The following is a 72,089-nucleotide window of genomic DNA, read 5'->3' as shown; positions in this document are numbered from 1 at the left end:
CCGGTCTATGCATCTAAGGTTAATCTTTTATTGATCAGTATAAAAAGTGTTCTATTACATAAAGTTCAAGTTTATTTTTTTTAGTTTAAGTATATTCAAAGATTATTGCTTGTCTTCATTGAACTGTCTTGTGCACTAATTAAATAATATTGTCACGGTTGGTGACCAAAAGAAAACAGGAAATAAACAGGGAGAAATAAACGTTTAATGTGGCGAACTTGTGCCGAAAAATAAAAGGGTACGAAGATAATAACAGAGCGTCGCGGGCGTCGAAGTCGGCGTAGCAGCACAGTCGAACGCTGGGGCGAAAACTGACTGTGGCTCGCCACGCGGAGCCCCTTATGTACATGAGTGGTCTTCTGGAATAATCGGCGTAGAAACTTCGATGCGTAGAACATTCGGGCCTGGAACAAGCAACATGATTCTCGAATTCTACAGAACACTGAATTGCAGGAATAAACAAAAGACACGTCGCTCCCAGGATTCGAACCCTAGCTTTTCGCGTGGGAGGCAGGCGCGATAACCATTAGGCCACGCGCGCGCTGCCTACTTGGCTAGCGCGCGCGGCATTACCCCCCCTTTAAAAAGTGCATCGCCCCGATGCAGCACAAAACAAAACAAAGCAAACAAAAAGAACGGTAAACTAAAGAGTCATTTGGAATACGTAAGGTCCACTGTCCTATCGAGCGTAGCACGGCTTCATGCGCACGACGTGGACGACTTCTGGTCGTGGAGGGCGGCGTGATGAAGTCCGTGTTCCATCGGGCATCACCTCGTAGCTCAGATCACCGAGTCGACGAAGCGCTTTGTAGGGTCCAAAGTAGCGCTTCAGGAGTTTTTCGCTGAGACCACGGTGGCGGATCGGTGTCCACACCCACACCCTGTCTCCGGGCTGGAAGTAGACGTCCCGGCGACGAAGGTTGTAGCGGCCAGCGTCGACGCGTTGCTGGTCTTGAATCATGAGTCGGGCGAGCTGGCGGACTTCTTCGGCGCGTTGAGCAACCGCCTGGGCGTCGTCGCTCTCATTGTCAGATGGCTCATGGGGCAGCATTGCGTCCAGCATGGTCGTTGCCTTCCGACCATGTACCAGCTGGAAAGGGGTGAATCCAGTGGTCTCCTGAACCGCCGTATTGTAGGCAAACGTGACGTAGGGCAACACCTCGTCCCACGTCTTGTGCTCTACGTCGACGTACATAGAGATCATATCGGCGATTGTCTTGTTGAGTCGCTCGGTCAGCCCGTTGGTCTGCGGGTGGTATGCAGTGGTTCGACGATGGCCGGTGCCACTGAGACGAAGAATCTCTTGCGTTAGCTGGGCCATGAACGAAGATCCGCGATCTGTAATCAGAACTTCGGGAGCGCCGTGCCGGAGGACGATGGACTCGATGAAAAACTTGGCGACTTCCACAGCAGTCCCTGAAGGAAAAGCTTTTGTTTCGGCGTACCGCGTGAGATAATCTGTGGCGACGATGATCCAGCGGTTCCCCGACGTCGAAGGCGGAAAAGGACCAAGTAGATCCATTCCGATCTGCTGGAAGGGTGTAGTTGGAGGAGAAATGGGCTGCAGAAGTCCGGCCGGCCTCGTCGGCGGTTTCTTGCGTCGCGGGCACTCGTGGCATGATCGTGTGTATAGGTGGACGGTCTTGGGGAGCTTCGGCCAGTAATACTTTTCACGAATACGGGCCAGTGTCCGGCTGTAACCAAGGTGTCCGGATGTCGGGTCGTCGTGGCAGGCTTGGAAGATCTCTTCTCGAAGGTCACTAGAGATTACCAGCAACCACGGTGTGTTGTTGTCGCCGAAGTTCTCTTTGTAGAGTACACCTTGTCGGACGGCGAAGGTCGGCAGTACTCGTGAGAAGACACGTGGCACGGTACTCCTGCCCCCTTCCAGGTGCTCGATTAATGCGCGCAGCTCAGGATCGTCCCGTTGACGTCGTGCCATATCGTCGGTGTTCACTGCTCCTAGGAAGCACTCGTCGTCATTGTCGTCGCTGCAGCCGGAAGGGGTTTCGACGGGGGCTCTGCACAGGCAGTCGGCGTCGCTGTGCTTGCGGCCTGACTTATAGACCACTGTCATGTTGAACTCTTGTAGTCCAAGACTCCATCGAGCGAGGCGTCCTGACGGGTCCTTCAGGTTCGCAAGCCAGCAGAGCGAGTGGTGGTCCGTGACTACACGGAACGGGCTCCCGTACAAGTACGGACGAAACTTCGTTATTGCCCAGACGACCGCAAGGCATTCTTTCTCAGTCGTGGAGTAATTTTTCTCCGCCTTGGACAATGTCCGACTTGCGTAGGCGATGACTCGCTCGATGCCTTCTTGCACTTGGACTAGTACTGCGCCCAGTCCCGCGTTACTTGCGTCCGTGTGAATTTCTGTTTCCGCATCCTGGTCGAAATGTCCAAGTACAGGAGGAGTCTGGAGTCGTTGTTTCAGTTCGTGGAATGCCTGCTGTTGCTCCTCGGCCCATTCGAACTTCTCGGCGTCCTTCGTGAGATTCGTAAGTGGTGCGGAAATCCTTGCGAAATCCCGAACGAAGCGTCGATAATAGGCACCAAGTCCAAGGAATCTTCGGACGGCCTTCTTATCTGTCGGCGCTGGAAATGCCGCGACGGCGCGTGTATTCTCGGGGTCTGGGCGGACGCCTTCGTTACTAACCACGTGGCCAAGGAACTTCAGTTCGTCATAGGCGAACCGGCACTTTGACGGCTTGAGTGTGAGTCCGGCGGTCTGAATGGCTTGAAGAACAGCTCGGAGTCGTCTCAAGTGCACGTCGAAGTCAGCTGAAAATACTACGACGTCGTCAAGGTAGACGAGACAACTCTGCCACTTCAGCCCTGCCAGTACGGTGTCCATGACACGCTGGAAAGTTGCTGGCGCCGTGCATAGTCCGAAGGGCATCACCTTGAACTCGTACAGTCCATCCGGCATGACGAAGGCTGTCTTCTCTCGGTCCCGTTCGTCGACCTCGATTTGCCAGTAGCCGCTCTTCAGATCCATCGATGAAAAGTATCGAGAGTGGCGCAGCCGGTCTAGAGTGTCGTCGATGCGGGGGAGTGGGTAGACGTCTTTCTTCGTAACCGTGTTGAGCTGCCGGTAGTCCACGCAGAACCGAAGAGTTCCGTCCTTCTTCTTAACCAGCACGACTGGAGAGGCCCATGGACTGCTTGAAAATTGGATTATGTCGTCATTCAGCATCTCTTGAACTTCCTAATGGATCACCTCCCTTTCCCTAGCGGAGACTCTGTACGGCGATCGATGCAGAGGGCGCGCGTCGTCCTCGGTAACGATGCGGTGCTTGGCAACCGCGGTCTGGCGCATCTTCGACGACGTCGCAAAGCAGTCGCGGTATTCGGCGAGGAGGTTAGCCAGCTGACGCCGTTTAGGGTCCGGAAGCTTAGGGTCAATGTCGAGCTGCGCTGGCGACGTACTGTCTTGCTGGGGCGGCGAGGATTCGTCAGTAATCGCGGTGATTTCGGCGGAGTTTCGGAGTTTCTCGACGTGGCCCACGGCTGCACCTTTCGTGAGGTGTTGCGTTTCGTTTCGGAAATTCGTCACGAGGGCCACAGTCCGCCCGTCCTGAAGTTCAGCTACTCCCCTTGCGACGCCTATGCCTCTTCCCAGGAGCAATTGGAGGCTTCCCTCGAGAAGAACTTCGCCACAGGAAGCTTCATCGATCCCGACAAGTACGAAAACACTCGACCGCGGTGGTAGGTTTACGTGGTTTGCGAGGACTCGGACCGTGGGTGACGTCGCTTGGGGTTCCTCCGCTGGTGGACCAGGTTTTGGTAGCGTCAGCCGGTTTGTTGCGAGGTCGATGACGGCGCCATGCTCGCAGAGAAAGTCCATTCCGAGGATAACGTCCCTCGAACAGTCTTGCAGAACGACGAACTTGACAGGGCACGTTTCACCGTGGATCTCGACGCGAGCAGTGCATCTCCCGACTGGTGTGATGAGATGTCCTCCGGCGGTTCGTATTTGGGGTCCTTCCCACGGCGTCATGACTTTTCGAAGGCGGCGGGAGAGCCTCCCACTCAAGACTGAGTAGTCTGCTCCGGTGTCCGCGAGTGCCGATGCGTCGAGGCCGTCGATCACAACGTTCAGGTTGTTGGACACCGATCCAGGAGCGTCGTTGTGATGCCTGGGGTCGGGAGAGTGGGAGCGCTCCGTCGCTCTTAGAGGCTCTTTACGTCGGTTGTCTTCGGCAACTCCACCTCCAGGGGTTGCCGCGCCTAGTTTCCCCGGTGAGGAGCGAGGGGTGACAGGCTTTCACGTCGGGGTCGGTGCATCGGCGAAGCTGGACGTCGGGGCGATGGCGACCGGAACTCTCGGCGGGACGCAGGCTCGGGGGACTGGGGTCGTCGCAGGTACTCGTCGATCTCCCGAGGGCGTTCACCATACCGGGGGCGCGGGTCGTTTGGGTGGAATCCGCGCAGCCCGAGTCGTCGGTATGGGCATCGGCGGTACACATGGTCGGCTTCCCCGCAGTGGTAGCAGAGCGGACGTCGGTCGGCCGTTCGCCACACATCGGTCTTCCGGGGTACACGGGGCTCCTGGCTGGCGTATTGGGGCTGGTCGTCGCGGCGTCGGTCGTGCTGCGGCGCAGGAGACTGGCGTCGGGGCGGCGCGACATAGGCGCGAGGAGGAGGCGGTGGCCGTCGGGCCACTGCTGCGTAGGTCACGGTGGGCTCCTCGGGTGCAGCTACGTTGGCAGGAGCCTCCAGTTAAATTGCCCGCTGAACCTCGTCGCGGACAACTTCGGCTATTGACACCGAAGCCTGCTGGTGGGTAGCAGGCAGGAGCTTCTTAATTTCCTCCCGGACGACGTCCCGGATGATCTCGCGAATGCTGGAGATGCTGGAGCCAAGGTCGCAAGCGGACGGTGGAACCGCGCTGACGCCGGGTAGCCTCTGGTAGTGGCTGGCTCGGGCTTGCAGTGCACGCTCAATGTTCGTCGCCTCGGTTACAAATTCTTGAATCGTCGTCGGTGGGTTGCGTACGAGGCCACCGAAAATGTCGTCCTTCACGCCGCGCATCAGGATACGCAGCTTCTTTTCCTCGGTGGACTGAGGGTCGGCGCGGCTGCTCAGGCGGAGGACGTCTTCAACGAAGCTGGTTACCGTTTCGTTGGGCCCTTGAGTTCGTACTGGAAGGAGGTCTTCCGCTCGCTGTCGTCGTGTCTGGTTCGTGAATGTCTCCTTCAGGCCAGCGATACAGGTGTCCCACGACGTAAGCGACGCCTCGTGGTTCTCGAACCACTGCCTCGCGGTACCCTCCAAGGAGAAGTAGAGGTTTTGGAGGCGCTGCTCAGTGGTCCATCCATTATGGCGTGCTACACGTTCGTAGTGCAGGAGCCAGTCCTGTACGTCTTCGTGGGTCTCGCCATGGAAGGTCGTCGGGGTTCGCTGGGCAACAGGCAGGTAGACGACGGCGGCGGCGGTCGGGGACTGCGATTGCTGGTCGTCCATCGTCGGCCTCGTAGGCTGCCTGGTCCTGGGTGGCAGAAGTCCGTATTCCGGGTGTAGACCTTGGGTTCGGCGACTGGTCCGAGTTTCAGGTTCCGTGTTGAGTGGTCTTGTCACAGGGCTTGGAATCGGGCTTGCACTGCGGGCCCTGGGAGGGGAACGCTGTACGGGCATGCGGTACCCCGCACCTCCACCAAAATGTCACGGTTGGTGACCAAAAGAAAACAGGAAATAAACAGGGAGAAATAAACGTTTAATGTGGCGAACTTGTGCCGAAAAATAAAAGGGTACAAAGATAATAACAGAGCGTCGCGGGCGTCGAAGTCGGCGTAGCAGCACACTCGAACGCTGGGGCGAAAACTGACTGTGGCTCGCCACGCGGAGCCCCTTATGTACATGAGTGGTCTTCTGGAATAATCGGCGTAGAAACTTCGATGCGTAGAACATTCGGGCCTGGAACAAGCAACATGATTCTCGAATTCTCCAGAACACTGAATTGCAGGAATAAACAAAAGACACGTCGCTCCCAGGATTCGAACCCTAGCTTTTCGCGTGGGAGGCAGGCGCGATAACCATTAGGCCACGCGCGCGCTGCCTACTTGGCTAGCGCGCGCGGCAATATTTTCTAGACGAGATTTTTTTGTATACCATTTCCACGTTCGTTTCTAGTATTGTGCAACACGATAAGAGGTTCCAAACTAAAATTCACCATTGTGAACTGCAAAATATGTTGGAGGTTCTTCACAGACACTGTAGCGTAATTCTTAGATATCATTAACAACGATAATGCAATTGCTCTTACTCCATCGCTCATAATTAGGGAATTGTTGTAAAAGGTTGAGGTTTGAAAGCACAAAATATCTCGAGTGAAATCCAGCCTTTGATGTATTTTCTAGAAGCATAATCTAAACTGGAAACCGCCGTTGTATTATCTATAATGGTACAGACGAAAGACGCGGCGCAAAAAATAATCATGGAAACCGTGGACTACTTTAATATATTTACGATTTACTGAAGGTTAAACCGCACTAATTAATGAAAGTGAAGTTATAACAAGCAACGACTGACTTATAAGGGAATATTTATTGTAAAGCATTCTCAGGCAATATGCCTGATAATTCTTTAAGCATTCTCAGGCTTAAACGTTTAGGCATAAGGAGTAAACGTTCCCCGACAAGCAGTGCTGCTTGTCTGGTGACGCTGGGTACATGTTCAATCAGGAACCCGTGAAAACTGCCATGCATAAAACATCCTAAATTGCCGAGATTATTGAAGACTTTTTAATTGTTGTTATAACTCCTTAACACCTGATAGCAAGTAAACTATTTTATTTGAGTATTGCTTTAAACGGTGCTCTTTTGTTTTCTCCACCTTTTCTCCGTCTTATTAATTTGCAACTGGGCAGAGCGCACAAACAAAGAAAACGACGAAGGAGTAAACGTGACAAACGCTGGAATTCAACTGAATATTTAATAAAAGTAAAAAAAATAGAACTAACAGTCAATATTACTATTGCGTCGGCAAGTGCTTAAACATGGCAAGATATTTATGGCAGGCGCGACTAATTCACTTACCTTGCCGCACTTTGGGTATTCACCTTGAACTTTTATGCCGTGCTCAAACTTTCGCAAAAGCGTGATGTGTTCCGAGGAAATAAACACCCGAAAATCCCAGTAACTTTAAAAATAAAAAAAAAAGGATAAGATAATGAGTTTCGGGCGAATGCAACATACTGATAACTATTTTCGCTCTCCCTTGCCATCTAACGGCGACACTGCGATCAAAGGAAGAGCGTTGGAACTTCTAAACACACGGACTTCTGTTGTATATTAGTTAACTTGGAGTGAGATATAGTTAGGTATCTTCAGGTGTAAATGTTTTATCTGTGAGCATACGCATAGGACGTCCTAGTTGGTTGATTCGTACAAGACATACATAAGGATGGATTATCGCCTTATGTATACCAAGCACATTTTTAAGCTTTGATTTACATTCACATTTCGCCCTTTGCAGTGTTGTCACCAACAAAAAGAAGAAAAAAAAGCTCCGTTTATAACGAAAAGAAATTTAATGAGGTGAACCGGCACCTAAAAACTTAGAGAGTAAGATGCCACGCGTCGTGTCGGTGATGGGAGGTAAATGGTCTGAGGCAGCGCGTTACCGCTACTCTCATGCAGGCTGCACATTCAGAGATCTTTTGAAAAAGAACGCACGACGAGAGCCGTGAATGGGCAAGCATTTTTTTTTATTTGATAAAAAAAATATCCGACAAAAAAAAAACGAGGGCGGGGACAGGAACCGAACACAGAAACAGACAAGTGCCATTTTCATCATGTTCGATTTCTACCAACTCCCTTAGCTTATCACCTTACGATATATTATTTTTAGAACAGTGCATAATTAATAAAATAGGGATCATGGTTGAGCGGGATTCGAATTTCATTCCTCTGCGTGACAGACGGATACGTCGCCAACTCCGTCACACACACACGGTTTGTTTTTCCGATTTGGACGATGACGCGAAGCAGTGACATGCAATCGCGATGAAACACTAAACGACACCAGCCATATTGACTAATGTCGAACATGCTACGACTCTTTGAGGGTAGACAACACGACAACAAATCGGCAGCCACTAGGGGTTATTTCAGTGGTCCTTAGAGAATTTCTTGGAAAAGCGCATGTGCTCAACAAAATGCTTATGCAAGGGGCTAACATCGATATCCGCGTGGCGCACAGCCATGCGACACGCCACAACCTGTGCAGACGTAGAGGTGGAATAATGTTGTATGGAACGTCATTTTTACCTTCTACCGCTCAAAAATGTAAGCCATGGGGCGTTAATGAGAAGATTTTCTGAGGGTACCTTGCAGTACGTCCCAAAAGAGCACCGCGCCTCAACCGTCTGGGAAAGCCTGTTAAGCCGTTTCCTCCTTTCTGTACATTATGCAGTTGTCTGACCAAGCTACTGGACTACCTTTTCAACTAACCAGGCTTTGACTGGAAGAGCTGTACTATGCAACTTAAAAAAAAAAAAAAAAAAGTATTCGCGTTAGGGGGGGGGGTGCACCAATCGCATGACTCGCTTCAAGTTATCCTGCTTTTCGACAGCATTGTACAATAAATAATACTGAGGAACTCAAAAAGCTATTAAAATAAATCATTCATAAGTCGCCTGCTCTACACACAGGACAAGTATTTGAGTAAGAAACCGCTGGATAAAAAGCGTTAAGCACGAACATTTTTTATTTGCTCTCGTGCACAGGCACCTACGTCCTTGCTTGACGAAACAATAATCCCAGGAAGCGCACCACATAATGTCACATGAATAAGGATTTTCAAAAATGGTTTTCTCTTGTCTCTAAGAAAATAAATAGATTTGCGTGTTTCATCAAGTTCTTATCTACAGCGGGAATATAAGTTGTAGCGCACGCAAACCCATTCATTTACAAGGGCAAAAGCTGAAAAACGAATACTTTTTGGAAAAACCGGGCTCAAATTAGAGATGCTTCGGCTGTCTGAATGAGGAAACGACTCAACACTCACTCGTTTATATTTTGAAATTTGGACACCCACGCCCCATCCAGGAACTTTTTGAGATCAGCCTAATTCTTGACTTCTGACTAAATTCAAACTTTAAAGACGCCGAATGCTAGCCTCTGCTACTGCGAAAAATTGGGCTTCAGCCCTCTTTAAAGAATGTTATATTAAGTCATATATTTCAGTGCGCTCTTTTTCCGATTTTTGTTTTTTCTATTTGCGTGCAGCGCTATTAGGGCCTGTCTAGTAGCATTCGTTTATATTTTGGAATGTGTACACCCGCGCCCCATCCAGGAACTTTTTGAGATCAGCCGAATTCTTGACTTCTGACTAAATGCAAACATTAAAGACGCCGAATGCTAGCGTCTACTACTCCAAAATATTGGGCTTTAGCCCTCTTTAAAGAATGTTATATTGAGTCATATATTTCAATGCGCTCTTTTTTCCGATTTGTGTTTTTCTATTTGCGTGCAGCGCTATTAGGGTAACTAACTTAATTTAAGTATTTAGTTCGCTCCTTAATATTTCTTTTGACATGTTGGTATTGGGCTAAGTTGAAAGGAATTAGCAGCCTCTCATAAATTGTTTATTCACTCCAGTGCTTCCCTTAATAGCATAAAAAAGGGCACTGTCATAAGCACATAACAATCATCATGAGTGCAAATATTTTGAAAAAAAATACTTATAATTTTATAGTATCGTAATACACACGGTTTTTATTGCTGCTTAGCTTATTCATGTGAGCAGCTGAATGCTGGAAATGAGTGTAAACGTCTAAACAAGAAGGAATCCGCCTTCTTTGGCAAATTTTCCTCAGGAAACCACGAAAAGTATTTTGAGAAAAAAACAAAATGTGCCCAGTACATTATCGTTTCTTGTGGTTTACTGTAGTTGAATGCAAATCTTGTATATTTTTATTCTTAAATTGTGCTCTTTTGAACTTTGTTCCGTCTCAAATGTTGATGTGAGCTGCCTCCGAAATATATATTTCTACAGATGTAATACACACCTTAGACAAGGGAAATATTGATGTTATTTTGGGGAAATTATTCTAATTAAATTTATACAATCATAACAACTTTTGATACTGAAGTATAAACTGAACGTTTTGATTTACTTAGATACTCTTCGTCGTGGCAATTCATTAGGAAGTTTATTCGACTGAAGAAACTGCAGTTTACACGTGATCATCTTCAACTTTTGCCCCAAAAATAGCGTCATATTGTAGAATACAGTCGTAGCATGTCAAATTGTTCAAAGCGTAACGATTCAGCGTTGTGGCAATATTTGTATACAAATCGCACGGTCTTCTATGGGAGCGATGAAAGAACGCGCCAAGAGATGGCGCGAGCATGCGATGGCACACATCTCTTTTGATGGAACGCCAGCTTATTTTCATGTAAACAAACCTAGGTTTGCCAGACGCAGGTCGGCCTTCTTTTTCCATCTCTTGACATTGGCGTGATTGCTTATAAGCTCTAGAAAATGAATATTATAAAACAATACACGATGTTTATCACTATCTAAGTTACATACATTTATTTGTAAGTACATTTAAACTTTTACGCGAAAGGAGTATGCCATCTTACGTCATACAAATGAAAGGTATTCGCGTTTCCTCTACTTAACAATTCGTCGTGACACATTTTACCTTAATATCCTCAACATTTTCCAAGATATACGATCAGAGCCCCAAGTAAACGTGTTTTTTTTTTAAAGAATTGTATGTATACTACTACCCCACATCCCTAAACGAAGGGGCAAATTTTTTGTTTTATCGACCATGCTTCTTTCGGTCGAAAGGAGTACCTCGCTGTACAACACTAGGTCATTGGCCTTTTCTGGGAACACTTCGGTGGTTGGGCAAAACGGAAGCTTACGCCGCATTAGGTGTGCCTTCACTGCATCACCGAGCAGCGTCAGCGCCGTCGGCAATGGAGCCGTGGAGCCCATTCTCCAGGGGACGAGCTGAAAGCTTTCTTCTGTTTCCACCGAGACCGATTGCAATCAATCAAAGGAGCCCTCGCAGTCGGAGGGAAGGCGCCCGACTCAGAAGTGGGGCGGGCGGGCATCCACGCGCGAGGAAATGAGGTGGCAGCCCCTTGCTGTGCAGGAATCGGTCGAGCTGAGCGTTTATCATGATGAAACAATCACGTCTTGGTTATCTTGTATTTTACTGAGCAGATAATAACTTTGTCATAGGACGCGCGGAATAAGGGAACTTGATATTCTCAGGGGAAGGGTTTGAGTAATGGCATTTTCCCAATTCAGTGCAGGAAATCCTACGAGAACAAAAATGAAGGTTTATTAATTATGGAAGCAAAAAAACATTGCTCGTTAGGTAGACATCTTTTGCTTTTATGATGAAGTATATACACTATTAACAGCACGCTTATAATATTATAAACTATTTATGCATTACAAACCGGTTTACTTTTTATTGTATTAGGGCTGAGATAAATTAAGGTTTCACAATCAGGTACGTTAAATACAGTAAACAGTAAAATTATCGAGGTGTAGATGTGGTGCTCTTTACACATATTTACTGGAGACTGAACGCAATGGTAACTGAGTAAATATAAAATTGAAGATCGAAGAAAATTCGGTTAAAGTATTAGTCTAATAATATTTATATTGAAAGGGTGTTTGTATGAACTAATGAAAGCCAGGCTTCGAGAACTCGCGCTCAAAGCAATTTTTAGCTTCGAATTTGGAAAAAAAAAATAGCGCCAAGATAAAAGTAGCGAATGTGAGCAGACGAATTCCGTTTGAGCAGTGAGCACTCCACTAATGAACCTCCGAACTCCAGCTTTGTGCGGAACTTCTATTTGCCCAATGCCTTGCCCTTTCTTCAAACGTTTTCAGGGATTAATTGACCACCCGAGAAGAAAAGTAAAATAGGGTGAGCAATAGAGGCCAATCTGCATTGGGCTTGATTGTGGGTGTGCAAAAGTCCTTGCTAAAAGCAAGAACTAGTACTTTATACTCGGGATTCAGGTTCACTGTAGCGCAAACATTAATAAAAGTGTGCTCAAAGCAGAAGAACACGTATATTTTGATGCTCCACTCGCCCAATCGTGAAAGGGAATAAACTCCCTAAGAAAGATTAAATGTGGAGTTTAAAAACTATTTGAACGTGATTATTTTAACTTCAATAAATAAACCGAGCATCACTGAATGTTCCGTTTACGGTCGAAAGTATCGTTAGCCACAAAGACAAAACGGGCAAAGCGACAGAACCTAAATTTATCATTTTCGTATGTTAAAACCATAAATCAGACATTTCTAATGATACCATTGTGGCCAGCGCACCCGCCGGAGAACCACATGCAGATATATAGCGAATGCTATTGTAAATGGGATAACTATCTAATTTAAACATTACGGGAATATAATAATAAAATTACTACTACTGATAATAATAGTAATAACATTATTAATAATAGTAATAATAACATTAATAATATTTATATAAATAAAAAAACACTACTTCATTGAAAACGTTTAAAAGCCGAAAAATGTTTTACGGATCCTCGAAGCCTTTTATGGATTGTAGGACTTAGATCCCGCAATTATATTAAATAAGCACAATATGACTGCAGAAAGTGATGGCACTGCCTATCCGCAGTGAGTTAAAAAATGAAGAAACCGCACAAAATACCTAAGTTACAGAAAAGAAGTGCGCGAACCCCACAGAAAAACAAGTAAACAAAAGCTATTATCAAAACAGAGAACGTAAAAATAAAACTACGAAGTTACAAACACAGTGCAATTGTCAAGTTGGATTGCGAAGGTAAGAGCTCGCATGTTTTGCCGACAGAAAGTACTAGTAGGCATAACACAACGTAGCATTGCAGAAACATTGCTATAACCACTGTAACCATGACTGACGTTAGATACAAAAATATATACCGAACAGACTTTCATACCAGGAGTATTTCGGAAATAATTTATAAAGCAAATAGATTTAGCGCCACATTCGCAAGCTTTTGTTCAGCTGTCGTCTAGAGTTCAGCCCCAGAAAATACTCGGGTAGTCTATTAAAGCTGTAAGGAACATAGAAGGACCGCATTCTCTTTCCATATTGGCGTACACAGAAGTCGCTTAAAAACGCTCACCATTTCTTAGTGAGTTCTGAACAATGCGATCAGTTTTAAAAGGGCTAACCCAATAGCGTATCGTTATAAAATATATTTAAAAAGAGCTCGGCAAACGCGGGAGATCTAACCACTTGGATAAATTCGTGTTTGGTGCATCCTTGGTATGGTACGCAACTCCTCGTAAAATTCCTTTTAGAATATTGCCAATCTTAGTTGTCAAGATTTGCGAACAATTAACACGTACAGTGATTAAATAATGCAGTACATCATGTGCCAAAGCATTGGCTATTACTCTTTAGAATGAAATATGCAGAACCGTTTGCGTGGAATACAAAAGGCAGGAAACACTACGCACTTTCTTAGGAATGTTCATAACATGAATACACCAAGATCAATCACATCAAAAAGAATAGCTAAGTATTTGAATGCATTAATACACTCAACGGATGTCCAACAGCAATGAACACAACTCAACGAATTAAGCAAACATTGAATGTCGAGGCATTTATGTCTCAAAGCGCTACTTAATCATACAAGCGCTGTTTTCTTTGTATTTAATTTGATGTTAAGTGAGAACTTAACATCAAAGTGAAAACATCCGCATATGTATTAAATTCCTTGGAGGTTTTAGAGTACATTAGAGTACAAACAAAACAATCTGGCTGCGATTCAAGTATAGAACTGGAAAAACACCTACATGTTTGATTTCGGCTTACGTATAAATATTGGCAGATATTCCTTCCATTGGCACGTTGTATGGAGCAAACATTTCTGTATTTATTATTTATGTCGTCCACAAAATCTTTAAACATTAAATATTTTGTTTTTTAGACTCATTTAGTCGCTTGATTTCATTTAGTTTTAAAATTTTTTTACACGCAAATGCAAAATGGCCGTCACTTTTTCAGTTAAAACTACCGAGTCACTTCAGATAACATACGATAAAGAAGAGTGGCAGTGACCCCTGTGCGTCTTGGACGAAAGGCCAACTCGAGGTCTCAGCATAACTTGTCAATGATACGACTGATTAATGGAAACACACTTGCAGCATACAACCGCTTCCAATCATTCATCAGAATTCACACTTTCGGAGTTATATACTTTTCACGAGCAATCCACGGTTATATATATATATATATATATATATATATATATATATATATATATATATTATTTTTATAATTACTCGTGTCGTTCTTGTTAATTACGGGAATTCTGCATCTTCAAACAAGAATGCGGCGGAAAGGGAGGCTACTCTGCCATACCTGTACACCTTCCAGTCGGAAGTGCCATCTGGTGTTATAATGGATCGCTGCGGCAGCATTTCCCCTTTGACTTTCAATATTCCTTCTCTCCATCCTTCAAGTCCTCCTCCTCCTCTGCATCTCCTCCTTCCTGTCCACTCTGCATTCCGGAAACCGAGCTCGAACACGTTATGCAGGACTTACAAGATTGAACCCTCCTTCGACCCGCCTTCTTTAGCTAACTCATTAGCAGTTTCTAAGAATTTATCATTAATTAAATGATTCCAAACTAAGCTTTCTCGTTAGGCCCCGATTCTTTAAATCGAGATGATTTAAGCAGGGAGGAAATGCACGCATAGACCGGCTGTATGGCGGGGCGCGGAGCGAAGTTGAGGGACGGTCGTGGTAATTTGCTAACGGTCAGAGAGGGCAGCCGCTGTGGCGATAATGGGACGTTGCGGTTTCAGCAACTAATACCCAAGAAATTTCAGTCTGAACTCGTTCAAATGTGAGTCTGTTCCGTATCGTAAAAACGCGAATGAGGATGGAATACCTTCAAAGTTTGTGGTTGCGGAAAATCGCGAATTTGTTGTTACCAATAAAATAATAACTCTAAAACTATGGTACCTTAACCCTTTGTTGATTGATTGGTCAAAATAGGCTCTGTTTTTATACACAGCCTACCGTATAAACTGTAATATAGATCGACCCCCCAAGTTTACAAGTAGAAACATATTTTACTGTTTCGTTCATATGTGTGGAAAGCGTCACTCTTTATTTTCACGTGATAAAAGTTCAAGAAAATTCATTCTTGCGCATTCACTGAACGTTGGGAAGTCGTAAATGGCTGTGATTAACCGCCCGTCTGCAGCAATGTTTATTTAGTGGGTAATTAGGCTGTGAGAGAATATGAGATATGCAGGGAAGATAAAAGAGTAAAGGTGTCAGTAAAAGTAGGCGCATCGGGAGACAGAAATTAGGTTTGAATGAAAGGTCTCTTTGTCAGAGTACCGCATATTCCGCGGTATAGTTTGCAGCCATTGCATAGTTCGCTGGGTAAATGTTCGGTTCAAAAAACAAATATTTAGACAGTCCTCAGCAAGTGCTTATCCGTACCTAAAAATTCACAACAGCAGAGATTAAGAAGAAACGACGTTTACAATTCTCTGAAATACCGAATTAGGGCGTAGCTCTTAAGGAGGAGATTCCCCATCCGTTCCTTCCCTTACTCCTCCCCTCCTCCTATCCTGCTCTTTTCCTATTTAACTGTAAATACAGCGGAAGAAATTATGTTACCCCTAAACTTAGCGGGGGAAGTTTTCCGCTAAATTGAGCGTTGATATTTTCCACTAAACTTAGCAGGGAGTTATTTCTGCCAAATATAGCGCGGACGTTTTTCCGCTAGACTTAGTGGAAATTTTCCCCCTAAATTAGCAGGGAATTATTCCGCTAAATTTCGCCTGGAATTGTTTCCGCTAAATTTAATGGTGGAATTTTTCCGCTAAATTTAAACGCCGTTTGACGTCACGAGGGTGACTTCGCACGTGACACCATCCTTGTGACGTCGCACGTGACGTGACGTGTGACGTCATCATGGGAAACGTCCTATAATGTAGCCCGCGGTTACACCGATGGCGACGGCGACGCCGACGCCGTCCAAGCCGGAAACGTGCGCCTAAGAGCTGCGCTCTCAAACAAAATATTAATTCCGTAAGCGTGACGTCCCTGCTCCAGCCAAACCGTTGCAAAGGGCATTACTAAGGGCGATAGCATTGCTTTAAATTCCGCTCCCACGGAACACTCCCTGAAAAATTGTACGTGGGATTTAAACGTCTAGAAATATATATACGAAGAGTGGATCTCACACTTACCGCGAGCGATTTTGGCAAGAATCAGTTGGTCCTTAAATATTTGCGACGGGGACTTCCGGCCCTCGAGACGTCTCTAGATGCCTGCTGCAGACGACGAACGCATGCAGAATGACAGATATAGGTTGTCTGCAACATATCCAAATAATAATATGAATTTGATTGTGTACTCACTGGGAACATGACAGGTATACTAAAACTAATCGAGTTTACAAAATCGACGTGTTTTTCTGCGCGATACAGACACCGTCTGATGAAAATCATCAGACGTGTTGAGATTGTCTTGTATGAGATAGGCGTACTGGACCGGCGAGATAAGCATCTGTTTAATAATGATACGAAGAATCATGCTCTCTTTTTTTAGTTTGAAGATTGACGTGCATCGAAATGAAGAGGCACTTTACTGTAAGATAAATCGGTGTTCTAGGAGCTACCAAAGAAAAAGTAACTAGATACGTTGCTGCATACTTGAACATAAAACGAAGGCGTTACCACCTTACGTTGCACGATAATAAAGGAGTGCGCATTACCGTTACCGTATATAATAAAAGGTTACACATGTTACTTCTGCGTTACTTTTTAATTATGAATTAGCATGTTTTACTGTTTTGACGTTACAGGTATGCAAGGGCCATATTTCGCGAAACAATGTTTGTGGAGAAACTGAACATAATGACTTTAAATTATTTTACAGTTTCACCTAAATACTCACAAGAAACAACGCAAAGCAAAAAGCAAAACTCAAGGACTACCTGATTTGGCGCATAAAACACGAAAAGAATCGAAGTTCACTTTGTTTGAAGTTTTGGGAACAAAAAGGGAACGAGTAACTTAAATCCCTTACCCGTTACTCAAAATAAGTAACGTAAGCACGTTACCCGTTACTGTAATGAAAATGTAGTGACTCCCCCCCCCCCCCCCCCCATTACAAGTTACCGAAAAAAACGGAACCTGTTACCTGTAAGGTGGTTACTTGTAGCGCGTTACCGCCAACACGGAAGGTGATAGATTAAATAACCGAAATTTCGTCTCCTGGCTTGTGATACGAGAGCGTGTTTCGTACCTGCTTGTAACTTATTATATTTCTTATAATACGTTATCCTAACATATTTCGGACGTCAATTTTTGACAGGTTGCTGTGTACTTCAATTTTTGTCAGCACACTAGTGCCACTTGAACCTCCAGCGTACATTACAGTAACTCCATGGTTAGAACACCAGACAAATTTACATGTTACATATATATTTTGATCGCACAAATGCGTTCTGAACCAACCGATTCTTGTGCCGTCCTATGTACTTGTGCCGGCACTTTGACGTTAATCCATATACTCCACTTCGTCGTCGAAACTTCTCAGCATTGCGTTATGACATTCTTTTTAAAACATTTTGTTTCAGTATAAATATTAATAATAATAATAATACTTTATTTTCCAGTGCCCAGAATCAATGTAGCGATCTACTGCGTGGTGCTCAAACATGGCTGAAGTACTATACATATGTATAAGACAAAAAATACCAATCAAAAAAGAATTGACAACGAACACATGCGAAAAACAAGGACTACGCCTTACTTGTCCTGGTTTAAGGCAAAGGCCAAGTAATTGCTTAATGCAGTAATTAGGAATTTGTGTTATTGCTGCATACAATTCTGATCGGCAATAGAAATATCAAAGTTATCCTGGTGAGCATTACTGAAATCGGTTTCAATCCTCAAAAGAGGTGGCACAGATGATGTACAGGAGGGGGGAAAGTTGATTTGTTTGTCTTGATTCCGGGTGTAACATGGAAGTCGATAGACTGCAATAATTCCTCCGACTTTAACTCACCGCGAAAAACTTTGTGTAAAAATGTGAAATCTCGGTACAGTTTTCTCACAATCAGTTTATGCAAAAAATAGCCTGTGAAGCAACAATTCGTATTGGCAGAAACACCCTCTTCCTATATATCTATCATAAACAATTGTAATCATTCGCTTCTCTACATTTTCGTTCGTGATAGCTTGCGAAATATTGATATATTGTTGTCTCTCTGGCAGACGCTCGCGCGCAAGCTCGCATACTTTCAATGTTGACCAATGCTGCGCATAAACCCTCTTTTCTTCAAAAATCCACAGAAAGCTGTCCTTAGGACGCCAGAATAGAAGTTTCGGGGATGTTTACCAACGTAACGCCATGCAGTCGCCTGATCTATCAGAAGGAATCACTGGACCCACGAAGCAATCATTTCATCAACCATCAAAGAAACGTTATTCTAACACTTTAACAAGGGCCTTTTAAGCGATTGAAAATACATTCATGATTCGAAATTAAAGAGGCACAATGCTTCCAAAAAGATTTATTTTATTTATCAAACGAATTGTGACGTAGCGTCAATCTCACTTGTCTTTGTGAAAAGAAACGACCTTAGCAACGGCTTGTTTGCAGCACAGCGCCATGTTGGGAAGTCATCACTTCCTGAGTCAAATACACCATTAAAGGGATACTGAAGCAAAACTTGAAATACACCTATTATGGTCAGAAATAGGTTTAATATGATCAATGATATCCGTAAATCATAAACGCGCGATTTTATTTTGAACGGATGGCTATATTTTTCACCCTGAGGCGTCCGATTGGGCGCGCGCTCAAAAATTAGCCATCGGAGAGCGCGATGCGTCTTGGGATATTGGGCGCATACGTGACGTCACTTGTGCCAGACGGGAAAGGCTACGGCGTGGATGTTGTGGTTACGAGCGTTGCCACTTGGTGGCGTGTCGACGATTTATGACCTGTGACAACGTGACCGTTTGAGATGTGCAAGGGCTGCACGCACACTGCACCACGGCAAGTCGGCAACCACGGCACCACCGACAAAACCAGCTCTGAGGCCGGATTCTCAAAGCTAACTTCCGACGAAAAAAGTGCGTACGACAAATTTGAGAAAAAAATCCGTATTCTCGAAACGAAATTGTCGAAACTTTTGCGCAGGTTACGACAGAACCCTACGATAGCTCCGAAGCTGTCTTACGCACTTTTTACGATCAAATCAACATGGCCTACAGCGTCGCTCAGTTACTTGGTAGCGCCGACCAACGGACATTTATTTTTCTACGTGCTCTTCTCGCGCGTCCCGACTTGAACCAGCAAGAAAAAAGGAAGGAGTACTTGAAACAGACCACGACGATCAAGAACGCAGGATCCACAAACACCCTAAAACAGGTACAACGCCCACGATTCCACCGTCCATGCGAACTCGGCAGAATATAGTAAGCCTAGCAGCAACACCGACTCGGCGCCCCGTTGCTCCGGCGGTCCTTGGCCAAGACCGTCTGCCCACGAGCGGCTGGCCTGCTGAATGTAATATGCCCGCGTGACCCTTGTGGACTCTTCCCGGATGAATAGTTTGATCCGTGAACTAGATTTCAGAGGTCAGTCTTTTCCCCTTGTCATCTCGATCTCCTTGTTTTCCGAGACAGAGGTGACGAACGCTGTCGTCGAAAAGGGACCCTCATTGATTCTATCTCCTTGTTATGTGTGATATAGAGCTCAAATAAACGCCATACGGATTATCTTCGCAACACGGTATGTACACTTTGTTATTAGTATGCCATTTTTATTCTGACACGACGCTACGTCACTGCCTAGCTATAGCAGTTCATGGGAGCTACGCGATGTCGGTCCAACCTTTCTTTGACGGGTGTCACGTCAGTATCGAGTTTCCATTGTAAAAGATCGATCCAGAAGCGCTTACCGAAAAGCGGTTTAACAGAGCGAATCCAGCACTTCGATCAAGCGCGCGCGTCCGCTCCGAGTGTGAACAGGTATTTGCGTGGCTCTTGCTGACACTCTCGTAGTTCAAACGTATCTTTTTTAACGTCGGCTCGCAGCTCGCGACTCGCAGCAACTAATACCGGCCGTGCCAGAAGCATGCTGGCGTAATGTCGTGCAAAGAGCCGCAATGAGAACGAGCTCACTGTGGCCAACTACGCTTTGGCTTTCTCCGCCAAGGCTTTGCAAACGCGTTCAGGCCTAAACTAATAGTGCCGGCAAGCCGTATTTCCGCAGAACGGCGCTGCTCCTGTGCCACAGGTGATGTCACGAGAACTTTCCCACCATCCACCAGATGTGAATTTGAAATCGTTTAATTAGGCTTAAAATTAGTTCGCCTGCGTTTTACAGCGCGATACTGATATTTCTGAGGTGGTGCCTGTCCCTAGCCCATATTTAAGCAGAAAGATCGGCGCTAAAATTTCGTTTTCGTACCCCTTGAAGTCTTATATTCTAAAACAATAATTGTTAAAATGCTACATCCGCAACTTATCATCATAATGAATGATCGTTCACAAAGTTGTATAGCCGCACATGTGGATAGTCCGCGCAGCATAACTGTTCAACGTTTAGGCATATCGTAGAGTCCGAGGACTTTAGTATGTAAGATATGTCTCTTCCCTCGGAGTGCCGTTCTATTTCTCATTGGAAGCCCAAGCTCGTCTCTTAGAGTGAATTATTTGTTTCTATATTTTTTTCATATTTTACGCGAATATAAATATGAATAGAAATGTCACGTTCAGCGTGTTACAACGTGGAATTACTAGGCGGAGCACCATTCCCACGAAGAACACGAAAACACCGATATAGATGTTAGGAAGTCGAACCCTGAGTCGTGATGGGCTGCCCCATTGAGAGGTGATGCGGCATGTCGTAAAGAAATAGCCTGACACACGTGGGGAGATAGATTGAAAAATGCCGATGTTATTATCTAGTGTTTTTTGTATTATTAAAATAATCAAATCCAGTCTAGATAGGGTCTAAAGTACAAAATGTGAAATCATAAGACATCGAGCAAACGTTCTGCGTTTGGGTCGCTCCCCTACTTCACCAGATGGCATTTTCAGCTTCCTGTCAAGCGAATAGTCACACGCCGCTATAGTTGTATACAGTGTATAGATTGCAGAGTTCCGAACTGCCCGATCACAGTCACGCGGTTTTTGTGACGCATTTGCAATATAATCTGCAAGTGAGTTACGAACGCGGTGACCATGTGCAAGAGTCTCCGCTTCTTCATCCGCTTTCATCCTCGCCACGCACCGGCGAAACGCAAGCGCACTTGTGTCTAGTCTGCGCAACGGGCATCGGCCATAAAGTTGGAAATTATCTTCATGGTTGACGTTGCTCCCTCCTTTAAATCTAGGCTCTCTAAGCTTTTATAATGCAGGCTGCGCTCTTTTGCGGCTGTTTACCCCCCTCCCCCCTTCCCCCCCCCTCTTAGCCTCCCCCCCCTCCCCCTTCTTATAGTACATAAAGGAGAATAAATGGTCCTAGCTCTCGTGCAACGAAGACCGTCGCGGGACGCCGCACTACTGCGAGAAGTGCGGTGGCGCCGCCTGGGTTGTTGCAGGACACCAATTAGAGTTACACGGTCGTTTGCGTCAATTTCTATCGATGAATTTTACAACGATGCGTTTCTTTCTTCTTTTTTTCTTTTTTGGAGGAAATTAGATACAGATCATTGAATATAAATATTTGCATTCAATTTAATTGTATATAAATAATTCGAGTGGAACTCGGAAGGACGTACTTTCTGTTTTTGTTAATGCTTTTCGTAAATACGTTCCTGAAGAGTTAAAGCATGAATCGATTGTACGATTTAGCTCACTTATTTTCTTTTTATCGGTCTACAGATTGCGAATTTGTATGAATGTGTGTACGTGTATATATATTTTTTTTCTGCTGCTGTTAGAGGGGGGGGGGGGGGGGGGGGGCAAGGGCTCCTCAAGCAACACTGAGTTCCTTTTCTCTCTGCCTCCCCTCTCCAAAACGGAGATAAAGAAAGACTTTTTACTTTTCACTTTGACTTGACTTGGATTTACACTTTATAAGCTCACCTGCACCAGTGTAACTAACTTTGGACTTAAATTTAATATAGATACCTGCAAACGTTGAATATTTTTTTTACAATGGGCGTTGGAATTCAGCTCACCCAACAAGTTTAAGTTTTTTTTTTTTTCAGTTCAGTACTGCAAGATGTAAATGCAGTTATACTGTGCTCACTCCATATCCTAAAACGAGAAAGCATTGCCCATGTCTTATTTTGCATTTCAATTCTCTCTTCTTGTTTAGAGAGAATTGAATACGTCTAAATGACTGTAGTGCAATGAAAAATCGAGGTTTATTCTTTTCTCTTTAAAAGACAGAAAGGTAATATGAATTTAATGGTAAGAAACATAGTGTGACAAGAGGGAATACACCTCACAATGGTAGGTATCGCTTTTTGAATTGACTAAAACATGACAGCACAGATTCCGGCGAATTACAAGAAAAACCAACAAACACAGGTAATCACAACATAGGTAATCTTCAAAGAAATATAAGGAGTTTTATAGCTTGTGTTGTGCTAGTTGCAGGATACAATACCCTTTTTGGAGGCATAGTGTAAACAATAAAATGAAAAATTCACACCCAAAACAATTCATAGCCCTGGCAACCTTCCTCCGGCTACGTCTTCTCCGGGCCCGGAACATAGAAGGTGCCGCACAAAAGACACTTCTCAGACATGCCGGGGGAGGGTTCTTTCAATGGACTACCGCGAAAGCGCTCGGAAGTGGCCGTAGTCCACTCCCGAAGATTGCAAGGCATGCACCTTAGAAAAATTAAAATAACGCAAAAAAGGCGCTTCCACTTTAGCACAATGCACGCACCGGAATCGCTTCCCCGCTATTCTGAGATAGCAGAAGGCAATCTTGACAATCCCTTTTGCTGGAAAGGAAACCCCATCGCATATTTCGGTTTCCCGTCACCCAGAGGCAAAAAATATGCGCGCTGCGTGAAAAGCCGCGGTTTTGTTTGCGATTCGGCGTGTGGCTGGATTCATATACCTGCGCTCGGGCCTGACAATGCAGCGCGTTTGTCCAATCTACACGGATGTTCCACACGCAGAAGAGCTCCCTTCTAACCCTTAGCTTGGGACACTGTAAATAGATCAAAATGGCGAATACCCCGTAGCAAGCAGATTCCCTTGCCGTGGGGACCCAGAACATAACAGCCACACTATTGTATTTCGGACAACACAATTCGAGGGAATCAGAGTTTCATATGATATTTCGCAAGTCGTAAAAGCATTCTTGTTTGTCTCGTTGAACTATCTCAACTTAAAAATGTAAACACAGTAAAACAACCAAACCGCTGTTTTGTAGTGTTTTTTTTTTATTTTTTATATGCAATGAACCTCATAGGTTAATGATCAGCTATGTGACAAGTGGCGTTTCAGCTCGAGTTACGAGAACAGATTTTGGGTATATATATTTTTACTATTCATGCCTTTTTTAGCAAAAAAATCATAAGTAAACTTTGTTTCATTTACGACTTCGCATGGTAAGGAGGAAGTTGCATGGGCCACGTGATTTCCTAGGGTTAAGCATAAAGTATACAATTTAACACGATGACCGGTTGCTAGTTATATTTACGCAGCATATGCATTTTTGCGGGGTTTTGTGCCGTATACTGACGTCATCATAACTTTGATTTTAATCGTGCAAACATTTACTTCACATTTAATTTGGGCGAGTCTAGTGCAACGCTTTTGTAGGAAATCACCAATACGGAGATAAATATCACAGTGTCTAATCTACGTGTCTACCTTGAAGGAACTTATTAGGCTATGGTAGCCAAATATTGTTCTGACAAAATATTTTCCATTTGAAAAAATTATGATGCCAGTTTAATACACTATTTAAACTTTCTGATCCACCAAAGCAAAGGTTACAAGCCCGGATACATAGCTTTGGGGTTTGATTTCCTGTGCGACATTGGAGCAGCTGAGGTACGTCCTTGAACAAAAAGCTCGCGCCTGTAATTTTATCTTCCTTACAGGTTACATAGATAATGAGCATATGACTTCTGGAAAATTTTTTGGTACTTATTTGTTTTATAGATATAGGTGAATTTCGCTAATTTGTTTTGGACAGGCGCTAAGACGGTAATCATCAGTGAAACGAAAGTACTACGGAAAAGTTAAAAGCTAATATTTTATTTTGTGATAACTTTTAGAAAGCTCCACGCTTACCATTACCATGCAATGATTCAGAAAAAAAATAACTAACTGCGAATCTGAACAAGTGTACTCTTGAACATAATCATTAAGAACTTTTGTGTTTTTAGTTAATTATTTTGTTCGCCTGCTGCATTTAAAAAACAATAATAAATTATTCCAAATGCAAAAAGGTCTCTACACGAGGAAAGCAAATAGCTGCTGCTTATGTCCCAAGATTAAACTGGTTACTACCACCAGAGCAGCTTTGAACACAGACGTCCAGCTCTAACCTGAAGTCATTGCGAGCATTGGTTGTGAAAGACTTACTTATCTAACTCTTACGTTACAGTATTCCAAGGTCACTCACTGCAGTAATTCTGGACTACCGGTGTTCCGTTCTAGCCTCTAGGCAAGCTTTCGCGGCCGTCAACGCTTGATAAGTGTGGGTTTTGAAAATGTGCCCAAGATCATCCGAGAGTAGCGTTATACGCATCTCTAGTGCAAAAGGCGCGATAAGCCTACTTACACCGTAGAAGGCACACCGCTGAACCGCTGATCGCCACAGACAACTTCTCCATCCTGGGTGTCAATTTTACGCATGACTTTGAATTCTCTGTGCGCATTGCCGCTGTTGTCGCAAAGGCTCGGAGGACGTTATTTCTCACTCGCTTCGCGTGGGTCGGAGTTTATTGACCAACCATACACATCCCCTGTGCAAAATTCGCTGTAGTACTGCTGTGGAGTCCGGTCTTCTCCTCACCAAAGTTTAATAGGGAAACTAGGAAGTGTGCAGCACCGCGAATCGCGTAAAATTTCTATCTGGTCACCAGCTACAACCAAACGGTCGCACCCTTACTCTTGAAAGTAATTCGCCGGCGATCCCAAAAGCAGGGACGAATAATTACTTAAATCCGTGTGCTCTGCACACTGCCTGACGAATATATTTCGGGAACCCGCCTGTTCACCATTGGATGCCTCAGTAGAAGGTCGGGACAGACTGAGCTTTTCTGTGGTAAGGTTTCTCGGCACATCAAAACAACGAATCTCTTCTGCCGTGTGCCGCTACAGATCGTCTTTACAGACTGTTGGCCACTTGCAGTCCCCGGCGGAAATCGCGCGATAAGTCCCGGAAACTTTGTAGTGTATTTGCGACTCGAGTGTCATCGTGCGTGTTGTCATATTTCTTGACAACTTTCGCACCCCCTCCCTATCAATTTCCCCCTTTCTATCATAAGCATCATTATCACATCAGGTTTAATCTAGGGTGGCTTTCTTGAGACTCACATTGTGCGCGGCTGCAAGCTAGCAGGTGCTATAGCAGGATGGTTTCAATATATCTCCTTTTTCTGATACGCTGCGACGTTAGCACCTGATTCGTGCCAATAAAACTCTTATTACTTATCACTAGTCCTCTCCTTCATAAAACAAAATCTACAGAAAACGCTGATTGGTAGTTCCAGCCCATTTGTAGTTCAGACCGTCGGACCTTTACCTGCGTTGTTCGGTCAAAACTTGAACGTCTACTGTTCAAAAATAACCAACAAACTTACTTTCCTAAACAAAAAAGGTGTGGTTTCGCGGTGGTGTCCAGGTGCATTATGCCTGCATAGCGATGATTACCGAACGGGAACATCTACCAACCAATTACACAACGTTCTTGATTATTACTAAGGTAGAAAGGAGCCCATTACTGCCTCTTAGAACAACAATGTATTCGCGTTAAAACAGTTTTTGTTATTGGGTAAAAACATGTACAGCCTAGTCGTCGAACATAGAAGAACAGTGTTAAATAACAGATAATTGACGGATTTAAATAGAAAAACAAGTTGCTTTTCCACTTTTTTAAAGTATTTTAAATCAAGAAAACCAGCTCAGTAGAAATCCCATAGATACAATAAAAGACGAAATATTCGAAAAATACACAATGACTTAGGATGTTCAACAAAAAAATCCACACTTTTGATTAAAGACTAAAAACTAATGATCTATTCATTGGCAGAATTAGTTAATGTCTCTGCACAGACATTCTGAATGTATCAAGTATATTTTTTCTTCAAAAGGATCATCGAAGTATATGATAAGTAATAACTCATGTACCCTGACACAAATGTTTACTACTGTGCATAAAGAGACCTGTTACTGTCTACAAGGCGCTATCAGTGGAGTCACTGTGGGCGAAGAGAGAAGTGTCTGAAAGGCGGTCGGGTTGCTATGGAAAGCTCCCGTTTCGAACAAAACGCCGTAAAATGGCGCAGCACACCTGAGGCTGTAAAATACCCACGAGAGTCACTCTAAGAGCCGCCTGTATTCGCGCCGTACTCTTTCATGCCAAGTGGCATACACAGCGCGCGCGACGTCGCCTCTGCAATGACCCCTTAACCGATAGTGTCCTCACCAGGAGATGCGCGAATTCCGAAAATATTTTGCCCCTTGGCTGGCCTTGTTCAGACATTTCGCTCTTCCTCCACTGCGTGAGGTTTATTTTCCCAAACGGGTACACTTTTCCAACACTGCTCTCCTACAGTTTTTCTAATAAAGTTTCAATTCAATACCATTCAATGCGATTGCTTCCGTGAAACTAAATTATCTTGGTATGCAGTGTGCCTGCACATACGAAAGGTTCAAATAAAAAGAAGGCGCTAGAACATTCTGTTTGGAGTATGTACGGTACTAATACGTACCTAGGGTTCAGCCCATTTTGTTTTCATTACATCAAGTTTTGGAGTTAGCGGACTTCATAATAATGCACATATTTTCTCATTTGTTCTAAATCAGACAGTGTTTTGCACTTAAAGGAAAGCTGAGACACTTCTTAAAAAAAAAAAAAAACGGGTTGGAGGTGAATTTTGGTGTAATTTTTTCCCTTGAATTTCATATCACTTTTGTTTTCCCCCGAGATGTCACTAAGTACGAGAAAACACAGAAAACCTCCGACCAGTCTTGACGTCGTTATAGAATCTTTTGGCTGCCAGGCGTGTCTCGCTCGTGTGGGCAGCGTGTGCAGTTGCATGCTTGCCAGGTATATATATATATTTTTTTTTACACTGACACAAGTCGTAGCGTCCCTTTCTAACATTTTTGGAAGTATAGAGTGCGTGTTCATGGCCTTAACAGGCGCTGAAGGGCCCCGAGAGAGGAGATTCAGAAAACTCCTAATCTTACGTCAAGCACCCGGAAAGATGGGGCTTCAGCGGCACTTTGAAAAATAATTTGTGCAGCCTATGCATGCAGCAAATTAAAAATAAAAAAAACCTCGATATTCGCGATTCTGGAGGACAAATGACGAAGGTGTAAGTGTTTTTCCTCAAATACAGAACCGCTCCCGTTTCCCTTTAACCAAGTGAGAATAACGTCGAATTCCGCTCGGGATTTGCTGACTTTTTACACAAAGGGCCGGAAAACGTGACCTTTCAATTAACTGTATAAAAACGTACCGTCAACTTTCACTCTGAATATAAACATATTTGAAAAAAAAATACTTACGTCCCGAAACCTCCATCAAAATGAAAACGAAAATACATGAAAGTTTACTGAATGCCACTTAAAGATACAGTAGTGAGATAATTCGACAATACAGAAAAGGGGGGGGGGGGGCGTATTTTTCTTTTCAATAAACCCTTGGCTACAACTGTTTTTAATCAATTAGCTCACGAAATCTTGAACAAAATATTTGAGAATACTGCCCTGACAACCGTTTTTTTAACGCGTCTTTTTTGTGAGTTGCGATGATAAAGGGCCTATCTAAAATTACCAGAATTTAATCTGAAAGAACGTTTGAAATTTGATTGAAATATTTTAGGGACGCTTTTAATTTCTGCTTTGGCAAGTGCTGCAATCTTTCACCGTTGACAGCTTGTACGTCACTGCAGCGCAGGTTTTTTTTATATATAATAGAAATTAGCTGCTGTCCTCTTTGAAAAAGCTGTTGACTGTCTGAAACGATTGCACCACTAAATAATGCTTCTTCTATTTAATTGTAATGCCAAAATACACTACAGTGACTGAGACGTGAAATTATAACCTATTTGCGTGTGCTCATACTTAATGGAGGAACTCAATCAGTTTCTTCTCATCAGCTTGACGACCATAAGGAATGCGCGTAGAAATAATTCGCAATATAATCGAACGTGTAGAAAAAACGCCGTTCGCGAAAACTGTGGTCGCAACTAGTTCAATGAATGCACGAATAAAAATTCATTCACATTTACAACTCTCCCGATAATTAGTGTCAACTATCTCGTTTATTTTCACTGACAATGACACTTCCCTTCGACTGTGCGAGTCGCGCAACATGTTAATTTTGTTACGAACTCATTGTTTATAAAATATAGCCCAGTAAAATAAATAAATATAACTATAATGCATTATTGAACAGTGTAGGTTTATGTTTTCGACAGTTTTAATTACAGTTATCAAAAAAGCGCTCATGCAAAGCTTTGCTACATCGGCTTGCACGATTAAATAAGAGATGGAGGGGCTTTCCGCTTTTTATAGAAAGCAGTAGCTTTGTTTGTATCTGCTTTGCTGCTTCCAGAAAGTGCAGAAACGTTTTCGTACATCTCATTCAAACCCGCGCCTTTTTTGAAGAGCGAGGACGGACTGCTGATAAGCATGAGCTTAGACTTCAGTTCTCAAGAAAGGCAACGTCCCAGAAAAAAAAAGCGAAAGAGAAGGAGCTATGCCGAGACGGCGACTATGGTTTTGAAGGGAGGACTGTATCGAACTAAAAAAGCAAAGTAAGTCTATAGAGAGGCTTAAATGGCGGATACAAACTGTCGTAAAAGCTTGTAAAGATCGAAAAGGGAAGAAATGCAGTTTTGTGAGAACTCCTCGAGGGCTTTCCCGCCTTCGGAATACAAAGCAAGCGCTAAGACTTACAAATGTGCGATGTTTTCTTTTCTTTTTTTTTTGTTCCTTGCTTTACTTCGCTATGTTTGCAACCTCTCTTCAACGCACCAGTTTTTTTCCCCCGTTTTTCTTTCGGAAGACAGTGTTTTGTTGAGCAGTTGGGCAGCCGATAAAGGGCGAACTTAAGCTGTGTTAGACGCGGAGTACATTCCAAGATGAAGAATTTCAGAAGAGTTTTAGCGGTGGGAAAGTTTAAGCTCACAGGTACAAAAAATGACTGTGATATACACAAGGTTAAGCAGAAAACGTAACATTCCTTCCAAGAAAAGATGATTATAAAAACAATAATAAACCGCAGTCTCAAATTTAATAACCCGCTTTCCAGAGTAAAGCATGCTTCTTCTTCGAGCACCAACACGCATTCCGTAACTGGTTTCATGGCAGTCAGAAAAGAAATGGAGTATTTTTATTGGGAATAAGTTCCTATGCCATCGGACGAGTCCGGGTAAGGTTATTTTAAATCGCCCCCGTATATTTCTAACGATCGTAGTAAAATTTCCGTAGATTTATCAACAATCTATGGTTCGACATTTACTGGTGTTCATCTAAACGCCCCCAAAACTTCTCAAAATTATAATTTTTAGAGCGCAGCTCCTAGGCGCCCGTTGCCGAATTGAGCGGCGCTGCCATTGGCGTCGGCAACGGCGTTGGTGTCAACGTAACCGCGCGTTGCATTATCGGACGATTCCCCGCTAAATTTAGTGGTGAAATGTATCTGCTAAACTTAGCGGGGAAGTTTTCACGCTAAATTTAGACTATATTTTTCTTCAAAATTCAGCGGGAAATGTTTCCGCTAAATTTGTCGCGGAAATCGTTCCGCTAGATCTATCGGGAAAATGTTTTTGCTAAATATAGCGGAAAAGATTTCTGCAAATTATAACGGAAATAATTCCCTGCTATTCGTAGCGGACCAATTGCCCCGCTACATTTAGCGGGAATATGTTCGCTAAATTCAGAGTAAATTTTCGCGAAAACTTCTCCCTCTATGGGAGGGGAGCAGGAGAGGAGGAGGAAAGGGTACGACATGGGAGGAGGGCATATCCTCCCCTCCATACCCTCCGATCCTCCTTCCCAGGGCTGCAGTCTAAATCGGCATGGCAGAGAATTGTAAATCTCTTCTATTTTTTTATGTTTGAATGTTACCTCGACAAACAAGGGTAGTACTTTTTGTATCAACTTGACCCGACAAAAATAAACCCCGATCTCAAAAAAATTCAGTGTAGGGGATTGATTAGAGGGAGTTAAGTATAAGGCAAAGGTACGAATGATGTTACCACAGATTTTTTTCTGTAGGCCGCGATCTCGGTTCATTTTGTCGAACTTCATTTCTTTCCTCCTCCACGTCATTATAAGTCCCACCGGAGTCGATACTACAATCCAGCGGATCCAGTCAAACAACGCCAGAATTGCATGGCCAAAGCACTCGTTCTTTTTATGAGTGTGCTATAATCGCCCGAACCAATCACACACAAAAAAAGAAAACGCAGCATCACGGCGCAATAATTGTGCGTCATTCACTCACTCACTGAGAGCAAACCCATAAAACAAAGAGCTCTGTGACGGTACACATTTGACGTGGATCGAATGTTTTTAAAATATATTTTATTTTCGCACTTACTGTCTGCTTGTACCGAGGTGAAGGTAACCGTAAACATTTAAGGTGCCATAATAAAAGACATAAAACGAGGCAATCCAAGAGATTCTAGAGAATAATGCCTTCCAATCAAACTTGCACCGTATGCGCAGTACAATGTGAAGAAAACAAAGTACAGGAGGAGGGCTTCGTATTTAGGATTGGAACGGGATAGCTAAACACGTAAACTTCCCCACGTTCTTAAGACAATTGAGCGTGTCTGCGTAGTCTTGACAGTAGAGTGTCTGGCTAGAGTCCGATGGGTAGCGGGTTTGGATCCCGCCAAAGATATTTTAATTTTTCTTTGTTTAAGGTACTTTAATTTGTTCATAATTTGAAATTATTTGAAATATATGGCGACCTTTAATTCGCACTACATGTCATGCTTTCTTTACTTTCATTTCGCGTGCGATGTAATGTTCCAAGTGAGTGTGGTGGGTTGTTTGAAATTTCCACGCGAGGCCATGCACCTGTGTCGTCACAATCCTATCAACCAATCGGGATGTTTCAAGTACCACTGAACTCGACGCCGGCGTTTCCGCGACACAAACTCCTCAACATTTTGGCGTACAACGACATTTGAGTGCGTGTTAGTCAGACAATATTAATACAATGTCTGGGGTGAATCGTAATAGTACGTAGCATGTGGATGGTACGGACGCAATTTCTTTTAACACATGTCTTCGGTTAAAGACACGCTGATAGTAAATGTGTCGATAAATTCAATCGTTACAATCTCTTAAGAGGTGTGTTTCACTATTCAATACTGCATTGAAAATAGCTCTTCTGCAGCATACTTGCAGAAGATAAATGTGTACCACATCTCTTCATTGTATTTCTTTCTAGCTGGCCGATTTATCGTCTGATGCTGCATAGTCGCTGATGAAAATTTCGCTCTTGCTGTGGGTTAACTGGTGAAGCCACTTAGATATTCTCCTTTCGGGTGACCAAGAGCAGCCGACTGCAGTCAGGCTTAAAGAGAAACGTAGAATATAGTAATGGACAGCCTACGTTACACAGCGTGTGTCAAACCCTGTGTATTTTATATTCGCGCCGCAGCCAATGGTATTGCGGAATTATAATTTATAAATGCCGATGAGCCAATCACGAAGAAAGGAGCGTGAATAAAGTGAGCTGCACCTTGCGTTTGTTAAACTGCCAAACGCGATACATTACAAAAAAAAAATAAGGAGCGGCTGATTATGTTCGCGCTCTTCGCTTGGTGATTTGATTTGTTCTTGTGCGAATTGCGTCACCTAAATCCGAAATATCGCCGGATTCGAAACGACCGTTGGATGCTCCGAGCTTGCCATGGACTGCCTTTCTGTAGTTGTCAGGGGCTTACGCTGTGTAAGAGAGTGATTGTCTGGAATTTTTGAGGGACACGATGCTCCTCAATATCCCGTTTAAGTGAAACGCAAAAGTGTACAGGCGGAGTCTTTGCCAAGCCTGCCGCCTATTACTGTAGACTTTTCAGTTTCGTAGCTTTTATTTTTTTTTATTTTTGTAGACTAAATTATAGGATGAAAAGATATTCTAAAATGTTTTGGCAATACTTAAAGAGATGCGCCACAAATTTTGCAGGAATAAACGAAATTACCTATAACCAGCAGGTGATTGTAGATGATGGAGAAAAAGCTTCGTGCCTAAATAATTACTTTCAATCTGTTTTCTTACCCAAATACAACTGTAATTGTTTTTCAATCGAGAGCACCGTCCGAATAATGCCGCCAGTCCAACTAAGCCTGACTGGTGTTGAAGTGCTATTGAAGAGTATCGACAAAACTAAGTCAAATGACCCAGATGGCATATCTCGACGTGGCCTTAAGCGCTGTGATTTATGCGAAGTCACTATTTGTGGTTCTCTTGTCAAACGACTGGAAAACCTCTCACAAAGTCCCTATTCACAAAGATGGTTTTTGGAAAGAGGTCGAAACTACAGGCCTATTTCATTAAGCTCCATCTCCTGCAAGGTCATTGAACATATTGTAAACACTTAAATAATAAATTATATATAAAAATACAATCTATTATATAACAAACAGCAGGGTTTCCGTAAAGGCTTATCTTGCGCCAGGCATATTATCGAATTTTATTATGACTTGTCATATGGTTTTGATGAAGGAAACCAAACTGATTTCATCTTTCTAGATTTTCGCAAGGCTTTCGATATCGTTTGCATTTAGTTCTGCTAAATAAATTCATGATGTTGAATATAAACTTGACGGTAATAAGATGGATCAAACATTATTTGCTAGGGTATTGTCAGTGTGTATGAGGGAATGGTAAAAGTTCGGCATATGTTAGTGTTCCATCGGGAGTCCCACAGGGCTCTGTCTTAGGGCCGCTTTTGTTTTCAATATATATGTCAATGATATTTCATTCGGTAGTTCTGCTTGTGTTCGGTTGTTTGCCGATGATTGCGTGGTCTACAGAAAAACTACTAACAAAGATGATACCACCCGGATACAAATAGATTCAGAATGCATTACTACGTGGCGCTCTACATAGAAAATGACTTTAAATCCTCAAAAAAGGTGTGTGCATTTATGTTTTACTAAAAAAAAGAAAAAATTTAAACCTAGTAATATATAAACAACAATATAGTAAACAAGGACTCTAAGTGTAAATACCTTGGTGTCACGATATCAACTGACTGTTCACGGAATTTACATGTGGATGACGTGATTGTAAAGGCTGGCCGGGCACTGCACTTTATTCAACGAAGCCTCAAATGGTCACTCCCTAACTTAAAGGAAAACGCGTATTTAACATGTGTTAGGCCGTTTTTGAAATACGCCTGTGCCGTCTGGGACCCGGAACAAACAAGAAAAAAACATTATTAGACAGCCTTGAAAAAATGCAACATAGAGCTGCTAGGCTCGTTCTGAGACGGTACGGGCGGATAGACAGCTGTACTCAAATGAAAACTGAACTGAATTAAGAACCTCTCTCATCCCGCCGTAAAAAAATGTGTTTAAAATTTCTGGTTTTGATGTTTAAAAAGAAAACTTCAACGAAAAGTAAAACTTGTTTATACGAACCATAGCATATTTCTAAACGGAATGATCATGCTTTTAAATTTAGAGAATACCACGCCAGGGCGATCCTGTAGGCCAACTATTTTTGTGTTAGAACGATGCGAGAGTGAAATGGGCTGTCGGAGCTGCGGGTGTGCAGTGAGAATGAAGATGTTTTTTTTTGTTTTTTCTAAATTGTAACCCCCCTGCCGTGACGCCCTCGGGCACTGCGGGGTAATCTATAAATAAAGAATGAAGTATATAATTTCTCTTTTACGATTCCCATTCAAACACTACAATTATTAATTAAAGCAGGTTCTTCTGTTGTCCTTAATCGTCGCTCCGCGGCATTTGAAGGCAAATGCGTAAGCTCACCCCCCTTCCATTCCCTAAGGCCCATCTGCCTCCTCACCCTCACCCCCCCCCCCCCCCATCCCCACACACACACACACACAGACGCGCGCGCGCGCATACAAAGCCTAGCGTTTCTAGTCAGAGAACTTTTTAGAGGAACAATAATTATAATATTTTTTCTATGGCTGACCAAACCAAGCTTTAAAACGATCGCTCTTTATTTGCTTCTGAACCAAACCCGTGTAAATGTGCGCATGTATGTGTGCGTGCGTGTGAATGTGTTGTGAGTGGCTTTTCTTTCTTCTTTTCCATAGGTGAAAATCGAATATTTGCAACTATGAGCCTGTCCTGTAGTGTATGTTCAAATTTAGTCCTTGTCTATTGCTCTGTTTTTTATCACCATGTACAAAACCCAAACAAATCAGTGGCGCGTGTATAGACCAACACACTATTTGGAAACACGCCCACGTTTGCCCGCACGAGGTCTGTGGCACTGCGTGTACGCTGAAACCAGATACGCCTTGGATAACGCGTCGGTTGCGCATGCGCATAGCGGACAGCAGAGCCATCGAAATGGAGTCAAGTTATAGATAAAAGTTCGTGTATAGAAATCACATGGTCACTATACTTTCGGAATATGGCCGCACTATAGCTCATTCCGTAGTAGGACAATTTATCACGTGCAATCTGGCAACTAGCATGGAGTTAATATTCTGAATAGCATTTTTAGTTTATGTAGTTATTGATGATTCACGATCTCATATTGTTTTCAGTTTTGTCATCTCTGTCTTCCAATAACCTTATCAAACATTTGCCGTACATGCGGTATACTTAGAGTGTCATAAAATCGAAATTGACACAAAAAACGCCAACAATTTGAAAACGGATTAAGTACGTGTTGGGCACTTGGGACATTTGAACGACCCTATCTTCAAAAATGAAATAAATACAAGGGCGCAAACGAACTGGTGCTTGTTAAACACGATTCAAAACCCCCGAGACTGCATGTAACGACACACACACACTTGAAAGTCCCAACGTTTAAGTCTTTTAAGCGTGTGTGTCGTTTCCTGCAGTCTTGGGGATTTTGAATCTTGCTATCTACAAAAGTGTTGACAGATTTCTTTGATGATACGCCTACGTTACAAGATCTTCCTACTTAAACATACACACAAATTTTCTTTTCTTATGAACAACTTAAAGTATCAAGAGACGAAAAGCACGACGGCTGCTTGAGTTAAGAGGTTGTTGACATCATTACCCGCAATGGCGATGTGGCAGTCGCAGAGTGTGTCAGTACTTACTTTTCGCTAAAGAACACCTTTAATTGAAAGCTTGACCGCATCACCTTTAGGCGACAATAATTTGGATGGTGCCACAACTCTACACATTGAACTGAACTTTCCGAGGTTGACTTTACGAAAGCGCATTTGTACTAGATAACAATGTCCGCCCTTTTGATGGCGGACGGTGGAGGTAAAAAATAGTATAGAGCGGAGGGATGTGACTTGTTTAAAGTGTAGTATAAAAACGTCCCTCCTGTTTTTTTCTTGTTTTTTTTTCTCAGAAAGCCCATTAAAAACGCTTTTTGGCTTATCGATAGATGGCTTCGAAAATTACGGAAAATGGCCCATTCCGTTCAATGGTAACTTTCAAGTCGCTAAAGTTGCCATTAACCACCGCCGAACTAAATCCAAGCTGTAAAGACAAAGAAATGAGAATCTTTTTCTTCATAATGAATAATCTAAATATCGATAACATTGGCGAAAGTTTGTCACCGCTCGAGCACCCAATCATCCGATTAGTCCTTGTTTGGTGTTGCTGCATAACACCTTTCATTCCCCCCCCCCCCCCCAAAAAAAAAAAAATACCTACAACAAATTACCGATAAAAAAAAAAAGAAAAAAGAACACGATCGAACGCAGAAAACCCGCTGCCGCTTTCGGGACCTTTGTTCCTTTTTGTTGCCTCCTTTTCTTATAATGTAGTGACGTTGACGCCTGGCCGCCTCTCGGAACTTTCATGATTACCCCCGCTCCTAGCTTTCATTGTGGGAACTGAGAAGGGAAGTCCCGTGCCGCCTACCCTGGTCTTTCCGACTCCTGACATTTTGTCCTCCTCCTGCCTTGGAAGGAAGCCGAAACTACAGGATATCGATTTATTCTACTCCGTCCCCAAGGCTGACGATATCAATCAGTGTGGCCGAGGCTTCGTTCTGCGGCGTCGGATTCATACAGCCGAAATTCCGCATTTTCATGACTTGCTGTATGTGCTCTATATGGCGTTCAGCGATATCGTTGAAAATTGTGCTAGCAGTTTATTTTGCTAACTAAAATTTAAGGGAGCAGGAAACGTTTATTTCAATTTAGCTAGGCACTGCAGCGTTTTACTCAGATATTTTTGTAAGTTGAGATATCCGCCCGTGTTCTCTAGATACCTGTTACAGAATACGCAGAATACAGTCATGCAGATTTAACCTCTTGAGGCTAGGGATAGATCAAGCTGACACATATTATTATGACGTCTACTACGTGCCCCGGATACATGCCCCGCTTGACGATTACAAGTCTCTGAGAGGAGCTTCCCAGATCGTCGTCGTTGAGAAATTCGCTTTTGGCTACCACACTGAACAAATAAAAATGCAGACCCGTCTATAGCAACTTACGAATTTCTAGCTCCTGAGAATTAAGCGTCGGTATTCGCACGCCGGTGTCAAATGTGTAATTCAGATTTTCCCATTACGCGCCAATAAAGTTGCGTAGTGCTCGACAGAGATAGAATCATTTTTGAAGCTTAGATGGCCGGGCAACCCTCGATGATTTGAAAAGTATTCATCTTAAATGTATGCGGGTATATCTGGCAGAGGATATCCGCGACGCCGAATAATTACCAGTTATCCATGCCGAGGAAGCCGACGGCACTGCATTATGCCGTTTAATACCGAGCCGATTGCTCTGAGATCTAAAATGTTTCGCTAAGAAAGACAACGAAATATCCTCGCTTTAAATTTTGAAGTTTCATGTTTCGAAAATTTGCACTCACCCGCTAGTTTTTTTCTTCCCTAATGGCAATGTCGGCACGCACTATTCTTTCCTTCTCCTTTCAGCCGGCATGTATCATGCCACCAGCTCAACTATCCAAATGATGATGTGCCTCGATGAAAACGTTTGCGCTAGTAAAGTAAGATTAATATAGCATGAGCCAGAGAGGAACCACAAAGAGTTAGAACTCTGAGAGAGAAGGAGACGTCGACGAAGATATTCAGCAAAAGGTAGTGTGCGGTGGTACAGTGACGAAATGTTAGCGATGAAGCCAATGAGGACGTTGGTCTTATGCAAGAGCCGGACCGCACGATAATTAAAATACCGTCTTCACCTAAGCTCGGAGTGGGTTGCACCCTTTCTTTTTTCTTCAACAACGAACGCGCTACAAATTGTTAACCCGGACATGATGATAACCTTTGACCACCTGCCATCAAGAGGATGTTCTCCGCGCCCCGGGGCACAAAAACGGCCCTGACAATCTGACGAATATGCTCGATGCACATCTTCCACGATCCCCTAATTCGCAGCCTCCAACACCCCCTCTGGCCCATCGCTTCTGTAGCCAGCATCTACAAACAACGATCTGCGACTGTCTCACTCACCCCGCCGACTCGGAAAATGAACATTGTGATGAACATCATTGCCACTGTCCATAGCGTCCCCCGGCTGCCTCGTCTACATTTCTGTGTACAGGAACAAAATGCAGCTTTTTTTTATTTTAAAACCAGAAAGTTTATATATGAAACGGGTTGAATAGTGATGACCTTTGCTCGAATGCGAAGAGGTTTTTCGCCTACTCGTGGTGGCATCTCACAATATCACAACTGTTTCTGTTCTAGAATATATTGAGCGCTGGTAAGCACTTTACTTTCTCTGGCGTCACAGGGCACGACCGCGTAATTTGTGGAGTATTTGGATAGGAACTTCCTGGCCGAATGTAATGTTTTTTTTTTTTTTTCTATAGCTGGAAGTGCTCATGAAAACGGAAAGTTTCACCAATCATCACAAACTTAAAAGAGGATAAACTAGCATTCAGTTTGGTTGCCTGGTCAATCTTGTGTGATGCACGGTAAAATACACTAGGCTTACGGTCTTACAGTTCTGGCATCACGAGTATTCAGCAACATTGATTAACAACCGCCATTCCTGAAGATGGACAATTTCAAGAACTGAAGAAAAAAAAAAGATGCTATTTAAGGGTCATTGATATTCGCGTGTTAATTTGAGTTGTAAAGCTACTTGGAATGAGATATGTATAACAAAATAAGAGCTCGCAACCTGTGCCAGTCTACGTATTTTTATCATGGAACTTCGTCGTGTTCTACTGGAAAGGCCAAGCGCGCTCCCTCAGCTCGGGTCACATGCCACGCTCTGTTTCCGATCGTGCTAGCGACATATTTGAATATCTGGCAGCCGGCGTTCGATGGCTTCAATCTTTTATCGCACATATTATGTGAATTGACCTGCACGTAAAGTTGGTGACGAGGAATAATTTGGTTGGTTCAGATAATCATAGAGCAAGGTCAAATTCAGAATTACACCCCTCGTATTAAAATAACAATCGCCCAGAGGAGCTTCGTTGTCGGAAAAGGACATGCAGCTACTATCAAAGAAGAAACAGGGATAGCGCAAGCTCCATCAAGTGCGTGAGTCGAGTGCACATCACGATTCAAAGCAATGAATCTTTGAATTGGCCACACTATCAAACTGCCATCACCGTCGATGTTATATGAAATCTTGCAAATGAGGATCGACATGCAAGCTGCGATCACGATCGTCACTGGAGTAACTTTCCTCAAACCATGGCTTAGGGAATCTGTGAAAGCGTAGCCCAAAGTGAAATAGCTGTGCACCTGGCCCAGGCAAAAAGTGACAGTCCACGCCAAACTTCAGGTAAACGTTCTAAAAAAAAAAAAAAAAAAAAACACCGCTACAACACAGCCATGAAACTCACGCTTCGAGTCGTAAAGGGACAATGAGCAACTCTTATCGGCAGACTGGTTGGCACCTTTGGACATTTTTCTCAATGGAGTGAACGCCATGACCATCACCTCACTTCGGATTATCTTGCAAAGGCTATGATTTTGTCATCTAACTGAAAAACAAAAATTCATGCAATTAATTTCTATCTCATCCTCACCTCCAGTGTTATATGACGGTATATTTATAAAATATTTACAATTAAAGAATGGTATAGATATGAGGAGATCCTCGAAACTGGCTAACAAAATGTTCCTGTATGAAAACAACGTGTATATTTGAGTCTCAATTTGAAAGAAACAAGCAAGTTTATGTTAATCTCCGCTATCGTCTCATATACTACAAACACACACACAGGACATTAATATGCAGCTTGTATGAGTTAGTATTTGATTTATCTTCCGCTTGGTTATATTCCCATAAAAACAAGAATAAGTTTTAACGTATTTCGCATCGTTTTTAACTAGACGTGCTAACATACTGGAGTATTCTTTCAGGGTTTTTCATGGGGTCAAATACAATGACTACATAGAAATAGTGAACTATTTCGTGGAGACCGATTGGCAACAGGGTGTCAAATATACACTTTTTTAGTTATTATCCCTGGAACATTTGACTATCTACTTGTAACCAAACGGCAACAAGGTTTGCTGCAATATAAAAAAAAAGCATGAACTTTCTGTTCCTAGGGGTTTTGTTTATAACTGTGTTTTGAGAGATACCACAGTTCTGCGCATTCGTAGAAAATCACGACGCAAATTAAAAAACCTTTTGACTCTGAACCAAAATTAAACGCCAAACTTCCTCACCATTCTCGAAAGAAAACATGGACATGCGTATGCATACATTTCGTCTTTATTTGAGCAACCTGTGCGCTTGTGTATACTCCCAAATATTTGTCAACCTAATTTATTCGATTGTACGAGGTCACTGTGGCTAATTTCCATTAAAAAATTCAGATCTCAATCAACGGCAAAACTAGAGTAAAAATTCGAATTAATTAAACCGACAGCTGTCGTTTTGTTATACTTACATAAATGACATTAATGACAAACAAATTTCCATAAGTACAATTATCTGCGGTGCCCAAGAGCTTTGCAGAATTTCTAAATAATACGCGACCGATGAGCACAGAGAAGCTAAAAAAAGTAGACAAGCCACTTAGCTTTTTATTATATTATCAATTTCAAACACCGTTTATCAAGTGAGGTAGCGGAATCACTTCGAAAATTTTGTGTGTGTGGTGAGGGGGGAGGGGGGTATACAGTTGAAAGTAATCACGCTAGAGGTATTAGTGCCTGCACATTCACAATCAAAGCTTATGCTTAGTTCCATGTATTGCATATTTCCGTCGAGAGTTATATTTACATTGTAAAAGAAATTCTTACTATTTGACTCAGGCCATCACCTGTACCAAGCGGTATCTAAATCCCAAGCTAAGCGACGCGGGATACGACAGCCATCTCAAAACCTTACGGCCACAAACTTCAGCGGTCACAAGAAAAGCATTTACTTTTGTTCGATGGTAAAACAATGGTATGGCGAAGGTGGGCGTTGTGCGGTTTTTGGGTAGAGACCGCACTCATTTTTAGAAAGGGAGGCGTGGAATTGAGAGCCCCTTTGAAAAGGACGTCAACAACAGCTGCCTTGACGAAAAGCGCACGCTGGTTTCCGAAATTTCGACGTGTTTTGATAGCCACAAGAGCCGCGAGGCACGTTCCATGCGAGCCATGTTCGGACTTTCTTTTTGTTCCGTTGTCCTGACGGCCAATTGTTTGCGGCGGCGTACTTAATGCCATGCCCAAATTTGTCCTGCGCTTCACTTTATTGTTCGTGCTTTTCTGGGAAACCACGCTTTTGTGAAACGCCCGAAGGAAATTACCTTCGCTCGTGGAGCAACTACATGCGTGGTTCGTTTACTGCAAAAACGTTAACAATGCAGGTCTCTATTTCTATGCTATACTTTGTGCGAACCGTTCTATTTTTTATTCCGATTAAAGGTGTATAATGCAAGAGTGAAGCTTGTTGTATTTTTTGTATGGTTGAATTTGAAGTTGTACCTTAAAATAGAACGTGTTATTTGCCTGCATTTCGGAAGATTCCAAGTTTTGTTGCATCATGCGAAATTTGACATCACCAACTAAAATTACAATGCCCTTTTTCTACTTGATATTGCGTGGGAAAGATCAAACAACGAGCGCCGTTAGAATTGGTACGTGAGCATTTCAACCTAATTGATACATAGCCTGCGTAAATTAGCCGTACTCGTTTTAGAAAGAGACTAGAATTGAATATTATGTTAATTGGTGTTCTACCAGAACCAAGCGTAAAAGTGTCTTGTGATTGACTGCCTAAAGACGTATGGGCCAAGTGCACACACATTTTTTTGTTATTTCTTAAGTTGACGCTGCTTTCGGCTGGATGCTTGGTTTGGTTTCTAAGATGACAGAGTTAACAAGTAAAACTTTAAGACCACTGAATCCATTGACAAAAAGAAGACAACATTATTCAGTAATTAAAATATTGATTAGGCCAAGGTAAATATTTCTCAATAAAGAAAAATAATAACTTTGATGTATAGCAAATATTGGACTCGTAGGTACGCCTAGTCCACCCGTGCGTGAGCACGCTATACCCATCACGTAAGTAGATGTTCACAAATACTCAAATGTTTTATTCTGACATTACCTTACACCGATGCCAGTAATTGAAATCATGATACATATTATTTGTTTATATGCTTGTACAAATAATTTGAGGGCACACAGAAATACAAGAGTTGTTGGTTGTTTTTTTTAGTATTTGTGTCTACTTGGTTAAGTATATTTTATACGTTGGATTCTACAATTTTATAAAGAAGTTCTCAAGTTTTGTTTCAACGCAGGAGTGCTCAAACGTTCAAACATATTAAGAAAGCAACGAAGAGAAAGAAATGAGAGTGCTTAGTTATACGTCAAAACGTCACATGTCTAATTATCATGATACCTGGGAAAACGAAAAAGCTGTACGATTCTCTCTGCACATACGGCACCCCTCCGGAGAAAAAAAAAAGTGTCGTCTGTTTCGGGCGCACAATCTTCCGCTTGATATTTGAACGTGAGCGTTCGGGGTCAGCGTTCGAATTTCGAACATTGGACCTCGCCCGCGAAGTAGAGGAGAGTCTAGTTCTCACTGACTGGAGGAAGACTATGGGTAGACGCAAAGGAAGAAAGCAAGTTAGTCTTTGAGTCTAACCACTATCCTTGAATCGGTGGTCGAAGCTCTGTAGCTTTCGCGCGCCTTCACAAATTCCTTTCGCCATGTTACACTCTTTGTATTCAACGCATTCACGTAATTATGAAAGGCCCTAATACCTTTTTATACATCAGAACTTACGTAAAATATATTTGACCCGCAGTAATATTTTGTTCAAAATAAAATTAATTCCTCTTTTTTGAACTGGACAGCAAATTCAACAATTTCTACGGAGTAATCATAAAATCCTGATGTAGGTTGGAAAGTTGTTCAGTTTTAAATTACTTTATATTTTCACGGAAGTGGTTCTGCTCTGTGACACGAAAGGGTGAGCATTTATACGGCTCATTGTTCGCATAAAACATTCCTTGAAAAAGAGGAGACAAACTCACGAGAGGATGGTGCCAGTAGAATGAGGGCCACCAGGAGATGAAATCCACGGTGGAAGTTCGAACCGTGGATTCTTTCTTCGCACATGATCACGTCTTAATCCCAGTGCCTTCGTGTCGTCACTCAGAAGTCAAAAATCAACGCAGGTAACCTCACCCACAACGTCGAATGTATCCAGTTGAATTCGAATTGTCGGTTCCTTAATGTATTCAACTGTCTTCACAATCTAGAGAGCACCGCGATCATTCAACACAATAGAGAAGCTAAAAAAACCGCAAATTCTATGAACTGTTTCGCGGTAACCTTGGTTAGAATCACTGGTAATCTTTCATTCCAGAAACCTCGGATAAAAAGTATTGTAACAATAACCACAGGGAATTGATGTCTTCACTGCGGTCGAGTGTTTCAGTGCAAATTGGGGAAGATTGTCGCTTACAAAAAAAAAATGGATTGCGTCGGTGGTGCTTAGATCAATCTTTTTCCACAGAGAACGCCGATGTAACACATTTCAGAGCAATGCCATTCACGGCACGTGTTGAGGGCGCGCGCAGATAACGCAGAGGCTGTAGCTCTTCAGATGAACGTGACCTGAGTCACCAAATGGAAATGTCATTCAGACAAGGAAAGACGCCTGAGAGTCCATTTGGAAACACGCCGATGTCACACCCGGGCACAAACTCGATGAGACAGGACCAGGGTTCAGCTGCTGTCGTGCAAACATGCGGGGTCTGACGGCTCCTACTGGCTCTTAAGCAGAGAGCTTGCTGACGTGACAGTCCATTCTGAGTGGCGAAAACCTCCTGCAAGCAAAAAAGAGCACACATAAAAACAATGTCCTAAATAGGTTATAGGAAAAGTGGGTAATGTCGGGCGGAGCTATTGATAATTTAATTTATAATAAGATATAATTAAGCAACTCTCTTTGTTGCAGAGTGCCGTACATACATCTGGTGGATTAATTGCGTTTTTTTTCATGCTCAAGCAAACTATGTGGTCGTTTGCTCTCCTGATGGTGCATCCTGATTCAAATCGGGCGGCGTATTCATTTTGGTGAAGGCTTTCAACATTTACAAACGAGAAAGATTCTTGTTCACACAAAAAAATGAAATATGCATTAAAAGAAACAAAGGATCTATTATCAATATTTTTGGTCCTATTTAATGATTATGGCCCGAGTCTTGTAATTACCAAAATTTCAGAATGGGGTGACATGCAATTTAACACAAAGCAGTACAATATTCCTTAAATAATCAATTGTTAAATTGGGGTCATGAGAATGCCACTGAAAGCTTAAAAAAACAGTAATGAGACGGTTTAATTACACCTCTCTAGCAATAGATTTAGCGCACTAAGATATAAATAAAAAAAATTGATACCAATCAAAACTGTATAGACTAGAAGGTAGAACATATATTTACACCAGTGTGTCGAACCGAAAAAATACGGGTTCGGTTACGGTTCAGGTTCAGGTAAATTTATTTTGTTCCGGTTCAGTTCTGGTTCGATTAATTCGATCCGCGAACCGGCTCGCGAACCGGTTTGGGGTGCTGAACCGGTTCGCGAACCGGTTCGGAAATTATAATTGACAAATTGTAACATCAAAATAAATTACAAATAAAACATCTGAAATCAGCACATTCGAAACGGGAAACATCGTAGTTTAAGACTCAGGGATTTCTACCAGGAATGGTTTCTTTATGTGCACTCAAAGGTTACCTCAACGACGTTTACGCATTCGGACTTCATCTAATTGGGTCCGACGCAGTAGCTGTAAAATCCGCGACCTCCTTACAAACCCACTTACAAGTAGAACTCGCTAACTAGCCCGCCACCTTGGCGTGTAAGCAATTGAAGGAACAGTGGGGAGAAAATACAGCTTTCTTTATTTGAACTAGCCTTCGGTCACTCAAATTAGACCCTTAAAGAAGTTTTCATTAAACAAGATACGGAATATGAAAAACACTTACCGAACGCAACGCCAGAAGGACGTAATAGGATGAAGATTAAAATAGAAGAGTTCGCTGTCTCACAAAAGTGCATATACGAAACCGGATGCATTATTATCAAACTCCACAGCCTTTTCTTTCCTCATTCCGATGGAAGCAAGCTTCAAGAACTCGCGCGTTCTAGAAACGTGTTATGAAATTAGCACACAGCAGCATTTAGAATTTACGAGATTGTAGGAAAATGAAATCCCGTGACGCGATTTTTTTTTTTTTTGCACAGCCTTTTAATTCTCTTTCTTCCGTGCAAGCCGCGACCAGCGCAATACTGGTTCCTATGTCAAGATTCATGAATGCAGCGTTTGTCAAGATTCATGGATGCAGCTTTTATATTCCTAAGACTGAGTGGAGAAGAAAAATATGTAAGCGAGGTGTGTGTCAGTTGACGGCACTTAAAAAACAAATGGCATTGATAGCACATTCATTGTCAACAGCGCGTGGTCGAACCGTTTTGACATGACGGTGGTAACCGTTATGTCAAAGCGGTGGTAACCATTATTTTTTTTTTCCGGTTCAGCTCCGGTTCGGGTCCATCGCGATAAAAATATAATGGTTCGGGTTCGGGTTCAGTTCCGGAAAAAATACCGGTTCGGTTCCGGTTTTCGGTTTGGTTCGGTTCTGGTTCGACACTCTGATTTACACACAGGCTAAAAAAATAAATACTGTTATGAAATATTATAATTCATATGATGGAACTGAAAGTAAATGTTCGATGCTTCACGCGCTGCAGTTTGGAATTTTGAAAGCTTGTTTTACTCGCTATACTACAAACGGGGCGAAAAAGAATAAGGTGTACAGAAGCTCTGAAGCACTTCAAAGCTGGAAGTGCCTGCTGCGCGCATTGACTCACTATTGCTTATCACTGGAAGTGATACGGCGAGCCTTGGAAGCCGAATTTTTAAATTGTACCCTAGTACCTCTTTTCAAGTAATTTTGTCATCATATTATAGACAAATGTTGTCCGACAGCTAAACGTCGTCTTCGAATAAGTTCATATTATAGTTACGGACTACTTATAAAGGGCATAATGGTGTCATTCTGGAGCAACTTATTGCAACTACTCATCATATGACATTGCTAAGATAATGCATATAAACATGTTAAAACAGCGCCTAAATAACCAGCGCAGTCAATTTTATGTTTTCTTGTTTCCCAAAGTAATCACTGACAGTTTCAGGGGATATTTTTTGCTTATCTTGGGGGATGACCTTTCGGCTTATGCCGGCAGTCACTCAAAATAGCGGTTATTATAATTCTTTTCATTAGTGCTATTGGTGAGAAGGGCGATCGGTACAATCCTGCACTGGCCATACGCTCTTATTGGCAAAGTTGCTGCGGTTTCTGTTGGCGACTCTGTATAAAGTAAGTCAAAAGCGCTGGCTCTTCTGGTTGAATTAACTCACCAAACGAAGATCAGTGAGTGGTGTTTACAGTAAATTAAGGAGCAGTATACAGGGAAGAGCTTCCAATGGCATATACAATATTTCTGCAGGCCTTGGGTTCAAGATTTTTCTCAAATTCATTACTGGATGGAAAGCGCCGAATGATCAAGGACGAAGAAGGGGACAGACACGAAGCGCTCTCACAACTGAAAGTTAATTCAAACAAACATCGGCTATTAATACCGCTTATCTGGCTGCTGGCTCATAAAGAAAAACTCTATCTGTTATGTGCAGTGACGGCGCACTAATACACAGGCTCTCCCCTTGCTCTCTTATGTGGAATGCTTGTTTATTCTGGTTTATTGTTTGTGTCTTGTTCTTGTTTATTCGGCGCTTTCCATACAGTGATGTCCCAACTAGCCGATTTATCTATTTTACTTCAAATTCATTAGAAAATCGACATGTGTCACAACTCTGTTGAAGACGTTTCACATGCCGTGTTTTTTTATTGAAGACATAAAAATCGCTAAAATAGGTAAGTTGAGAAAACAAAAACTATTTCCGGAACAAACTGCTGTCCACGGTAAAAGCCAGGGATACAGGAAATTACACCGATTAGATAGATATTTCAAATAATATGTACTAATTAACTATTTAAGTAATAAAAGCATAGATTTTGATATAAATAAAAAAATGATTCCTATCATCGAAATCCACCGAATCAACAGATTTTAGAGAAATATGACAAATTCAAGCTTTTAAGGCGTTTAAAAAAAAACATACATTCCATATGGATGCGTTTTTAGATTGTGGTTTTCTATTGGAGCATATATTTGCGCCAGCTGTGCCACTGCCCGGTGGCCGAGGTGCGAAGCCACCGCCTCGCGTCCGTCCTGATATGAAAATAAGAAAATAAGTGATGCACGGTCGCTACGTACCTCACCCAATGGGGGCAGGACTTCTGGCGCAAATAGGCGCTTCAATAAATAAATAAAAAAATAAATATACATATACATATATATATATATATATATATATATATATATATATATATATATATATATATATATATATATATATATATATATATATATATATATATATATATATATATATATATATATATATATATATATATATGCGTGTGTGTGTGTGTGTGTGTGGGTGCGTGAAATGTAAGTCATCTCCTGACGAAGCCGAGTCTCTCGGTGAAACTGTCGATTTAACTTGTTGTTTCTCAGCGTGAGTTTTGCACTTGGTTATAGATAGGCCTTCGGCCCCTTGGCTCCAATGTTACCAAGCCCACTATGTATTACAAGTTCATTATTATTTAGGAAATTCTGATGTATTTCTGCAGTCTCGGACATCCGGTTTACCTGGCACTGTGCACCCGGACATAGTTTATTTTTTTCCTCAGCCACTCAATTTTTAGGATTTCTGAAACATTTCGCCGACATTACGCTGTCACATCAACGTGATAACAGAGAAAACATATCTATACAATGAATGCTGGTTGAGATAGCGAGGTCAGTTACGCTGGCAGCAAATGCATATGGGTACGCACGTGAACGTCTTACGTCGTATGACATTCAGCTAAAAGATATAAAAAATTCGGTGTTGTTGCTTGCTACTGACCAATAACAGTAGAAAGAGAGTACTCCTGATTATATCACACAGCTACTCATTGCGTTTTGTACAACATGAAGTGCGGCTCGGGAGTGTCTTAGTAATTCTGCCGCCACTGTCGTTTCCGTTACTAATAAAATCATACGTAAATGCGTGAGCTAGTCATTGCTCCTTCAAATGTAAACACGCTTCGATGAAGGCTATACTTCGTTTCACCACAAGTCCTGACGCAGCCGACGCTTTCCGATAAGCCCAAAAAGGTTTAAATGCGCACCATCATAGTATTCTTGCTTCTGTACCTGGTCTATCATCGCTGAACCAGTCATAAACGGAAAAAAACCTAGTTACTTGAGTTTTTGGCTCTGCTTGAATGGTCCTATAGCCTCGTAGCATCGGCTGCATCTGAACGTAAGGTGAAACGAGTTATAGCATATTTTTCATTGAAGCTAATCAGGTGAGTCAACGTCACGAACGAAGTTATTTTTCCTGCTCCTTCGGGAGAAAAGTGCACTACTGATTGTTGACAGAGTAAACGTCATGTTCACTTAGGATGGGATTCACATTCTTCTGCTTTAGTAGCCATGACGCGGCCTCGTATTGGTTTTGCGAGTAGATCCTTTCTACCTCTCGGTTGCGGCATATTGGCGTGCGGCTGACTTCATTTGGGTAGGGTGAGTTATCTCTCATGGCGCAGTTTAAAGTAAATTTCGCTTGTCATGAGCCAGTATACTGCTTAAAAGAATTTGAAATTCAGTTTGCGATGGAAAGGGTCAAGCGGCAGGTAAAGCGTGCGAGCATTTTGAGGTCTTTATGTGGACGACATCACGCCAAATATATATTTTTTTTACATGTCTGCATTTTCAGACAAGTGTGTGACGCCGATATCTATTCGTGCTCGAAAGCACTAATGAATACATGGCTTGCACGGGACGTCATTGCACCATGCCCGTAGTACTTCGCACCTTTTGTTGACGAGAGAAAAAACAAATTTTGTCATGCCAATTGGTGCAGCAGAGCACACGCGCCGGGTCCGAAGGCCATATCGAATGGCAGTTGATGGGACTTTAGTCCAACCTGTGTATATTTTGACGCATTCACCATGTAAATACCCTAAGCAAGGAATGTTTCACAATAAAAAAAACTACGCTCTATCACGAAAGACCACGCAGGACAAACGCAATTATAAGATTATGAACACACACATTGTTCGTTCGCTCTAGGTTAAGATAAATCAGGGGGTAACGCGGTAATAACATTTGCAGTTCCACCGCATCCGTAGTGTTTGCGGACGCGGATGCTTCAGCGAATTGTCCTGTAAAAATTTGTTTAAAAAACTATAAAGTTATTTTGACTGTGCTTTTAAGAATATCTTACGCACAATATTCGAATTTGCGATCCTCCTCCGCACAAGTAATTTAATTTCAAACAGCGCCCAACTGCTCAGCGTGCGCCCGCCAAACGCACAGTGCATTCTTTGCCTAGAGATGATGCTCCGATGTAACGTCATGCAAAGAAAGCGACGACAGCCCTCGAATGCTGTCTCAGTAAAACAACGTCATTCTGAGAGAGACAAAATTTACGAAATTCAGGGACGCTCAGTTCTTCAACGATAATCCTAGCATGTGCCATCGTCATCAAGAGAAAACATATAAAATATCTTTGCTTATTCATTGTGAACGACCTAGACTGCAACTCTCATCTTGCTCAAGTATGTAAGAAGCTTCGTGCAGTGTAATGTCTCTCGTGTTTGTTATACAACTTTAGATATGTTATGCCACTATCCGGTCGAAATATTCTTCTTCATGCTCTAGTCTGCAGTGTGCTTCGTTACGGCATTACCGGGTATGGTCACTGTGCCCTCCGTTGTCAATTTGCGAATCAGTTTGATTTTGCGTTATTTGTTAAACATTATTTATTTGATTGATGCCTTGGAAAGGAAACTGACACATGCAAATATTGCATTTGCCTGATTTTAACTCGCTATTGTTGAAAATTGTGGTTCATAGGCATTTTTGGGAGAGTCACCTTAAAGTTATATATAAACCTTCTCGTATACTTAGATCAAAAGAGTGTTATCGGATACCTCAAAGTCGGCGAGGTTCGGAAAACGATCTCGTAGTTATTATGTACCAGCATTTCTAAACAAACTACCCTCTGGTGTCCTTAATTTAAGAACAAATTGCAAGCTCAACAAATACCTGAGAAACGTTGGTTTATTAACTGTTCACTAGTTATTTTTCCTAATGTAATATCTTTATGTAAGTAAGTTATTTTATTTTGTTTTTATTTTACGTGCCCAAAACAAACCATGCAGGTCTCCTTTTCGGGGCACAAAAACATAATCATGAACAGAAAAGTAAACAATTGCAGGTTTTAAACTCAAAGCAACAAACACACAATATTTGCAGTTCGGCAAAAAGCACTTTCACTTGGTTCCTGAACACCTTAATGTCACTGTATATATCAAGTTCGGCATTTTCAATATTGATAAACATAGATTGTATCCGTGAAAGAGGAAATATTTTACATATCTCCTCTTGCATGCGGCTGGTTTCGGTGACTGTAAGACTCAGCCAGTCAAACCCACTGCGGCTTTTTCAAGTTTGACCTCACATTCGTTTTGTTCGTTTGCACTACAATTAATATTCTTATAACCACGTTGATCAAAACCAGGAATAAGTCAACGCCAGCGATACAGCCGTTACCATGCCTAATTTGACGTCACGACAGCAGCAGCTATGTATATTTGCTGTACAGCACTCTGCATTTTGTGTGCAGTTATGCATTTGTGTTAATAGTTCAGTTAACAAATATAGATCCGCATTTTAGTGAAATAAATAGGACAACCAAGAATATTTCAGCCCACTCTACGTGACCAGCCCGAAAGCTTGGTAACTTCAGGATATCACCGGACAATCTCTTCAAACGTCGCACTACAAATTCACGCGCGGTCGATTCACATGGGCGTTCGAAGCTGCGCTTCGAACGCCCATGTAAATGCAGCCTCACTCCGCTTTGCACTCCAACTTGCTTGGCTAGCGTATTCCAGACGAAGCCGACGCTTCGACCAGATGGGACCTAACGTCAAAAGCGCAGTTGTCAAATTCGGTCGTGTTTCTTCACGTGTTCTACCATCACTGAACCAATTGGAAACTGCAAAGGCCTAGTGCATGGCATGTGCTTTTGACGCTGGTTGGTTCGTCCTATTACCTCGTTGCATCAGCTATGTGCGCTGGACTTAAGCTGAAAGGAAGTATACACTCCGTTTCACATTAAGCCTAACCGCAGCTGAACCGTTGAGTTAAACGAACATCGCCAAAACTGCAATGTAACGGCGTTTGTCGTGTAGTTGTGCGTCTGCTCTCTCCGCCTGAAGTAGGTAGGCATAGCGAATGCGCCATTTTCCAGCGTTTTTTTTCGTGCGAGATTTTTAATGCGAAAAGATTAAGTGTCCAATGGAGCGAAGCCGGCGGTATTTGTAGCAGCAAAACATGGCACCTAAATTTCCCTTTTCTGATTGGCTGAGCGAAACGACACCTAAAGTCCGATTGTCTGTGAAGCGTCATATCAGATGCTTCGTCACGGGAGCCGGCGAGGCCGCTCGAGGTCAAAGCGGACAGGCCTAAGAAATCAAACGGAAAGAAACGCACATCAACGCAGATGCATTCTCATGGAAGACGGTGGGGCCGCTAAATGTCAAAGCTAACGCACCTCGGATATAAAACACAAAGAAAAGCGCAGCAACGCACATGCATGGTCACGGAGGCCGTGGAGCCGGCAGGGTTCGCCAGTGGGAAAGTGTGATGTCACCGCCAGAGCGCCGTGTGAAAAAGAAGACATGGCGTGCTGCTTGTAGGAATGCCATGCGTGTAGGAATTCTCTCGCATTCCTACACCTAAGGAGTATTGCGTGTCCTCCTGTAATATTGTAACCGGTGAAGCAAAACGCACAAAATCGAAGAGCACCCGTACGACGCCATTTTCTCGCTGCTTGATGGGTTCGGAGCGGAGCGTACATTCGTCTGCTTCATTTCCAGGGGGTTATGGTGACGTCGGAACGCCGAGCCCCGATTCGCTCTGGTTGAAGAGTAGGGCGCAGACCTCAAAGCAAGCTAGCTTGAGGTGAACCATTAGCCGTCAATCGGAACCAATCAGAGCTCTGCGTTCTGACGTCAACACAACCCCTGCAAAGGAAGCTGACAAACTTGCACTCCTCATTGAATCGTAACGCAGGTTGCGGACGTACTTAATGTGAAAGAAAGTTGAATGGACTTGTATAAAACTTTTATATTTCGACTCTTTTCAAAGCAGTAAGTACCCAAAGCTGTAATGACAGGACTACTTTGATTCTCATCCCCAAAATATGAAGTGACAACAGCTGCACAGAGCAGGCATCCGCTAATTTTCCGCAAAGTGGCTCATTACCGCTGCACGGCACCAGAAGGGTGAGCGCACCATTAACTCGTTTTCGCTGTTACGCAAACTGAGAAGGGAATAGCATCACACTAAAATTGCTTAGGTTTTGCTCGCTGAAATAGCACCTTGCACGACAATAGGAGTTTTGTTGACAGCCATGGAAGTCTTATTGATTAATATACTCAAACACCGGAATGTTACTTTCAGTTTACAGTAAAATCGACATTTTTAAAGTTACACCAGAGCCAATAGACAAGAAATGTGCAGCTTCTGCATTGGCTGCGAATAGCCTTCAATCTTTTATGAAGAATGTTATGAGCGTGTTGATAATTGTATCGATTACCGTTTTTTCTTCTTGGAAGACACTGCACGATTAGCGATTTGCGAAAGACAATGAAATTACCGAAGCTGATTAGGTTCTTGCGTTCGTAAACTTTCGATCATTCTAACCACCCAGGTATTTAGCGGCTCTTAACAGTTAAAAATATATACTCAATAGACTCTCAGGCACGTGTACTATGAGGCCCAGTCAGCTCGAAGAAAATAATGGCTTTTTTTACGTATTGCGTATAAATATACTTACAAATACCCAATTCACTCGCCTGTGTTAGTACCTGAAATTTGCACATATGTTTAACTTATTAATCTTGCTGACATTTTAGATTTAAAAAAAAATCAATAAATTTCGCCGATGGCCTCGTCGGGCTAACAAGTTTGCGTGTTAGATTCCGCTCGTCACGCAACATTACACGAATATACAGATCTTGCTTTTTTTTTATATTTGCTCGGAAATTCGCGTTCCACTAGACCTTACTTAAGTCATTGCGTCCAATCAGTGATCAGGTTTGAAAAATTCAATCTGCCTTTATTATAAAGCACATAACCAGGTTTGCCCTAGTTAAAGCTACTCTACTACATTTTAACGGATGGATTAAATTATCCATTCATTTCTAAAGCAGTGCTCACAACCGTTTGCACAGTTTAAAATATAAAAGAAAATCATTTCTTGAGCGCTCAGTGGACTCTTCTTTTGTTTATTGCGCCTCTAACTTCGATAACCTAATTAGTTGATTAAGTTAAGGTAAAAGTGATCAGTTAAATTCACCATACTTATCACCTTCTCATTTGTAACCCATAGCACTATACACAATGTGCAGTCACATAAAGTTCAATGTAGATTTAGGGAGTCAGCTACAATCCTAGATTAACGAATACTATATACCAAAAAGGAAACCAGTAACATGATTAACGGAGAGAACATCAAATTTTAATACGCATAGGCGCAGCCGCAGGCTTCGTACACAAGAGTAAAATAATCTATGACCGCGAAGTATAGATTAAAGCGAGTCACGAGTTTATGACCACGATTCTCGAAGTTTCAATACGTGCCTATTTTGTTCTTGCACAGCGGAGGATAAAACTGCAGGCATCTAACGCTGACCGACGAATGCAGTCTACATACGCACTTCATTATTAGGTGTGTTAGAAGCATGAAACTCGCGCCTGCATATTCTGTTTTACTCGTATCAATGGTGGAAATGTGAGCGAGTCTCTCCTGGGTGCTTATATTCACTGACTTCTTAGTTTTCCTCTGCGCAAATTTCATTGAGTGGCATGATAGGCGAATGCGTAGAATAAGAGGTTTCACTGCCCTCATTACGCGCACGCTATGTCACGCAAAAAATGTTATAAATTAAGCTATAAGCTCTATCCACTTTGAAGTCGCAAGAGAAGTGGAGGCGACAAGACCAACCTAGCTCGTGCCCCTGGCACTAAAACGGGCTTTCTAGCGCAAGTGCTAGATCTATAAACGCATGTATTGAAAACTTCATTTTCGGGCTGCAACCTTCGCAGTACTGGTACGTTAGGTCCCACAGGCCTCTCAAGATAATGTATATCACCCTCTGCTATTTTCGGTCAAATTTATATAAGGCAACAATAAAATTTGCTAGCAAGACAAAAAAAAACAAACAAGGGAGCTTGCTCTCTATGGCAATGTTTAAGTGCAAAAAATCAATTTAAATATATTAGAAAAATGTAAAATTTTCTTGTATCATTTAGAGGGATAATTAAGTGTTATATGTCACACTTCTCGTGACATCTTGCTATGGAACTCAAAAATTAAAAAAAAAATAATATGTCTATACGAAATTACCGTAGTAAACGGGAACAACAAACTCTTGCTTACCAACGAACGAGCAATCCCACAGGGGCGACCGAGAAGAGAAAACTCTACACCACGTGCTTCGCTGGGTGAGAACACACGACACCAGAGTCGATCGGAACCCGCTCCGTGAGCGCCGCTGCCCGACTTGCAACCGCGGTTCCAACCTTGAGACTAGCTCCGTCCGATCGACACCGACCGCCCTCCTCCGTACACCCTCCCCCTTCCACGCTTGGATCGTCAGCGCCGACTAGAAGTGGCCGGGGAAACTGCTGCCATCGCCGCTGCCGGGCAAAAATGCTGCGCGGAGACCGCGCAGTTGGGCAGAATCGGACTGCTCCCGATTGCTTCCGCTGCTACTTTTTCTGGTTTCGGTTTAAAATCATGAGCGCCCTCAATATCCCGCAAATCGGCGCGCGCTCTTAAATAAAAGTGTAGCCAAGTGAAGCATAAAAAAAAATTATTGGAATATATTAATTTTTTTCTACCGTACGGAAGAGTGTAGTCGATGATAGTAGTCGATGGACTAATCATTCAGCACGAAAAAGGTACCGTCACGACGTTCGTATTTTTACTGTGCATACTTATTGGCGAAATAATTCAAGCACACTGGCATGTATGCAGCTCCTGAACTTTGATTGCACGTTGGCATATGGGAAACTAAGGTTGGCAGAGGTCTACAACAATTTTCTTTCTACTCAATTCGGCTACCGTGCTAAAATTGCGTAGAATCTACGTAAAATGATTCTATAATAAGGCAACCCATGGCAATCGCTTAAAGCGACGCAACGAAGCAATATGCCTCCAGTTATCTGCCAGAAGGCATCCTGACGTCCTTGTCGACATCTCCGAGCCAGCGTTAAGGCTGGCAAGAGTCAAGTGCAGCCTCCGATGATGCCCTATTTGTTCTAGGGCGTGTAAGGTCGTCTGCTCTTTGCCATTTTCGTGCGTTTGTTTACCTCCCAAAAGAGCCTACGTTTGTTTCCCCCCTACCTCAACCAATGGCACCTTCCGATCGGTTGCCTCGTCATCACGCCATCCATGCGCTTCATCTATGTTGCCCCTTGATTGGCTTGCTCCTCCTTTCGTTCTGAAGCGAAGAACACGTGTTTTGGAACACTTGTTCGCCGTTTATCTCCTTGTTCAGTCACCACCGATCCTATAAATCGATGGGACTAATCAAATAGCGTGAAAAGTGCAAGTCAATGGTTCTTCCCTGTAAACGATCGGTTGAGCGACGATAGAACACGTAGATATGCTTGACTATCACCATGACGTGGCGCTTTCCGGTTGTTTGATTGGTCCTATCGGCTTGTAGCGTCGGTTGTGTCTTGATTTGATATGAAAGGAAGTATAGTGTTTCTGGGTTTGACTGCAGTCTTGATCTAGGTAACAAGCAAGGCGCGGAGGTATTGCGAAATGGTAATGAGCAATAACGTCAATCCAACTACAGTAACTGGCAGCTTAAGAAACTTAGGGTGCGGCGTTTTACCTTCACACTTCCTGCATCGTTACTTGTCCTTCTGAAATCGTTTCTCCGAATACGCGCTCTTATTCACCGAGGAGATATAATAAAGAGTTTTGGAGAACCGTTTTCGCCCATCCGATACAATACGGTGGGCCCTACTGTACCAAGTGCGCATCGGGAGTCTTGTGCAGTAGTCCATGCGCACTTCGTAACGGGGTCCCGATCGTGCCATATCCGATTTGCAAGAACTGTTCCCTAAAACTCTCTAGTATGCTGATCAGTGCGAGGAACGCACTGCTTTCCTTAAGTTGTCCGTGACTGTAATAGCATATAGTAAAAAAAACAAAAGAATCCACTTATTATATTAATGCGTGGAAGAGCCTCCAGACTTTCCGAGTTTTTTCTAATTCAAAATCTGCGCCAGTTTCCTCTGAAGCTCACTCGCACAATAAAGTTTCACAACACTTTGATGATGGCGTAATGAGAGCGCGAGTCGTTAGGACGCGCACGCTAAAGCTTTGCGTACGCAAAGATTAGCGTCGTCCCCACTGCGCATGCGCCGAACGCTTACCATGTTTTGCACTTTGCGTGCTTTACTCTAGCGTACTCTATTTTTCAGAAATTGCTTGCGTACACAAAGAGTCTTGCGCTTCCTCAAGGCGGATTCGTAATGAGAAGTTCCCTAAAGCCAAGACGAGCAGAGTCAAAAAATGGCGGCTCTCAGGACCATCACTGCGGCTACTTTGGCGGCGTCGCAAGTGCGACGTCGGCAGCACCCTCGCGACTACGATTTTCAATACGGGACGACATTGCACTCGGTTTTGAAAACCCATTAAAGTGGGCAACGATCACCGGTAACTTGATGCTTGCGACGCGCGAACATTTTTCGGCGAAGGTACGCTGTTCAAAGGTCAGTACACGAGACCTCTCTTGCCGAGGAAACGCAGGCGGACACAACCGGTCGACCGCTCGCGTCACATTCTCATGTTAGAGAAGTCTGAAATGTTACTCTAAACCAAAAAAAAAAACGTTTTTTTTTTCAAGTTTCGACTTTTCGTGTGTGAGATAAAAATTGTGACTATCATGGTAGCGTTGCAAGTGCGAGATGCTTGGACTTTTGTGTCGCGGCCAAGAAACGCTATTATAGCACCCTTGCGTTGCGCGCGCAAACGCAAGTACTAAATTTATCGCTAGCTCTCGCTATAATGGCGTACGTTACTCTAAAACTCTCAATTATGTGCACCAAGAGTTATGGCGCTAATTTGACTCGGTAGACGGAAGTTTCAATATTTTAGTATTTCAGACTGCCTAGATGTATTAAAGGTAAGAAATCTATTTATATTTTCTCATTAACATTTTTCCGCCACGTTCTTAGTTGCAAAAGTGAACCATGGGGTGGAAATAACAAATGACATTACTCGCTAACCCCTGCCGTTTTTTTTTTTTCTTTTTTGTTTATGTTGTGAATTGCGTAGGCTCAAAAGACCATACTCCCAGACCCACATGTACAACTAGTATTAGCATATAATGTTACTAAACTTATTTCCCATTGATTTTATTCAAGGTATAGAGCTGCATAAGGCCCGTCTCTAATGTGAATTGTTCAGGCCGGGCGATTACCAATCAATATTAATCAAGGACACAACAGTCACGGTAAGATGACTAATTAAATTAAGTATGTCCATTCAGTTTTTGAGGATCATGTTTACGGTATCAGTATTAACGGCCGTTACAATTAGAGGCTAAACCAATACGAACAACTTTGGAAAGGCCAATGCGCAGAGGATCAGTTTTCCTTTTTTTCAGCTTGTTGCCTTATTCCCTAAACGTATCCCGAGAAAGCGACCGCACTTTCTTTCCCATGCAGGCCTAGAGGTGTGACGTAGACGTTTCGGCAACCTCATAATTATCTCTGTGGCTTGTCCTGGGCGGATGCCCTGACGTCGTAATATCGAAAGAACGACAAAGTGCCCGAAACAACGACGTCAGATTTTCAAGCATTTTTAAGAAACATCGACATGAGGCTCTTTTTTCAGACGACTAATTGGCGTCCGCATGTCTCAGCATCGGCGAGCGCTTGACGAGAGAAATGGCAGCAAACTACACGGCACCAGATTGGACGCGCACAAGGGATGCACCAGCCTGCCTCAGATGAATTATGTAAGTAGAGAGTGCCCCTCCAAAAGTAGTTAGTGCTTCTAAGTCACCTCAAATATAAACTACGCATTGCCAAAAACGTATTTTTTGCCCGAACGCAACGCTAGAGGTCCGAACAGATGCCGAAGTTCTAGAACTAAGCGTTATCTAATTCAAATATTATAGACGATTTGTTTCCGAAATTGTTTATAAAAAAGACGAGACTTCTTTTTGGTAAGGAGCGCCATTTTGCTTTGCGTTTTCGAGAGCTCGGCTGAGGTTGTTATCCCAATGAAAGTTGTAAAATTGCAATTATAACTTTTGAACACGATAAGGGTTAGTTCTGAAACTTTGACGTATGGTTCGAATCGCTAGCGCTACAACTGAGGTGAAGAAGGAGCGGAGCGTTTGTCGATGCAAATTTAACTTCTTGGGGATACAGAGTGCAAACGGTAATCAGTGGTGCATACAGTCACTGATCGTGTGAGAAATATAAGTGGTGCTTCTTAAACGTCCGGCTTCCAAAACGCCATCTATGGATTGCGTCGTGCATCAGCTGCACGTGCGCATGAGATGCACGAAATGACGAGCGTTGTCCGGGCTAGTAAGCTCGTGTTAGAGGCGGGAAAACTGAAGCTTCACCATGCCGTTCTCACCTCGTGAGTGACCATTGTATCTAAAACTATTGTATCGGGTGGTAGCTTGCGCGGCCTATATATTTCGATCCTTGAACAGTGTTCGCACACCTCCTTCAATTCATCCCTATCGCTAGCACTAGAGATAGAGTATAGATGAACAAAATGTCTTATTATGGAGCTCGCGAAATATACTTTTTTTGTTTAAGTTGACAGGAAAACAAAAGAAAACTCAATTTCGAAAAAAGTAGGCGGAGCATATGTTGGTAGGATGCTTTGTGCGAAAATTAGAAGTCATATCGTCACGAATTTTATGACACCCTCCTGCCATAAATTTATGGTGATACTGAAAGAGGTATTTATTCCGCCTCAGGCGAGTACTTGCGCCGCGGAGAGGCAAGTTGTCCATACCATGATGATGAGATGGTTTTGTAGAGCGATGATGAAATGGTATAGTGCAGATGAATTAAAAATATATAGTGATGATAGGTTAAATGCAGCGGGTAGACGAGGGTGATCGGTGCCGATGACGAAATTAAATTGCTAATTATTTCATTTGGAGCACTTTAATAACAGACCCGTGCTTTAGCCACGAACTGGTGTCCGTAAATCGTGCGACTAGTTGAGCAGATAAAACAGTGTAATGTTCTTAATCTAGACCTAATGTCTATGCACGCTGCTCGCATCAGCTACTCTGGCTTTCTATCCGAAAAGTGTCAACTGCTTTCCTTTCTCAAACCTCTGATGACTTTGACAAAAAAGAAATCGATGTCGAACATTTCATCGGCTCAAAGTGCAGGAGAGAAGTAAAGTCTAACGAGGAATTCGAACCGCTGAGTGAGTCTCATTCGAAGCGCATGCGAAGCAGAAATTGAGGTGCACCGTGTTATATGTTGGCAGTTACGCGGACAAAGTAAGTTATTGACTGCTTAAGCTAGATGGTGAAGCTGAATGGGTGTAGCCGATCGCCCCACACTTAGGAAGTATTTATCAATTTAGCTTCGCTGGATTCTAGCTTTATCCCAATATTGTTTGCGTAGCATGAGCCGGCTTCTGCTAACCTTGTCTCCGAATTGCGTAGCCACAAGGCTTTAGTTTTCAAAGTCAAATGAGGGATAGGTTTGTAAGTACAATGTTTAGGCAATCAGTGTTTACATTTCTAACTATGAATTTCTCTACAGAAAATAACCATATATATTAGTGTTAAGAATTTACAATCTGCTTAAATTACTTATATGTTATTATTAACGTTTTCGTGTTGTACCCCAGCTCTCTCCTTTTAAATGAGGTATGCAAAGAATGACAATAGTTTTACTGCGGATTGATGGGGATTACTGCTCGGCGCCTTCTTTTTGCATCCAATCAATGCTATTATCTTGTAAATGGAGTGTGAATTTGGCACACTTTCCTAGTACCACCTCAACGCAAACTCGCATGAATACTCGAACAACGTCACCTGGCAACGTCACCGCTGGTAACTCGAGGAATGCACTGAACTCGTAACTCGAGAAATGCAAGAGGGTCACTTAAATTTGTACTCTCTCGTTGTAACAAAAAAAAAGAAACAAAAAAAAACAGGCCAGAAAGTTTGACCTTGATGCCGATCGGACCACGACCATATTCATGACTTATTTGTTCAGCAATACAGGCAAGGTTTCCTGGCACTGGCATGAACCAGGGGTTTCAAGGGAGGTAGCCTTAGCGAATCTTTATATAGAAAACGGCTCTTTTCCTTAAGTGATGTATAGTGTCTGTTAATTGGTAGCGAGGATGTGAGGGAGTTCGCTTGACAGTCTAACACTCGGCTAGAATCGGCTTTATGTTAATATATATATATAGATATATATAGTGAACGAAGAGGGGAGAAGGTGATTATTGAATTTATTGCATTAAAGTTAGGGAATGAGAAAGGGAAAGAGTGCTGGCGAAAAATTGGGACAGGAGTGGGGATTGAACCCGCAACCTTCGCCTGTCCTGGGCGACGCCTTAACCGATTAGACCATCCCGGCCAGCTGGTTTCGGCGGACTCAATTTCTGACCAGCTCTCTGTGTACTGTTTAGTTTCGAATTCGCTTAACTTGGTAGACAAGAACCGTTGCTGATTTAAGGCCCGCGCTATTTCCGGCATGCGGCAGTGACGTGCACGTCACCTCAGCTTGCAAATGTCGGAAAGGGCCCGTCGTCCAAGATATCTAGGGAACCACTCCTCCTCATAGGGACAGGCTGCACCGTATATATAATGGGAATGAGTGAAGATTGACAAGTGCAGCCGTAGTAACATTGTGACCGAAGAGGGGAGAAGGTGATTATTGAATTTATTGCATTAAATTTAAAAAATGGGAAAGGGAAAGCCATCCCTCTTTCCCGTCGCCCCGGACAGGCGAAGGTTGCGGGTTCAATCCCCGCTCCTGGTCCAATTTTTCACCAGCTCTCTTTCCCTTTCCCATTTCCTAACTTTAATGCAATAAATTCAATAATCACCTTCTCCCCTCTTCGTTCACAATATTACTACGGCTGCACTTCTCAATCTTCACTCATTCCAATTATATACACGGTACAGCCTGTCCCTATGGGGAGGAGTGGTTCCCCAGAAATCTTGGAAGACGGGCCCTTTCCGACATTTGCAAGCTGAGATGACGTGCCACGTCACAGCCGCATGTCGGAAATAGCGCGCGCCTTAAATCAGCAACGGTTGTCGTCTACCCAGTTAAGCGAATTCGAAACTAAACAGTACACAGAGAGCTGGTCAGAAATTGGGTCCGCCGAAAGCAGTGGCCGGGATGGTGTAATCGGCTAAGGCGTCGCCGCGGACAGGCGAAGGTTCCGGGTTCAATTCCCGCTCCTGGCCCAATTTTTCGCCAGCTCTCTTTCCCTTTCCCATTCCCTAACTTTAATGCAATAAATTCAATAACCACCTTTTTTCCTCTTCGTTCACAATATTACTACGGCTGCACTTGTCAATCTTCACTCATTCCCATTATATATACGGTGCAGCCTGTCCCTACGGGTAGGAGAGGTTCCCTAGATATCTTGGAAGACGGGCCCTTTCCGACATTTGCAAGCTGAGATGACGTGCCACGTCACTGCCGCCTTTCCGAAATAGCGCGGGCCTTAAATCATCAACGGTTATCGCCGACCCAGTTAAGCGAATTCGAAACTAAACAGTACACAGAGAGCTGGTCAGAAATTGAGTCCGCCGAAAGCAGTGGCCGGGATGGTCTAATCGGTTAAGGCGTCGCCCCGGACAGGCGAAGGTTGCGGGCTCAATCCCCGCTCCTGGCCCAATTTTTCGCCAGCTCTCTTCCCCTTTCCCATTCCCTAACTTTAATGCAATAAATTCAATAACCACCTTTTTTCCTCTTCGTTCACAATATTACTACGGCTGCACTTGTCAATCTTCACTCATTCCCATTATATATACGGTGCAGCCTGTCCCTACGGGTAGGAGAGGTTCCCTAGATATCTGGGAAGACGGGCCCTTTCCGACATTTGCAAGCTGAGATGACGTGCCACGTCACTGCCGCCTATCCGAAATAGCGCGGGCCTTAAATCATCAACGGTTATCGCCGACCCAGTTAAGCGAATTCGAAACTAAACAGTACACAGAGAGCTGGTCAGAAATTGAGTCCGCCGAAAGCAGTGGCCGGGATGGTCTAATCGGTTAAGGCGTCGCCCCGGACAGGCGAAGGTTGCGGGCTCAATCCCCGCTCCTGGCCCAATTTTTCGCCAGCTCTCTTCCCCTTTCCCATTCCCTAACTTTAATGCAATAAATTCAATAATCGCCTTCTCCCCTTTTCGTTCACAATGTTATTACGGCTGCACTTGTCCATCTTCACTCATTCCCATTATATATATATATATATATATATATAATTAATATATTATATATTATATATTATATATATATTAATCACTATGTGGCTGCTGAAATTGTTATGTCCAGAAAACAAAATATTCATAATTTAGTCTTGTTCATATCAAATTAAACACCATAGGTTATCATTGTATTCACAAAAAGCCAGTTGCTGAGTAACATACAAATAACTTTTGTCAAGTTTGCGCTTAAGTGAGTAAATAACATGTCGTGAAGTAGAAACGTAAATATGAGTTAGTTTCTCAACGAACGTGCAGAAGTTTGATCTGGAAATGGTGTGTGCTTGAATTTCCACGAAGCTGTAGTAGTAAATGCAGTTATTATTACCAGTCCGACATAAAATTTCAAGGTATGGAAAATAAATTTTATTTGTTGTATTAACATTAAGACAGCTAAGATACATCCTCTGCCAAGGGCCGTCTGATGTCTGTGTAATAGTTGCTGCAGAACTGTTTCGATGGCTCTGTCTAAAGTATCGACCATGACACATTGCGGCATGCCGGTCTGAGGGTAGACGAGGAGTGTTTCATCGGCGAGACTGTCCTTGATTTCTTGAAAGGCCACTACCGCCTCGTTAGCCCATTGAAGTACGGCGCTTGCAATCCCTGGTATCGCCGAGAGGCTGTGAAGAGGATACACAATGGCTGCACACTGGTGAACGAAGCGGAAATGAATGTTCACGAGCCTGAGAGTCTGGCGGAGTTGGCGTTTCGTGCTTGGCGGGGGAAACTCTAACACCTTCGACCTTCTCTGAGGTTGGTTGGATTCCCAAACGTCAGATAAAGTGACCAAGAAAGGTCAGCGTCTAGGCTCTGGGTTAGCACTTCGCAGTACTAACCATCATTCCACGATCGGTCAGGCGTCGGAAGCGGTGCGCAGGTACGCTTCGTGTTGCTCCAGTGAGGCACTAGCTAAGAGAAGGTCGTCGAGGTATGCGTGACCGAAATCAAGGCTGTACAAGCCGCTCTCCTTGAAACTCCTCAAGGTATGGATCGCGTTGCGAGGAGTGAATGACACGCAAACGAACTCGAATAGGGCGAACGGTGTAAATATGGCCCTCTTACTCTTAGGATTATTTTCTGCTGCCACAAGAGTCTCGTAATATTCTCAAACCGGGTTTACTTTGAAGAATATTGTAGCACCGTGTAGGCTCGTAGTATTGTGTGGCGCGGAACAGCAGTTGGGAACAGTTCTTCCTTTGAGTGCTCGGTAATCTCCACACAGCCGGCAGTCTCCTGGTGTAGACTTCGGCACCATATGTAGTTTAGACGTCCAGGAACTAAATGATGGAAAAGTATATACCGAGCTCAAGCATATTGAGCGAAGACACACACAATGTCCATAAAAGCCGGGTAGCTGACAACGAAATCACTTTCACGACTAACTTAGCATCTTGGAGAAATATCCGCATTCACTATAAAACTGTCGCAGAGAGAGAAATTCGGGAGATAGCCGGCTTCTGTCTCACTTGCGTGACTGTGATTGCTCACATCAGGCCACACTCTGTATATATCACGGTGTTTCCCAAGCTAATGCGGGCGCCGTTTACGCCCTTAACTCATGTATAGCTCGGTTGTCGGAAGAAACCACTTTTTAGGTCAACGTATGTCGGCTCCAGTGACTTCAATTCTTCAGAAGTATTTGAAATTGTCAACACCCATGACTTTATTAAACAAAGTCTGCATACGTTTAACGCCATTCCTTAGTCAAATTAATGAATAACTACCAACAAAAATGAACATCTAGACCCTAGCTGTAGTTTTTCCGTAGCAAACGGAAGTTAGTGGTTTTTTTTTAGCATTTTTCGTGTAACTGCTCTGCAATTTCAATGGCGAGGAAAGTTGTTCTCACATCAATGGCGGTAACTTAATGCCAAGACGGGTCTTTCTATTCCTCATTGATTTCTTGCATTTTTAATGGTATGTTCTACTTTATGCGCCATATTGTTTAAACTATTTTAGTTCAATAATTAACACAAATACCATGGGTTAAAAACAGAGCTTTTGTGATTGTTTACGAGAGGCGTCGTACCGCTAAAAGGTTTTTTTTTTTTTTTTTTATAGAAGACTGTGCTCTTAGACTATTATATTGTGTGTAGCACGCCCCTTGGAGAGAAAAACAATATAGCAGTGTATAGGAAGTTATATGACACTTCTAGCCAATCAGTATAGGCGACTACATGCTTGAATATTCTAAGTTGCGTCGGTTCATTTAAACTTGCCGACTTATCGTTTAGCATCAGAACTACTTGATAAAATTTATCAAGCGACACATATTCAGCCTTGAAGAAAACAGATCGTTCAGACAAAGCTAGTTTAAAGTTAGTGCAACACCATTATTCACATTCAGCAAAACTATGATATCAATGCTCAAACTTTGTTTTCTCGAACGAAAAAAGAACAGTTTTAATAAACGTTTGACCGGATACCTAATATGAAAATGAAACCGCAAAAAACTGAAACAAAGCCAACTGCGTAAATTAATAGTAACAGGGAGAATAACCCAAAACTGCTTTTTCCCCCCGAGTACCTCGTTAAAAAGCCCCCCCCCCCCCCCCCATTCTTTATGCGGCGACTATAATATCATCGCTGGTAAGATTAAGCTTAAAAAAATCTGAAATATTGGTTTAGCAGCATCCCTAAATTTCGTCCTTCCACTAAAGATATGAAACACGGGGATTGCTTTTTGGCACTCTTTGAATTTGCTGAATAGTTTTATTTGTTTCACATAGGCCCTCATCATCATCTCGACGGTTCGCCACTGAGGCCCCTACTGGGAAGATAAAAGTTTGCCATTGTAACTTCAGACAATTCCTACATGGCATTTTTCACGCACTTCAAATTTGTTCGGATCTCTTTTTTTTTGTAGGCAAAATTTGAAGCCATTTATATTATCTTCCCGCTCACATCATGGCATTCATTCTTACGTCCTCGTAGAAATAACCAATGCAGAAAAAAAAAACACAGATCATTTAGTTCTTATTATATCATAACTACAATCACCATTTTTTTTCTGGGTTTTTGGTTCGCCTCGATGTCTCGTCTCAGCCTCGTCGCTAGTCGCAAAAGGTTGACGTTATGATAAAATAATGCTTATTTTCCATTTTACTTGCCTTTTTTGTCTCGTCCCGTACGTACCGAATCGGGTGATTGTGTTTCCGATTGCAGCGTATCCCTTTAAATTACGTGGTGTTTCGGTGCAATTTCATGATTATCTCAAGTTTCAGAGAAGCAGAAAAACATAAAAGAATATCAATTAAACAAAACGCATTTGCTAATATCGCTTCTCCTGAATTACATTTGTTTCCTGCTTTCTTTATATTTGTTTTGCTTTGCAATCGTTCATTTGAATAATTATTATTTAATTTATTTCAGTTATTTACTGAACTACCTTTTCTCAGATAGTCGTTTGCTCGGCGGTGTCTAAATGAAACGAATTGCAATAGAGACATAATAGAAGCGGAACGCAACAACCACTCGGCTGCGAAAGCCGATTCAGGTTTTTTTCTACACTCTTTTAACAAAAAAGAGCGTCATTGTTTGTTTGTTTTTATATTTTTATACATGTACTAATTTGTATCGCGTCGTGTGAAGGACTGAGGCTATGAATCAACCGAGTTCTAACAAGTTAACATGGCATTAGTATTAAAGAACTTACAAGAATGCCGAGAAAACATTTTGCGCGAAACTGCGAATCTGTTTTTTTTTCTTGACTCCCATTTGAGTCAATTTTATACCAACATGTACGGGAAACGCGATACATATTTCTGTACTGCAGCGGTATAAAACACAATGTCAAAATAATTGAGCTGCTCTTTGCTAGCAAATATCAGGGCATTTATTGGAGTTATTTTATGTACACACAGCAAGTTGTGTCGCTGTAAAACTACAAGTGTAATGCTTTTCTTTTCCCACTTTCTTGATTTCGGTCGAATAGCATCGCAGTCCTCCCATGCCGTAATATTGCGTTAATAAATTTCGCACGTCTACACTCAAGTTTTGGAACTGCACTTTGGGATAAAACAAAGTTCATTATAATATATGTTTAAGTATGTGAAAACAATGTAGATACAAGGGGCGCAGCAGGTAGATTTATATTTTATTTGTGCAAATGCTGGCCACTCAACGCTTTTTGAATATTAATAATCTCATCACATACTTACACTAAAGACGATTGCATTCGCACCACCTTTGTGGCAGCCCTTTCCTTCCCCTGCCAAAACCACTTTTTTTTTTTTTTCGAGAGCGGGTGCTTCCATTCAATAAATAACCGCAAAATCACGTTCTCACGGGATCTGATTTATAGCCGTGGACACGTGATGACCACCGGCTAGCATATTGGGCCGTGCACATGTCCGAGAGTTTGTACGGCTTGTCAGGAATATTGCACAACCGGACTATAGGCCCTGGCCAGTCACCGCATTACGGGAATGTACGTAACGCCATGATTTACCAGCGGCTGGTCGGGTTCAGCCCATTTCCGACTCGTAGTTCGAGTAGTCGGGCATGCATAGAGCCAGTTTGGTCCCCGAGTCAATATCACCTGTTTGGGTGCACAAAAAAAAGCCACGCAAGCAAGTCGTATTATGTTCATTGATCAGCTGGAAGCAGCTGTCCCGCAAGCGTGCGGTGCACTGCAAAGGGCGGTAACTGCGGGAGGACTATAATCTACGACAAAGTTTATGCCAGTTCATTTGACTCCAGGAAAATTCGTTCGATAAGGTGGACATATCTGCCGACTTTTACGTGGACCTTATCTGCAGCAAAATATAAAGTTTAGATCAATAATGTACGCCTCCGCGCAAATATCACCCGATTTAAAATTTAAAAAAAAAAAAAAAAAAAAAAATGAAATTAGAGTCTTATCAGGTCCAAGGCTCGTATAGTCTCCGGGAGCTAAAAATGCAAGAATTGACTAATTGTCGCGTATACTCGAGTATTTGACGCGATCATCTTCAACAAAGCCTTCACATCATGTCCGCGCGTGAAGACGTGGATGTTGAATCATCTTAGAAAACAGAAGCCTGCGACGGCCTAAAATAGAAAAGTAACGCACACACAACAAAGTTCTACGTGCTCTAAGAAACGTATGGAGGGATCCTTTGCGACGTAACGTTACTCGGTAATTTTTATATTTTTATGCCGAGCAACGTCATTGGATGTACGTGTTTAGTTTGGGAATATAGACACATTGTGCGAACTCCTTTACTGCTAAGTAATACTGATATACTTGGAACGCACTACCAGCTTCGTTTCTAACGCGCTCGGTTATTGTAAAAGATTGTAAAAGGAGAAGATTTTAGATTCAATCTATATTGACCCGTAGTGTATCGCCCTGAATGATAAAACACCATGACGACCGGCGGTCATATGTCTGTTCGCATCGAGTATCTTTTTTTTTAAATTTTTACTCACCAACGTTTCGCGGCTGCCGCCAATAGAAAATGCATAAAATGCGCAGCACCCCCCCCCCCCCCGCCCCCCCTCCCCCACTGTCTTCTAGGTGCATTGTCGAAATAATATGTACGGTGCGTGAAGGACTGCACACCAACTGAATAGACTGCTTATGATTGTTTAGCATAATCCTATTTTAGGACGCAAAGATAGCACGATACCGTAATAGAAAGGAAAAAAAAAAGAAAAAAAACTTAATACGCATTGCTTTTGTTTGTGTTCGTTTTGTTTTCTTTGTTGTTCTGAACTCATAATTTTAAAAAGGGAGGAATCGCGCAGCTGCTAGAATGTACAAAACGCTCAAATCGACCAAAACGCACTTTGGAAAAAGAAAAAAAAAAGAAGAAAAAACACAATTCCCTGCGCCGTATCGTGCAATTTGAGTCAACAAGAAGCATTGTAAAATTTTCCGCAAAGATCTATTTGCTTTCAATGTGCTCTAAAGTGAATGCTTTTATATATCTGTTTCGGATATAATTAACGCATGCAAAAGAGTTTCGCTGTCTAGTATTTTTAACTATAAAAACCGCACTTCCATTTCTAATTCGTTAAAAGGCGGCGAATCCCAGTAATTGTGATTCTAAAAAGCAAAACGCATGAGCTCACATTTCTAGCTAACCAAAGTCTTTGAGCTGCTTCTAGATATCCCAATTTGCACCCAAAAGCGCGCTATATAACTACGAAAAAGCTTTTAACACACGGTACATTGGATAATACGGTCTCTAGCACAATCGGTTTTAAAAGCTCTGCGTCGAAATTGGTCCTGATTGCGATTAGTCGAGCGGAAATGAGACAAAAATTAAAGTTACATGCTTCGGCGATTTGTAGTTTTTTTTTTATCTAGCAGAGCAAGGTATCTTAGTGATTGAAGGTTCGCCGTGGGCGCGGGCTAGGCGTATGTTCCGGGCCAGATTGAACAAAGTCTTGGTTTTAGACTTAAATTCAAAATGCTTTATTTTCGTTCCTGTTGCATAGCAGCTCAAAATTATTAGTGCAATGGAGGCTAAAACGCATTGGGCGGAGTGGGATCTGAATTCGTAGCCGGTTTTGTGCCATGCGAATGTTTTTGTTTTATGCTTGTTTTATCTTAATGCGGTCTCAGAAATGACTAGCTCGCTCATAAAAAGAAAAATGTATACTCCATAAATCAGCGAAAAATTAAAAGGAAAACCTAAAATAAGTGTGGTAAGAAAAAAACACTTCCAGATGGAACAATTTGCCAGCCTTGGCAGGCGTCATAAATGCCAAAAAAATCTACTTAGTTGTGTAATTAACCAATATTTCTTAGTTCATTTTAATTAGTGAAGTAACATTACGCTGGTCAGAATATTGCTAATCATTATAAAAAAGCGAAATAAACTACTTTTCCAAACATATGAGGCACCCACTAACAGAAGGAGACAATAAAGAGTTGTTTCAGCGCACATACATGTGCATGTTCTGTTGTACGCTGTCTAAGTGCCATTGGTGTTACATAACATAGCGAATTAACTATAACAATTTGAAATGAAAAACACAGAAAAAAGAAAAACAGCTTAGCCGGTATTTTTGATCAAATAAGCTCGACTAGTCCTTGAACGTATGTGCTAATACTGCGTATTTTGTATACAGGGCGTCCAAAATACTATGCACGACGTGTTCAAAAAAATTAAATTATTTTTATGTTGTTTGCAAGCGTCTCACAAATGTCCACGATTTAGTCTAAGTGAGACGAGTGTTTATGTAATTAAGACAACTAATATTTTTAGTGTTTCGTGTAAGGGCCGTGGTGCGTGGTGGAAAGTTGTAGAGCGCAGGAAGGGACACCGAGATAAAGCGTTTTCTACATGATAAGCGCGGAAGATGAGCGCGAGCACCTGCTACCGTAAAGCCCCGTCTCGGGCATGGCACCAGTGCTAAGATAGACCACTTTTTTTTCAGAGCACGTCTGAGAGCGTCGCCTGCGCGACACGCGGCAGCGTTGTAACGTTTTTCAACAAATATTTACCGGAATTTGTTTTTAGGCGAAACTAAAGAAGCACGCAAAACGTATACCATGTAGCAAAAACCTTAAAATGGTATTTTTCAATGCCCTCTACAACGTTCAAATTCACCCCTCGGCCATTAAACGAATAATGAACAAGTTATCTAATTGGGGCTTATTCAAATATGAGCTACGCGCACTAAGATAAAGTCGTGCATTTTCGTGAGACGCTTGGAAAGAACATACAGTCGGTTTCACTACCGAAGAGTGCTCCGTATATTTTAGTTTGGTAGCAATTGTCTCTGTTTGTGGAGTATTAAAAGCCATTATTCGAGCTTAAATAATTATGTACACACAGTAAACATAAATGAACAACAACACTCAGCTTTAGAAAATTTAACTGCGCATTCGTAATGTACTTCCTCAGATGCAAAAAAACACGTTGAATACATTTGTTTAAACATCCATTCCGGTAATTATAACATACACATTTTCTCTACACTTAACAAAAATATGCTGTGCCTGTGAAGGCTCTAAGAGCGTGCCCCGCACCCTTTCTTTACACTCTATTTTCATTTCATAGTTAAATAAGTGCTTTCCCACCAAATACGACAGACTAAAAATAAAACGAGAATTCGCACATGCAAATTTTCTTGTGTAAGCAAACTAATTGTGATGCTATCAATGGAATGTTTGTAATGTGATTTAAGGCTGCTCTTTCGCTAACAGAGTATTCACGCAGGGAGTACATTCAGTAACAACAATTAACTATGAAGCATGTCTAGAAGCGACTTGGTTCAATTTATAAAATGTCTAATGTTGCCGAATAAAAAGTCTCGAAACTCTTAAAAATGTATGTTCACCAAAGAACCGTATGTTGACCAAAGAAGCCATTTGCTACTCTACACTTAAAAAAAAAAAAACACGCCCGCACACACCTGAAATAAGAAACTTTTCTTTTAAGAACGACTTTATACATTATCAGAAAAACAACACGAGTAGCCTCTAAAACCGCGACGTCGCACCTTTAATAAGCAATTTAAATCTAAAAGAACAAGCGCATGTTGAAGTATGAAAATCGGACAGGCATCTACCTTAAACGAACGTGCCGCACGTTTACCTTTTCTGGTTTCTATTCTTCCGTAATAAAAAAAACAGTAGTATTAGGAATTAGTTTGTCCAATAAACGTATATGAATCATACAGTATACATGAGAACATATAAGAACCATATGAGAACCATATAATAACTATATAAGATGTATAAGTACATATAATAACCATGTAAGAAACTTATTGAAAACATCTCAGAAGTTTCTCATTTGGTTGTAGGCTTTATATATCTTATATAGTTTTGATATAGTTCCTTTATGGTTCTTATATGGTCCTTAAATGTTCTTATATATCTTGTATGCTTTATATGTGTTTATTGGAAACAAAATTTTTCCCATGCAAATTAGATTTTTCAATAGGATTTTACTCATTACGCTAGGTACAATATCGGTTCTATGATGATTCGTGATTCTGTATGGTGAAAAATCGTTGTGGAGACCGAGACTTAGCACATTTAGCCTATGATGACAATTTGTAAGACACAGGTCACTAGCAGCAAACTATAAGTAAATTTGAACACAGATGCAGCTTAAATACACAAAACGGGCTATCCAAGTATACCTTGTGAAGAACGGTTAGCAGCCATTTCACATATCATTCAGAATTGTTGCCAAAGGCATATTTTTAAAATAATACAAAATGGTGACTTTTATCATTCTCTATGGCAAAATGTTTTAGCATGTCACTGACTTTACCTTCTTAATTTCGAGAATATACTCCATGTCCTATTTTTGCTGCAGTCCAGTAGAATTGTTTAAGCAAGCACTGTATATCATATGCAGACTTCTCTTACGAATCGTTGATTTACTGAATTCTTGCGTCTATTTTCTTTTCTAAATCTTTGTTCTTTTTTAAGATATCATTTTGTAGAGGTAGGCCGCTTAGTAAATGAAATGAGAAGCAGAGCCTCATCAGACGGAGCACATCTGCTTTTAGCCTTGCTGTCTTAGTGAATGCGTTAAACAACAAACAAATAAACAAACAGGTGAACTCTATTTAATCGCCTCGCCGAGATTCAAGGAAGCTCTTCATCGACGTTAATCTGCGGTAACGTGCCTTTAATATTATCTT

This window comes from Ixodes scapularis, unplaced genomic scaffold (genome assembly GCF_016920785.2).
Source record: "Ixodes scapularis isolate PalLabHiFi unplaced genomic scaffold, ASM1692078v2 PGA_scaffold7__128_contigs__length_106722199, whole genome shotgun sequence".
Taxonomy (NCBI): Eukaryota; Metazoa; Arthropoda; class Arachnida; order Ixodida; family Ixodidae; genus Ixodes; species Ixodes scapularis.
The sequence above is the reverse complement of the archived record's forward strand: the minus strand, read 5'-3'. Positions refer to the sequence as shown.